General features: G+C 34.3%; 2 protein-coding genes across 5 annotated transcripts; both read right to left on the bottom strand.

Annotated features, from left to right (window-relative positions):
* Positions 1-2,158: 2,158 nt before the first annotated feature.
* LOC127880588 (uncharacterized) lies at positions 2,159-51,239 on the bottom strand. Of its 3 annotated transcripts, XM_052427902.1 has the most exons (4): positions 51,059-51,239; positions 7,177-7,603; positions 4,772-5,790; positions 2,159-4,057 (listed from the first exon to the last, which is right to left on the bottom strand). In XM_052427902.1, the coding sequence occupies exons 2-4, from the start codon at positions 7,554-7,556 to the stop codon at positions 3,699-3,701; spliced, it is 1,758 nt and encodes a 585-aa protein (XP_052283862.1). In that variant the 5' UTR covers positions 7,557-7,603; positions 51,059-51,239; the 3' UTR covers positions 2,159-3,698. The 3 variants fall into 3 exon arrangements, with proteins under 3 accessions (XP_052283862.1, XP_052283861.1, XP_052283863.1); XM_052427901.1 differs by lacking the exon at positions 51,059-51,239 and having other exon boundaries at positions 7,177-7,808; XM_052427903.1 differs by lacking the exons at positions 2,159-4,057; positions 51,059-51,239 and adding an exon at positions 4,086-4,298 and having other exon boundaries at positions 7,177-7,810.
* LOC127880594 (uncharacterized) lies at positions 24,846-51,050 on the bottom strand. 2 transcript variants are annotated; one of them, XM_052427915.1, is made up of 4 exons: positions 50,633-51,050; positions 48,190-49,208; positions 47,147-47,478; positions 24,846-25,362 (listed from the first exon to the last, which is right to left on the bottom strand). In XM_052427915.1, the coding sequence occupies exons 1-4, from the start codon at positions 50,872-50,874 to the stop codon at positions 25,345-25,347; spliced, it is 1,611 nt and encodes a 536-aa protein (XP_052283875.1). In that variant the 5' UTR covers positions 50,875-51,050; the 3' UTR covers positions 24,846-25,344. The 2 variants fall into 2 exon arrangements, with proteins under 2 accessions (XP_052283875.1, XP_052283874.1); XM_052427914.1 differs by lacking the exon at positions 24,846-25,362 and having other exon boundaries at positions 43,968-47,478.
* Positions 51,240-72,089: the final 20,850 nt, after the last annotated feature.

The following is a 72,089-nucleotide window of genomic DNA, read 5'->3' on the forward strand; positions in this document are numbered from 1 at the left end:
AAATTCGCAATTTAAACATTCATGTATTTTACGTAATTTAAAATAAATGTTAAAAAACATTGAAGAAGAAAAATGAAATGAAAATATGTATGCTGAAACAGTGTTAACATACGCTTAAGAAAAAACACAAACGATATTCAGGTTTTTGTGGAGATTGCTTCTGGACACAGTCTTACTGTAGACAAAAATATTGTGAAATTATAGCTTCAATTGAAAAACAAATACATCAGATTAACAGTCCGATTTGGTTAATATGGACAAACATTTTAGAATGCAAAACAAGAAGACTATAATGACCTTTAGGTTGGTAAATAAATACAGATTATGATACAATTTGTTGATAAGAAATATCCTCATTTTATAAATGGAAACCAGCCAAAAATATGTTCAGGCTTAGAAATTAAACTAACCTTACCATATACTTATACATGTTTTGTTCTTAACCAAATTTCATGTTACAAGCAATTCGACTGTTAACATCAAATAAAAAGTAAACAGTGCTTCGATCCCGCATCTGCAAAGGGTGTATGATAACAAAAATGTATTTCTAACAATCATTTGGATTACTTATTTTGCATTATATATACTAGTACACAATCGTCTTTTGGAGTGGAATCTTGAAAGACTTAGTATAAAATACCACATTAGTCTTACAAGTAAATATATAAAGAGTGTAGTTAACAAATCTGAAACATATCTGTCTAAACAAATAAGTTTTTATCAATGTTTTAAAGCAAGGGTAATTCTTAATCACACTTACTTTGTAAACGCCCCATTCATAATCACAATTACTTTGTATAAGACCCGACAATTAAAAACACTTACCTTGTATAAGCCCCGCACTTATTCATACTCACTTTGTTAAAGACCAATCTTAATCACACTTACTTCGTATAAGGCCCCACACTAAATCCCACTTACTTTGTATAATTCCCCACACTTCATCACACTTAATTTGTATAAGGTCCCACACTTTATCACACTCACATTGTATAAAGCCTCACACTAAATCATGCTTACTTTGAATAAGGCCACACATTTAATCATGCTCACATTGTATACGGGCCCACACTCGATGACACTTAATTTGTGTAAGGCCTCCCGCTTGATCACATTTACTTTGTATAAGGCACCACACTTGATCACACTTACTTTGTATAAGGCCCCCACTTGATCACATTTACTTTGTATACGGCCCCACACTTGATCACACATACGGTGATTAAGGCCCCACACTTGATCACATCCACTTTGTATAGTGCTCGGTATACAATTATATAATGCATATTCATTTGTGATATGAATGAAGAGTCAAATAACACAGCAAAATTCAACAAGAAACATGTGAACAGAAAATATATGAACAATGTATGTACATATTTGTATAATTGACTATTTCTGCCATTGCAATGGCTATATATATGTGTCAATATTATATATTTACATAAACACCTGAGCATCGTTTTGAAAAAACTGGCAATCCACACAGGCGATAATCCAGTTAAGGTAGAAAATGTTGCCCTGATTGACCCGTGTTGACTCGACAGGTTAATCTGGAAAGACACTTTACACACATGCATTAAGCCCCGTTTTCCCAGAGCAAGGCTCATATACAAATGCAGCAACACCATTGTACAGGTGTGTTATGACAATATTTTCAGGTAGCATCATGAATGAGTAAAAATTGTGGCCTCTAAAGAGGTATCAAGGCTATTTTATGACTTAACTTAGTGATCAAGTTTTTTGTACATGTGACCCAGATTTAAACTCGGCCTAGATAATGACTTCATGATTACGATTTGTCACCATCAGCACTTCATGTTCAGGTTTAAAGAGACATTTTCATGTTGTGGTAAATTGACAAAGTTAAAAAAGTTAATTCGGATTCACACATTTTCGTTTTAGTTATGTTATTTGTGAGGAAACAGTAATACTGAACGCTTACCATGGTCTATAATAGCTATTCTATGCATCTTTTGACGATTTAAAAACCTGAACATTATAAAGCGTTGCAGCCCAAAACGATTCAATAAATTAGAGAGTTCTGTTGTTGTCGTTATATTTTGTGAAACTACGATGGTTGCTTAAATAAAAACATCAGTCATTGTAGGAGCACGGATGGCCGAGTGGTCTTAGTGGAAGACTTTTAGTCCAGGACTAAGTTTATTCTTGATGTTTACTGGAACATTGTTTTAGACTTGTTAGGGAGCCAATCTTTAATTTACCTGTTCATGCATGTAATTGTTATCTTGGAATATATCCAACTTAATTAAAATTGATTGCATTGTATTTCATTACTATTTAAAACCGGAGAATTCATGCCAAAAGACTAATGGTAATCAATTTATGTTTATTGCATATTATTTTTAATAAGATCAATTAAACTGGTTCTTACTATTGGTATTTCTTAAATGTCTTGCAGCTACTTAATTCTACATGAATGCACTGTTGTAATTTTGGCTTATGTGAAACTCATTACTTTAAAATCTTTGAATATCAATTATAAAAAAACAATTATATGAATTTTTATAATGTAAGTGCATATATATCAGGGTAGGGAAGAGTGAGGAAGAACTATATGTTATAACATATACTATTTCACAGAATGCAATATATATATATATATATATATATGTGATCAGGCACAAGTTGTCATATTATACCATATTTTATTAAACGAGTTTAGGAATTTTGTTAGTAAGCGAGCCTTTGACAAATTTCCTGGACGCGTTAAATAAAATATGGTTTAATATGACAACGAGTGTCGGATCTTTTTTATCACATGCTTTTAAATGATCGAATTAAATAAATATTTACGCAAACATAATGATAAATCCCGAATTTTGATTACATTTCGTGACGTCATTTGACGTTGCAACGTCATTTCAGCAAAATAACAAAATGCGATTGGTCAATAAACAAAAACTAAGCCAGTGAAAACATTTAAAATGTTGTCTTACACATGTGTAATTTAAAATAATATTTTATGGTTGTATTAAATAGGAAACAGGGTATATGATAAAATTCTAATTGTTTTATATAAGAACACCAAAATAAACACTCTGGAAAATATAAAGGGGCACACACAAAATGTCTTGATAGTGTAAATTCTTGTTCGAACAGCTTCGCACTATAAACTCGGGTTAAAAAATTGCAAAATGCTGCATCGCTATAATTTTCATATTAACCGATGCTGAATTAACATTTATTCATTTAATTGAACTGGAAGAGAATATTTGAACATTTCATTTGGTATTAATTTTGATCCAAACCTGAGAAAAGGTCTTTCCAATTTTTAAAGAAAGGTGTTTTCAAAGCAGGAAACAACAATTTTCATCATATTTCAAAACCAAGGATTAAACAAATTTCAAGTAATCTTCTATACGTTTGTAATGTATGTTAAAAACATGAAAGCCAATATACATAAATCGAGTGCGATTTTGATGTCAGGTAAATGACATAAATTATTCTCTAAACTAAAATCATTTTCACGTGTTAAGTGAAATAGAAATACACAAAGAATTTTCATAGATTTAACAACTTAATACATGCATAGCACTTATAATGTTCACATATACTCTTTATTAATACTATCATTGTTATGGTATCATATCACAATGCTCTAATTGTAGAACAGCATATTCTCATGGCCAATTTGAATAATCTGAATAATAAAACAAGATGCTTGTTAAATAACACTATTGTGCTTTGAACACCTGGATACTATTGTTTCTAAAAAGTCCGACAATTATGCAGGCGGTGTGTCTGTTGTAGCAGACTGACCATGGGTTACATATTCCATCCTTCTCCGTAGCAAGAGTGGCCAGCTTCCTTTTTCCCTCACTGTCCAACTGTATGATATAGTAGTTGGGGTATAGGCCTCCACATACCAGCACTTGCCCGGAAGGTGTCACATTTACACCAGTTGGGCAGGCCATTGCTGGGTCAGTAAAGGTGACCAGGACTGACCCATCCCTGGCCAGGATAAGAAGCTTGTGTTTGTTGTAGTTATTGATGTACAACTTGTCCCCTGTGGGACTCACAGCACACCTGTCTACTGCAATACAGAGTAGCATCAAGCAATTAAATAATATGTATAGCAATTGATAACAAATCTCGTTAAAACTGTATTAATTGTATATTGTTAAATACAATAAATTATGCAACAAATGATTAAGGTCTGTATTAAAACCCTTAATAATCATTAACTAGGTTTGGCAGGAAGTTTTGTTCCAGTGCTTTGTTTTCGCTCAATGTTTGGGATGTTTGCATGTGACTGGTGCTTCAAGAATTGATGTCTACAACAACAACACAGAAGGAAATACTTACACTGAAAAATGTGTCAGGTGATATAACTACATGCAGTAATTATAGATTATCCATACATATACACAGGATTACAATGTTATTGAAACATATATTGAGATATTTTACATGACAATCATACATATAAGTAACTTTAAAGTATCTTTGTTTCTGAAATTGAAATATTATATATATATATATAGTTTCATGATCAATTATAAAAGACAGTTGTTTTCTTTACAAGTCCATACTCAATTGTTGAACATTTTAAATAAACCAAAATATATTGACTAAAGGTAACAGTAATTTAAAAACACATTTATGTTCATTTATAGACATGTCATACACTGAATGGACTAAACGTGACATTTCATTCTTAACTGTGGCTGGAATAATACAATGATGCTACATTCTATATATATGTATTCAACCTAAAATATAAATGTTATAATTTTGCTATTCTTACCTGTCAGATCACCTGATGTATCCTCATACATCTTGCTGACAAATATCCCACTGAGTGTGTACATGTACAGGGCAGTTCTAGAAGTAATATACAGGTCTCCTTGGTGGAAGGCAATACCACTACATGTATGTTGAAACTGAAGCTTTTTCCCCTTGACCAGCTGCCTGTTGTTTACTGTGATGAACTGGACCTTATGTGTGTTTGTATCTCGACAATCAAGAGTCACAGCCACCTCACTGGGTGTGATCTCACACATACCCACTGGCCAGCCAGTAGCACTCCAGTGACTCACCACCTGGTACTGCTGGTCAAGAAGCTTGACATTCGCATTATCGTTGTCTACAACCAGGACCTTTCTGTCTGGTAGAACACAGATGGCTGTGATACTGCATTTTTGTGAATCACTTGATATGTTCACATTGTGTTCAGACTTCCCCTGCACAGTGATTACCTTGTTTGGATTCCCTTGTCCCATCAATGTCTGAGTACTGTGTTCAATCTGTCCAAGACCAGACAGTTTAGACAAGTACTGTATAATTTCATGGTTAGGCTGGAATGTTATTGAAACTTTAGCCTGAAGAGAATTTTCCTTCAGATAGGTTTCAGACTGCTGTATTTTATCCATGCATTTCCTGGTGGCTATAAAGGATAGTTCCAGTTTGCTTTTATCACTTATATCCTGTATTGCGTCTCGAAGTTGTTGCAATTCATCCCGAAGCCTGATACATTTGTCAACAGCAATTTTGGAAGAGGTCTGTAGTTTGGTCAGAATATCTTTCATTTCCGTCAGTGTCTTCTGTTCAATTGTGTCTAAGGCTGAATTTATTTTTTGGCGAGTTTCCTGTATCGTGTATAACTGCTCATCATATGAACTTTGAACATATTGAATGCTAGCCTTTTGGTTGTCTTCAAGTTTGTTTATTTCTTCCAGTATAGTTTTGATAGAAACTGACAGTTTTTGAAAGTCTGTGGACTGAACTTTTACTTTGTCTGATATAAAAGTTACCTGTGGGCAGAGTCTGAAAGAAAAGAGAAATAAAAACATTGTACTATATACAATACTAAAATATTTTCTTTAAAGCTTTGGCATACGAATCTTTAAGTACTTTGGCAACATCAGAATGAGATTGATTTTAAAGTCCAGCATTAAGAGTCCAGAAATATATTCACACATATGGCCAGTTACAGGGTCTCTGATTTAGAAATGGGTCATGGGGTTGTATCTCCATACCCTTTTTTTATCCGATATTAACACAAATTAAGATATATAAGGGTACCTAATATATTATTATATATAAATACGTCATTTATTTAACGTCTTATACAAGAAAATATATAAGCGACATTAGTTGCGAGGTATATAAAATTTCAATTTCAGACGTGATTGTGGTTTTCGATTTAAGACCTTAATGTGGCATTTGATTGAATTACCTCTCCTACATCCCCTCATAGTAATTAAAGGTGCCTAGAACGCGGGTTTGTAAACTGACCCAGTTTTTAATACTGACCTCGTAAGTATAGTCTGAAAACTACCGAGACCGCGTAACTGGCACTATGTAATAGTATATATATATATATATATATATATATATATATATATATATATATATATATATATATATATATATATTCAAACATTTATATATTGAAATATAAAACCTAAGTATTTATTTCATCAGTTATATTACTGGAGGTATTCAAAGCCCCATTTAGTGATTTACTAAGATGGCTTTAAACTGCAGTCTTCTATTTATAATTACTGTACATGCAAAAATTAATAGTTTCTTGAAATAAATAAAAACAATTTCATTAATATTATAAACAAGAGCTGTCACCATAGGATGACATATGACCCCTATGAACGCTTTGATAGAAGTTATGCTTATTTTTCGATTTCGAAACCTAAACGCGGACCCTAAGCTCAAGGTCAAGGTCACAGGGGTAAAACTGTATATGCGTTTGGAAAGGCCTTGTCCATATACACTTGCACTCAACGCAGATTTCGCAACCTAAACGCGGACACAAAGTTCAAGATCAAGGTCACAGATGTACATTTTTTACGCAGATTTCGAAACTTAAACCCGGACCCTAAGTTCAAGATCAAGGTCATAGGGATAAATTTTTTGTGCCTATGGAATGGCCTTGTCCAAATACACATGCACACCAAATATGAAGGTTATATCTCAAGTGACATAGAAGTTATGAGCATTTGTCGAAACCTAAACGCAAAGTGTGGCGGAAAGACGGACAGACGGACAGTCCGATCACTATATGCCCTCCTTCGCGGGCATAAAATGATTTTGCTAATAATGTTACATTCTTGCAACAAAGATTAAAAACCCTGCATTTTTGTAATGGTAGTGTTTTTCCTATAATTAAAATGAAGTAACAATATATTAATATACCTGTGTTTAAGGAATGCACAATTTGTGCAGCACAGCTCACTGTGATCATCACAATACATTTTCAGGCTTTCTTCTTTATGAATATCACATTTCAGAAGAAAATCTTCAATCTTCTTGGCCACTGGCCATTTCTTCATAGCTCCTCTTCCACAGGGGGTATGTTTTGTAAACAACTTGTTGTGCATGTTAACACACTCTCCACAGTAAAACTTCACACAAGATTCACAGTAGAAATCAGCCATTTTATCCAGTTTTTTGTCTTCGCAGGTCGAGCACAAGAAGTCTTGGATCATGTCAGATCCCTTGTCAATGGTGGATTGTGAAAAGCTTTTTGTAATGTCAGATCCCTTGTCTAAGGAGGATTGTGAAAAGGTTGCCATTTTACTAAATTAATTTTCACAAACACGGCAGCTAAGGATCCCTTTACCTTTGATTCAACTTAAATATGTTAGTGCCTCTAAATGATTGTCAGCTAAATTAAACAGCTCAACAAATCTCGCCCATCCAATTGCCCAAAGCCCGTAAACAAGTTATGCATAACATTACCAGTATGAAACAAATATAAAACTCCTGTTTGTTTGAAGGTTTAAACTTAAGTAAACAAAGTAACTATGTAATCTGTGAATCGTATGGTAAGATAAAACCACATGGTTAAACCTGAGTTTGCCATTGGTTTACTTGAGTATACAAAAGAAAATACATGTATTTAAACTCGAGGCTGCGTTAAATCAATAAAGCAAGAAGAAAAATTGCTTTAAGTAGCTTTACATGGGTAAAATATGAAGCATGTTAAACAGTATACCACTTGAAAGCCTATATAGGACTTCAATCTCGCTGTAATGAATGTAATTTTCACAAATAAGCATTTCATTTAGAGACAATTTTATTAAGTAAATGATAAATTGAAAATCAATAAAACTGTCTTTGTCACGCCTGAACTATTCCACCTCATACCTATTTGTCTGAAAACATCGGTAGTTAGGTTTAATAGGACAAACTATATAGAAAACCATAATTCCGCTCACCTGAGACACGCAGGTAAAAACTGTTATGTGCTGACTTTGTGATGTTTGTTGTGTAAGAACTATGTTGTTTTTACCAAGATGTTTACTCTGTGTGACACAGATTTCGTATGGTTTAAAACAATGTTTGAATAAATTAAAATATTTAGTACATTATTAAGTGGTTTACTCTATAAGTCCATATAACATGTGTCCCCTCATGCCTGGTTAGTTTTGATCCCAGGGCCTGAATTGAACATTCCAGTAAAGGAAACCCACATACACCATGTCTTGCAGTGTCAGAGATTTTTTTAAAAGTTATTTATTATATACGTCTATATACATTTTTTCTGGAATACAGAAACTTTAGTGATTACAGCATTTTAAAAGATACTGCAGTGGTTTGCGTTTTCAGGCAGCCATGGGAATATAACCCAACATGAGGTTTAAGACTATCTGAGGTAAACAGATTTCTCAAAACTTGCCTGAAAATTCAATCAGAACACAGATTTGTGTTTTGGATTGGACAAAGGACCTGGGCAACTATCATGACCCCTATAGTGTCATTGTAGGGGCTGACATTGTTTACATTCAAGAAGTTTCTGAATATTTACTGAGAACTTTGTTTAAACTCAGTCACAAAGACAAGCTATTTCGTCTGTCCTGTAACATTTAAATGAACGAGATAATAATTTCTTAGACAGACTGCGTGAACATTATTCTTTGAATAAAATTTTGTATGATAAATTATGGATGTGATTTTATGTCTGGCTACAGTGTTACAGTGACATGCAGGTGAAAAGATGCTTATTTAAAAAATAATACTATTAAACAAATTATATGCAATATTAAAGCCCGAATTTTATAAACACTGTATACATATTCGATCTTTACTAAATATTATAGACAATAATAAAGAAGGCTCAAATTTATTAAAGATCGTTTATGTTTATCAATCTGCGGACAAAATAACATGAACATATAAAACTATGAAAACAAAGACAAACACGCTTATACAATACATCCATACACATAAAACAATTATTTACAGTTTAAATTGAGGCAAGATAAAAAGTGTAGACAATAAACTTGTGTACCCATTTTTGGAAACACAATTCTTAATGCATGTTTGTGAAGTGTCCCGGATTAGCATGTGGAGTCTGCACAGCCTTATCAGAGTCAACACTTTCGGTGTAAAGTGGATTAACCACTAGGAAGAGACTTCTGTTAAACACAAACTACCATAAAAGCGGAAAGTATTATCCCTGATTAGCCTGTGCGAACTGCAAAATTAATCTGTGACAACACTTTAAGCATCAACCTTAACGCACCAATAATAAGTAGAGCTTTTGTCGGTTTGCAACAATGGCCGCCATTCCTCCAAAATGTTAATATAAATAAAATCAAAGAAGTACACACTTTTATACATGTATTTCACAGCTGATATGTGATTAGTTTCGCGTTTGAACATGGTTTTTAAAATCGTCACAATCAAGAACTGTATAAAATACAGTGTTTAATCAAAATGCTTCATGGTCTTAAAAAAATATGTTAAAGTGATAAACCCAGCTAACACTTTGGTTCGCGCAACCGCTTAATTGGTTAATAAAAAGACGAGATTGATTTAGTGCTCTAACTACCATTTTTATTCAGAAAAACACGCATTTAAATGTATTACCTTTATTTTCTCACTTATTAAAATGTGGGAGATAGAGCAAAGTGGAATCGAAAAATTTGTTCTGTGACGACTGAATATTGAATCCGATTACGTCATATTAAAGATCTCGTTCTCACGAACACGTAGCAATAAAGCGACGATGTGTCTCTCTCAATTTCCTGGACAAGCTCACTGCCGTCCTGCAATAAGAAACCAACTGTGCTCTTGGAAAATGGTGTTAAATGCATTTGCGTAAAGTGGTGCTGGGTGGGGGTGAATATTTGTATTATGCAGGGAAGACATTGAACTGATTCATTTCTATTATGCAGCAAACACATTGACCTCATGTAGTTGTATTATGCAGCAAACACATTGACCTCATGTAGTTGTACTATGCAGCAAACACATTGACCCCATGTAGTTGTATTATACAGCAAACACATTGACTGAATTGTTGTATTATACATGAAAATGTAAAAGTACTGATGACAAACTTACCACCCTTAAAACAGAGTAAAATTAACAGTACAAAGACTGTTTTATATTTTGTTTGTTACTTAGCTGATTCAATCTTATATTTTAGTTATCTTAGTTTAAACGGACCTTTTCACGATTTGGTTAATTGACCAAATTTAACAAAATTTTATGAGATTCGCAAATTTTTAATGTAGTTATGATATTTGTGAGGAAATTGTAATACTAAACATTTACCAGGCTCTACAATATCTATTATATGCATCTTTTGACGATTTAAAAACCTGAAAATAATATAGTGTGGCAACGCGATACGATTGAAATACTCAAGGGGTCAGTTTTAGAGCCCAGTTAAGGGTTACTTTTTTTCTTTCTTTAATGTATTCTTGCTTTTTATTGGAGCTTTTTGGATCCAATGTTTACATTTATCAATATAAAGCATTAAATGACAAACTTCAATATATGCCGAAATCTGAGAAAAGGTCCCTTTAAGACAAATATTTAAAGTAAACAATCTGACCAAAGATAATTCGATAAAAAAATGTGGATGATAACCCATAATGCACTATGGATGTTCTAGCATTTTACCTGTCTAAGTTGTATTCGTGTCAGATGATTTTACAACATGAGATAATGCATATCATAAGTTGAAGTGAACGCAAGATAATTGAAATAGTATCTGACTTTATCTATTTGTTTTCCCATTTATAGAACATGGTATGATTAAACCATGTGTACTTTGCCCTTACAGTTGATATACACATACAGGTTCCAAATATGTGTAGAGGAAGCATTTAATATTAATGTGCTTGTCTATTTAATCTTTGGGTTGATTGCATTTCACACTCAACACACTGACACCAGGAATATTCTGGGACATAAATACATAAAGCGATATATATAGACATATATGCATTTTTGGTACGCATTTTTTTCACATCGTAAATTGCTAAGTTCGAAAGCCTATCCGAAATACACTAGATCTAGTATCGTCAATTAAACATTACTTCTTTCGTTACTAGATACAAGCCACGTGTTTTTCGTGTTAGAAAAGAGCACCAAATTGTGTTTGTGTACATGTCACATCATCTGCAGGAATAGCATGGGCGTATCTCAGGCCGCATAAAAATTTCTCTGCGCTACGAAGTGTTTATGCAGGATGACGATTGTATATGCTTATTTTTTTACTCAAATTCTTTGTCGGTTAAACATGCGAACATAACCTGCATTGATTTTTTTACTCAACGATGCTGGACTTCAGATGTGTGAACAACTCCTTTTCCCTTACGCAGCGGGAAATTATAACGTAGTTTATTAAAGCCAATGAACAACCACATTAAACAATGCCGCCTTTTCGGTTTGTCTGCAAACGTGGGACAATCGATATGATAACTGGACCCCTGTTAATTGATCGATTTTGACACGAAGCGTAGTCATCTATTCGGATAGGCATTGTCATGGAGACGCTGCGGATTAGTGGGAACACAGATTCGAGGTGCAGTTAAGCCTAAGATATGGTACTTGTTTATGCGGATTGTTTAAAATTAGGGACATTTGACACATTTCCGGGACTGCTGGTAACGTTTCTCATTTCCTGGACAATTCCGAACAATCCAGGACGTATGGCGTGTATTTCTCAAACACACTGCATTAACCATTTGACGAGACTTGGGCTTAATATATTAATGCACTCTCATTGACTGCATTTTTTTTATGAATTACCGTATATTGTATTGAATAACACTACTTATATGTATATAATTTCCAATAAACAAAATGTTTAAACTAGAAATGGCGCGGCAGAGGCCTACGCGTATCCCCACGCCGCAAGCTACCATGTGTTTAAGTTTCAATGTTCTAGTGCTAATAGCGAATAGAGGAGATAGTGGCAGGAACGGACGAATGAAAATGCAATTTTGGGTGGGTGTGGCCTATGTGGGCGGGGCCCAGGGGTGGGTAATGTGGCTTGGATTTTAAATATGCTGAAATAGCTCTGGATCTTGACCACCAAACTGGCTTAGATTTTAATACGGCTGAATCGCTTGGGGTGTTGACTACAAAACTGGCTTAGATTTTAATTATGCTGCAAAAGCTCGGTATCTTGACCACCATACTGGCTTGAATTTTAATGATGATGAAATAGCTTGGGATCTTGATCACCAAACTGGCATGTATTTTGAAAATGCTGAACACCAGGGGTCTTGACCGCCAAAATGGCTTGGGTTTTAATAATACTTAAATAGCTTGGGATCTTGACCACAAAACTGACTTGGATTTAAATTATGCTTTATAGTCTGGGTCAAGGCCACCAATCTGACTTGGATTTTAATTACGATGAAATAGCTCGGGGTATTGACCACCAAACTGACTTTGATTTAAATTATGCTGAAATAGCTTGGGGTCATCTGGCTTAGATTTTAATTATGCTTAAGTAGCTCGGGGTCTTTACCGCAAATCTGGCTTGGATGTTTTTTATGCCGGAATAGCTCGGGATTTTGACATCCAAAATGGTTTAGATTTTAATAATGCGAAAAAAGCTTGGGATTTTGACCACCAAACTGGCTTAGTTTTTAATTATGCTGAAAAAGCTTGGGGTTTTGACCGCCAATTTGGCTTGGATTTTTATATGTGCCGAAATAGCTCGGGATCCTAACCACCAAACTTGCTTTGATTTTACTTATGCTAAAATAACAAGGCTTTTGACCGCCAATCTGGTTTGGATTTGCTGAATAGCTCTGGATCTTGACCACTGAACTGGCTTGGATTTTATTTTTACTGAAATAGCTTGGGGTCTTGACCGCCTAAAATGGCTTGGGTTTTAATAATACTGAAATAGCTTGGGATCTTGACCACCAAACTGGCTTGGATTTAAATTATGTTAAAATAGCTTGGGGTCTTGGCCGTCAATCTGGCTTGGATTTTAATCATGCCGAAATAGCTCGGGGTCTTGACATCCAAAATGGCTTGGGTTTCAATCATGCTGAAATAGATTGGGATCTTGACCACCAAACTGGCTGGGGTTTTAATTATGCTGAAATAGCTTTGGGGTATTGACTGCCAATCTGGCTTGGAATTTAATTATAAATTAGCTCGGGGTGTTGACCGCCAATATGGCTTTGATTGTTATTATGCTGAAATAGCTCGGGATCTTGGCCATGATATATTCAGTATTAATTTGAAGTCAATTGGTGAATAAGTGAAGAAGTTATGTTAAAACAAAATTGTGGGTGGGCGTGGTCTATGTGGGCGGGGCGCCCCAGGGTTGGTAATGGGGCCATGCATAGTTGAGATTGACCGTATTGTCATAAGAGATGTTCAGTATCAATTTGAAGTAACTAGGTGTAGAAATGAAGAAGTTAATGTAAAATAAGAAAAAAAATGAGTGAAAATCTATGACCAGGCCCCACACCAAACCCCATAACTTTTGAGTCAGATCAAAATTCCAAATAGTGCAGGGTCGCACATATGCTAATAGCTACCATGTGTGTAAGTTGCAAGGTTCTAGTGCTTATAGTGGAGGAGGAGATAGTGGCCAGTACGGACGGACGGACGGACCGACGGACGGACAGACAGCGGAGATAACCACAATATCCCCACTCTTTTCATAAAGCATGGAGATAATAAAAGGGCATGGTAAATTAGAAAATAAAATTGAATGTTAAATGTATATTAGTATTTGCATAAACATTCAAACTTAATCAGACGCTTATAAACCCTGGCATTTTATGTTTAAGGTGCATTGCCAAGATTTGTAGTTTGTAATATGTGATGCTACTTTCTCAAATCACATGAGGGTATTTACTAGATGTTTTTCTGTGTATCAATTAGAAATTCTTCCGTTTAAATTGTTACTGTATATTTCTGAAAAGAAGTCCATGAAACACAAGCATATAGTTAGATTAAAAAGTAAATCAGTCAAAGTAATTAAAATCAACACTGAAAACTAAATAAGTGTTAAGTACCACCAATCGTGATACATCGACTATCTTCGGAACCTCCGTAAGATTGATTTATGGAATACATCGTCTGCTTATCTAGATTAAAGTACCGCGTTAGCATAAAGATAAGAGTAAAGTTAATGGTTACATACTACATAAGCAGGTATTTTGAAACGCCGTGTAAAACAAAAAGGAAAAATCTCACCCCTTATAGTTTAACAGTTAATTGTTCAAGTATTCAGTTTTGCCATAATACTTGGGGCAAATATGTAAAAAAACATGCAAAACTTCACAGTGGCTTCATAAATTATTGGGAAAATAATGTTTTCTAATTTATATGAATAACTATATAACAACATACAACTGAAGTGTCTCAAAAACGTTTTACAAGTTATCCTATGATTATTTGTTCATTTCAACACATTTATGACCATATCTAAAAATACAATGCAAAATTTGTTACACTGAATGAGATTTTATGAACAGTACAACGAATTTTAGATATAATGGCTTTTCGTTAGACTATTGAAGCTTTTTTTTGTCTACGCTATTTTTATACAATGATCTAAAAAATGACTTGTTAAATCACAGAAAACTGACAGAGTATCCAAAAGTTGTCTCAACGTTACAAAGCTCATCAAAAAATATGCAGAAATACACCAACCAATAAAAACTAAACTGAGAGAAAAGTTCTCATCACAAAGTAAATATGTGCAGCGTGACAGTCCAATCAACTGACCGACCACCTGGACCCCCAGTCGACCCAAGAGGTGACTCCAGCCACACACTTTGTTTCCACGGATATAGAAATGACAAAGTGCCATATTTCTTCCAAAATAGATAACAGCAAAGATTCCTTTCTTTTCTATCACCTGCACATGAAGTTGTTTCACTTGTGATCGTTCAAGCAAATTCCACAAAGCCAAGTAGAATTGAGCTAAACTTGGGGCTTTAGTTGCAAAAAAGTGCAATTGACCCTAAGGTGCTCACCTGAGACCCAAAGGATCAAAACAATTAAAAATTGTTTTTAGACTATTAACAAGGTTTCACTTTAGCCATTTAATGACAACTACCCGAACCTCAATCGACAACAACCATTTTCGAACTATGCCAAGTTATTAGAAGAAAATGTATGTTCTGACAATGTGTCATGCAGAATTAACTGAAAGTGACTTATTGAGTGTAAACAAGCCTTTTTTAAATTTGACCTGGTGGTCTAGATTATTTTTCAACCCAGTTGCAAACTCGGCCCATTTATCATAAGAACAGATGTTATGACCAAGTTTCATGAATATTGGACTAAAAATGTGACTACTTGAGAGTTTGCAAATGTTTCACTATATATATGTCGATCGTACACAGATGCACCGCTAAATGCCACAAGATACATACAAGAGTGTTGGTGGACAGTCATTATCGTTATGTGATTTAAAAAATGTTTCGGAAAAACATCCTTTAAAGGGTTATGTCAGAAAAAAATATAAATTCAAAGGCCCATTTCTTTGTTAAAGCTCAATGGACTCGAACAAAACTTGAAATCAAAGATTTAGATAACAATGTGTCCTCAAGAATGCTAACGAGCTTAAAGGTGGCACCAAACACCACAAAACCCACAACGCCGGACATGGGTGATCAGAAAGCTCACCATTTGTCCTTCATGATCAAGTAAGTACTAATGTAGTAAGGTCTAAATGAGAATAAAATCATATGTTAACATATGTTTGCTTTTCGAATTGAATCATAGAATGTTTCCCCTCTGACTGTACACCAGGGTGTATTACCTGTGAGCTTGTCACTTAAAAGGATATCTAAGAAGCATCTTATAAAAGTAGCACACATGTCAAGTCAATTTCTTTTTGAAAATTAATTCATTCACCGTGAAGGTAACATAATAGAAAGAGTTTTTATGGTAAGCTAAAAGCGACCTCCTTCATTGGGTTCATATGCAAACATTGATGCCTTTGAAGTCCTATAAGTCGTTAAGTAAACGCTCTTTTTAAATAAGGTTTAGACTGTCGATAGTTTGTCCACTTCAGATCAACCAATTGCTGTATCAGGTTTTGATAAGATAAATCAGACCTGCTATCTTGTGGGATGCAATTTAAAATATTAATTTGACATTACCTGTCTGATATACAGCCGCATACAGGTTACCGGTTAAGTACAGGGCAAATGTAGAGTAATTGAGACAATTGTTCTCAAAACTGCTACTTCTCAGATTTTAGAAGTTCCTTTCCAAGGACACTATGTCCTGTAAACAATTAATCATGTAAGTCAAAACTTTTCCTAAGAATAATTTGTCACACTTTTCACAGTAAAAGTCGGAATGAGAAATGTACATATTGCAGGTACCTCATACAACGTCATGAACAAAACCCCAACCTTTCTCATTATCTGACTGAGAAAAGGAAGCCCCCTTTTCTATTTTATGTAGTCTTGCAGTTAAAAACAAACTGCACTTTCTATTAGCAAGTAAAAATATTTAGTTTATCACTGCTAATATAGAAACCTATTCTGCAAACACAAATGCTGGTTAAAAGTTCAAACCCTTCATTTTTTTAAGACTTTAAACTTAAGAGGAGCAAAAAAGATGTACAACTAAGAGTGCGGTCATCTCTCTACTAATATGCGGCCCATCTGTGTTTTACCAAGGACCAGTTAACAATGTAACTATATAATATAACTATCATGTTGTTACGAAACCAAACTTTAGCTAGTATTATTGTCGCGTGAGTCGTGGGGAGGTAGTAGGTGGCTTCAAACTGTACTGTCACACTGACCGTTTTACAGTGGTTAACAGTTAAATGGATATTATACGATTTTTATATGTGTTTAATTATAATATATTATAAAAATATGTAACAATAACACAAAATAGGCAAGAACAGTTATATATTGACGACGAATTTTATAAAATGCATCAAAGACAAATAAGTGCCCCGAGCCGATTGTGACGAAGATATTTCGTTCATATTTTCCTACAATAACCGAATCATTCGGCTTTTTATTAGGATCGAAGTAAGTAAACGTGTGTCATATGAATAAATTTCGTTGCAGGTAATTGAAATGATCCGTAAAACTAAATTTAGATTCACATCCTACATGCATGATATACATGCTGGCGAGTTCGACGGTGCAGACATTTTCGATTTCAGAATTAAATATCTGGATTATTCCGCATTTTTCGACACTTGTTCTTCTAAACTTTTGTTTTAATTTTTATTGAAATATACGTAGAGTAAGTTTTTGATACATTTTATATTAGTTAAAAGGAGATTATACGATTTTTATATGTGTTAAATTATAATATATTTATAAAAATATGTTACAATAACACAAAATAGGCAAGAACAATTATATATTGACGACGAATTTTATAAAATGCAGCAAAGACAAATAAGTGCCCCGAGCCGATTGTGACGAAGATATTTCGTACATATTTTCCTACAATAATCGAATCATTCGTCTTTTTATTAGGATCGAAGTTAGTATTTGTGTGTCATATGAACAGATATCGTTGCAGGAAATTAAAATGATCCGTAAAACTAAATTTAGATTCACATCCTACATGCATGATATACATGATGGCGAATTCGACTGTACAGACATATTCGATTTCAGAATTAAATATCTGGATTATTTCGCATTTTTCGACACTTGGTCTTCTTAACTTTTATTTTAATTTTTATTGAAATATATTTCGAATAAGTTTTTGACACATTTTATATAAAAAAAATCATAAATATTTGACAAAATCGTATAATCTCACTTTATAACATTTAAAGCGTTTAATTGGTTAAATAGTTTATGCTAACGTTTTATTTTAATTCCATATTTTGATCAAATGATTAAAAGGGGCATATTGACGCTGTATATAGTACATTCATATAGAAAATAAGTTTATCTTTGATAAAGTATTCATTGCATTGTTGATTGACAAATATGTATTGCTTGTGTAATTGCTCATACAAATGTGTTTTAACGAGTTCATCAATATAACATTTTACTAGATACACATCTGCTTCAAAAGAATGAACAATTTTGAATAGTTAAAATAAATGTTGGTATTTAGAGGGAATATCGCTCTTTTATCAAACTCACGCTTACGGTCTCGGACCAACAGGGCAGATACATAGATAGCACATGAAAAGCACGGACCAACACGTTATCTATACGTTATCTACACGAACCCTACCGTATCTACACAACAATTGCAATCACGGTTGCGATACATGATTTGACCGTGACTGACAATAACTTGTTGATTTTAGGTGACCGGTTAGTGTTGGAGATTTGTAAACATTCTTCACACCTGGCAGTGATTAAGTCTGGTTGTGGGGTTTTCTTTGGGTTCTTGGGCTTTCCCCACAACACAATACTACACCAGAATTGTATTATTTCAAGAAAACACAAATATATGGAAATAACAGTTATGATCTCAAAGTTTACCAAAGTGCCATCCAACAGTATGTCTACTCTTATAGTGGACCTTACAGTTTCCAAAAGATCGTTAAAGGCTCCAACAGATAATTTCGTAACTAATTGAAATGGCAAAAGATTTTCAAATGAAATTCAAAGAAATTAAGAACACATTTCAGGCATTTGATAATATTGGAAACATTTCTCTCAAACAATTTGAACAAAAGCACAGAAAGTAGATTATTTTAACATTTTTTTCTGTATGCATACACACTATAAAACTCGATTGTTCATCTGGCAAAATATTGTTTTCCTTTTCCTCTAGATATCTTCCATGCTTAAGATAAAATTAAATTGGAATGATATATAAAAGTTAAAACATTACTAAAATTTAAATTTTAAAAAACGATATCATATCACGCTTAAATAGGAGAACACTTGGTTGCACTTCTTTTGAAATTTCAGTGGGAGATAATTATCTTTAGATTGTGTTAATTGTTAATATAGATTGTATGGGACTTTTTTGTCGACTTATTAAAAAGTAATTACTTATTAACTTTCATAATACTATACAGATATTATATTGATACACCTATTGTCAGACTGTGCATCTTAGTATAATATATTTAAACATAAAGGCCTCATTTTCATGAATTTTATTTTTAAATTGAAGTATGATAAAGTCATCTATTACAAACTATCACACACATCTTTTGAATGCCTATGTATACAGCGCAGGCATAATACTCCTGGTCCTGCTACTAAATACATAAGAAAGAGCAAGCAAGTTAAACCACTAAAAACATGTCCTGTATTATCATGTAGGCGTACGTGATCAATCACAGCTTTACCGAGATGGCACAGCATTGAAATAAAGTCCGTGTCTGATTAATTGCAAGCTTTTATCTATAAAGTAGCATCGTGTGCGGTGGGTTTTCTTGATAAGACGCTAACCAAAATTGTATATTGAGTGTTCTTCACCCGATTTTGGTATTAAGTTGTAATAACGTTGTACTCTTAAGCTCAGAGAATTTATCTTGTTGAAAACTTTCCTGATAAAACATTCCCACTGGGTCAACATATACGTAATCGACATTTGAAAAAGATACGAATTTTGTTAAATTGTTTGGTCGCCAGCTTAAGTAAAATGTTCTGCTATTGACATTCATGTACATTGTCAGATTGTAAAAAAAACATGTACTTAATTCAGTTAAAAAAAATCTAACTATTGCTTGAATGGATTTACGATGTTTTTCATGCACATTTTATCAAATTTACTAATGTTATGCATGTGTGTGCCCCGACTACGAACAGTTACATAGTGCAGCACATTAGGTGTCTTTAAGGCAACACTACTTCAAAGGGCTTTACGAGTCTGGCATTTGTTATTAGTTATACTACGCTTTTCCTACGTGCATCTAGTGTGTTTTTTTTCTCTAAAATGCTTCTAGTATCCATTTGTGTACAGCATTATATTTAAAAAAACGCACATTACCTTTTTAGAAATGAAGTGTGGAGTCCCTGACAAATAGTTTGCTATCCAACTATGATTATATTAGATATGCCTTTGACAGAACCAGTATACTATAGAGGATTAATTATGTATTTATCAAATATTAGAAACATACAGAAACAGAGCAAATAGTTCTGACTATTATATATACGTCATTCTGTCTTTATCTGCTTTTTCAAACATGTATATTTTACAATCCTCAGATAATTGAAATCGTGTAAACTGTATATTGATTTTGAGCCATACCGTCATTGTTCTATGTAAAGCACTTATTAAAAGTTGCATATTTACTGTTTCATTATTTTCAAATAGCAGAGCTTTTCCACAAACGCCTGCAACACATTGGGGGACCGCGACACAGGACGCTGTTGGTGCACAGATGAAAGTATCAGGGTAGTGGAGAAAGCCATTTGAAAGATGGATTTGCTATAAACCTGTCGCACGGTATTATAGTGGTGTTTTTTTTTTTACTACTTGTTCGCTATCAAAAACAAGCAAGTCCTTTACTCCTGATTTATATCTTTATATCTTGCGCTAGCTACAAATAGTATTGCAAAAACTGTTTGATAGAATTAAGAACATGATATTGAAGCGATATATGCGGAATGTTATGTCCGTAACATTTGAACCATAACCTTGTTTGAAAGTAAAAAAAAAATAATATTACTTTAAAACTAAACAAACAGATGTTTAAATCTATTTGCCTATGACCACGCTGATGACGAATTCGTTGGAATTTTTAAGATATCTAAAGCCGTTCAAACGTTATCCATTTTGAAAAAAAAAATAAAAAAAATACATATATATCATATAATACCAAAAAAAATATTTTTTTGTTTTTTAATAAAACATAAACAGTTTATAGTGTTGTTTAAACGTTTGGAAAAAAAATGAAAAAAAAAGAAAAAAGAAAAAAGTTATAATCAAAACATATTTTGCATTAAGCACCCTTTTCATAGACCGTCCCATTTACGTGCACAATTGAAATACGCTCGCTCGCTCTCTCGTTCGCTCCATCGAAATCAAACAATAAGATAGTGAAATCTATATGAATTTGACTCGCTGAATCCGAATCCGTTGTTAATTTTCCGATATCTTGATCCGAAAAAGAATTATTGAGTTTAAGTGGTAAACTTCGATAAGAATGCAGCACACTTTTATCAGAAGCTCAAAATTCAGTGTACCTTAAAATCCAGTGAAATAAAACAATCAGATAGTCCAATCGATGTGATTTTGTCTACCTGAACCCGATTCCGGTGCTACTTTCCCGATATATTGAACCGTTAAAGAATTATTGATGTTAAATTGTGCCGTTCGTTCGATAAGAATGCAGCAACCTTTTAAAGTTACATTACTATTCAAAATCAACAAAAATTTCGTACATTATTTCGTAAAATAAACTAAATCAGTTAAAAATCAGTGTTCCTTGTGGCAATTGCCGAAATTTCAGCGCCAGGTTTGGTAAAATAGATGTCTGTATATACCAAAATGCTCGTTTTTTATTATTGTTTTGCATATTTAATTCCATTTTAATTTCCCGCAACGATATCTATTCATACGACACATGAACACTATCATGGTGTTCGTGTGTCGTATGAATAGATATATTCGCGGGAATAATGCCTTAATAGAAAAGAATACATTTGAAATAGATGCATACTAATCACTCATTTAGTCACTCAGTCAGTCACTCACTCAATCACTCACTCCCTCACTTACAGTCAGTCACTCACTCAGTCAGTCACTCAATCACACAGTCACTCACTCAGTCCATCAGTCATTTAGTTTCTCGGATCAAGATTTTGGTATTAATTATCGGATACAGTTAGCCCTTAAATAATAGTGTAAGTTCGTTCGCACTTTTGTGTTTGAAAAGTCTTTATGACCACCATCAGAAAACGGCGCTTAGCGTGTATCGTCCGTCTCCAAACCTCAACTGTAAGGGTCACACTTTAAGTTTAAAAAAAAGTCAGGTCAAAAGAGTTAGTTAAACTGTGGTTACTGAGCAATTATCTGCAACCCATCTTGCTACCAGTTGTTTATGCAAAATATTTATTATACTCGATATCTTACATAACTCACCCAGTCCTCTAAGCCGAAATAATCCGGAAAACAAAATAGTGTCTTTGTGTCGTATGAACGAATCTGCATAATATCACTTTAATAGTAAAAAATACATTTTAACGCATAACTTTTTTATTTGTGCTTGAAAAACTACAATTTTAATAAAACATTAACAGTTTACAGTGTTGTTTAAAAGTTTGAAAACAAATTTGAAAACAACTCAAACATACAAAAGTTATTAATAAGAATATTAATTAAAAAAAACATATGTATCATATAACGAAAAAATTCAAAGTTTGTGTTTATATTAAAACATAAACAGTTTATAGTGCTGTTTAAAAGTTTGATTTTTTTTTTTGAAAAATGATAAAAATAAAAAAGTTATAAGCAAAATAAGTTTTGCATTAAGCACCCTTTTCATACAAACGTCCTATTTACGTGCACACACGAAATACGCTCGCTCGCTCGCTCGTTCGCTCGCTCCATCGAAATCAAACAATAAGATAGTGAAATCCATATGAATTTGGCTCGCTGAATCCGAATCCGGTGTTAATTTTCCGATATATTGATCCGTTAAAGAATTATTGATTTTAAATGGTAAAATTCGATAAGAATGCAGCACAGTTTTAACAGAAGCTCAAAATCCAGTATACCTTAAATTCCAGTGAAATAAAGTATAGTGCTCGGTATACATTTATAAAATGCATATGAATTGTGATATGAATGAAGAGTCAAATAACACAGCCAAATTCAACAAGAAACATGTGAACAGAAAATATATGAACAATGTATGTACATATTTGTATAATTGACTATTTCTGCCATTGCAATGGCTATGTATATGTGTCAATATTATATATTAACATAAACACATGAGCATCGTTCTGGAAAAACTGGCAATCCACACAGGCGAAAAGCCAGTGAAGCCAGAAAGTGTTGCCCTGATTGACCTGTGTTGACTCGACTGGCTAGTCATGAAAGACACTTTACACACATGCATTAAGCCCCGTTTTCCCAGAGCAAGGCTCAATACAAATGCAGCAACACCATTGTACAGGTGTGTTATGGCAATATTTTCAGGTAGCATCATGAATTAGTAAAAAATGTGGCGTCTAAAGTAGTATCAATGCTATTTTATGAATAAACTTAGTGATCGAGTTTTTTGTACATGAGACCCAGATTTAAACTCGGCCTAGATAATGACTACATGATTACGATTTGTCACCATCAGCACTCCATGTTCAGGTTTAAAGAGACCTTTTCACGTTCTGGTAAATTGACAAAGATAAAAAAGTTGATTCGGATTTGCAAATTTTCGTTTTGTTATGATGTATGTGAGGAAACAGTAATACTGAACGTTTACCATGCTCTAAAATAGCCATTATATGCATCTTTTGACGATTTAAAAACATGAACATTATAAAGCGTTGCAGCGCGAAACGATTACATAATTTTGAGAGTTCTGTTGTTGTCGTTATATGTTGTGAAACTACGATGACTGCTTATATAAAATACATCAGTCATTGTATGAGCACAGATGACCGATTGGTCTCAGCGGTAGACTTTTTCTCCACGACTCCAGGCGTCAGTGGTTCGAGTCCTGTTGAAACTTATTTTTTTTCTATTTTTTAATTTTATTCTTGATGTTTACTGGAACAGTGTTTTAGACTTGTTAGGGAGCCAATATTTAATTTACCTGTTCATGCATGTAATTGTTATCTTTGAATATATCCAACTTAATTAAAATTGATAACATTGCATTTCATTACTATTTAAAACCGGAGAATTCATGCCAAAAGACTAATGGTAATCAATTTATGTTTATTGCATATTATTTTTAATAAAATCAATTAAACTGGTTCTTACTATTGGTATTTCTTAAATATCTTGCAGCTACTTAATTTTACATGAATGCACTTTTGTAATTTTGGCTTGTGTGAAACTCATTACTTTAAAATGTTTGAATATCAATTATAAAAAAAAATTATATGAATTTTTATAATGTAAGTGCATGTATATCAGGGTAGGGAAGAGTGAGGAAAAACTATATGCTATAATATATACTATTTCACAGAATGCAATATATATATGATCTTGCACGAGTTGTCATATTATACCATATTTTATTAAACGAGTTCAGGAATTTTGTTAGTAAGCGAGCCTTTGGCAAATTTTCTGGACGAGTTTAATAAAAAATGGTAAAATATGACTACGAGTGTCGGATCTTTTGAATCACATGCTTTTAAATGATCAAATTAAATAAATATTTACGCAAACATAATGATAATCCCGAATGTTGATTACATTTCGTTACGTCATTTGACGTTGCAACGTCATTTCAGCAAAATAACAAAATGCGATTGGTCAATAAACGAAAGAAAATAAACAGGAAACAGGGTATAGCATATGATAAAATTCTAATTGTTTTATATAAGAAAACCATTTGCAAAAATAAACACTCTGGAAAATATAAAGGGGCAAACACAAAATGTCTTGATTTTGATTGTAAAAAATCTTGTTCGAACAGCTTCGCATTGTAAACTCGGGTTAACAAAATAGCAAAATGCTGCATCGCTATAATTTTCATATGAACCGATGCTGAATTAACATTTATTCGTTTAATGGAACTGGAAGAGAATATTTGAACATTTCATCGGGTATTAATTTTGATCCAAACCTGAGTTAAGGACATTACAATTTATAAAGAAAGGTGTTTTCAAAGCAGGAAACAACAATGTTCATCATATTTAAAAACCAAGGATTAAATAAATTTCAAGTAATCTTCTCTACGTTTGTAATGTATGTTAAAAACATGAAAGTCAATATACATAAATCACGTGCGATTTTGATGTAAGGTAAATAAAATAAATTATTCTCTGAACTAAAATCATTTTAACGTGATAAGTGAAATAGAAATACACAAATAATTTTCATAGATTTAACAACTTAATACATTCATAGCTCTTATAATGTTCACATGTACTCTTTATTAATACTATCATTGTTATGGTATCATATCACAATGCTCTAATTGTAGAACAGCATATTCTCATGGCCAATTTAAATAATCTGAATAATAAAACAAGATGCTTGTTAAAAACACTATTGTGCTTTGAACACCTGGATACTATTGTTGTTCATAAGTCCGACAATTATGCAGACGGTGTGTCTGTTGTAGCAGACTGACCATGGGTCACCCATTCCATCCTTCTCCGTAGCAAGAGTGGCCAGCTTCCTTTTTCCCTCACTGTCCAACTGTATGATATAGCTGTTGGGGTATACGCCTGCACATACCAGCACTTGCCCGGAAGGTGTCACATTAACACCAGTTGGCCTGGCCAGTGCTGGATCAGTAAAGGTGACCAGGACTGACCCATTCCTGGCCAGGGTAAGAATCTTGTGCTGGAAGTAGTTAGTGATGTACAACTTGTCCCCTGTGGGACTCACAGCACAACTGTCTACTGCAATACAGAGTAGCATCAAGCATTTAAATAATATGTATAGCAATTGATAACAAATCTCGTTAAAACTGTATTAGTTGTATATTGTTAAATACAATAAATTATGCAACAAATGATAAAGGTCTGCATTAAAATCCAATAATAATCATTAACTAGGTTTGGCAGGAAGTTTTGTTCCAGTGCTTTTTTTCGCTCAATGATTGTGATGTTTGCATGTGACTGGTGCTTCAAGAATTGATGTCTACAACAACAACACAGAAGGAAAAGGAGTGTGTACATGTACAGGGCAGTATTAGAAGTAATATACAGGTCTCCTTGGTGGAAGGCAATACTCCTACATACATGTTGTAAATGAAGCTTTTTTCCCATGACCAGCTGCCTGTTGTTTACTGTGATGAACTGGACCTCATGTGTGTATGTATCTGGACCATTAAGAGTCACAGCCACCTCACTGGGTGTGATCGCACACATACCCGCTGGCCAGCCAGTAGCACTCCAGTGACTCACCACCTGGTACTGCTGGTCGAGAAGCTTGACATTCGCATTATCTTTGTCTACAACCAGGACCTTTCTGTCTGGTAGAACACAGATGGCTGTGATACTGCATTTTTGTGAATCACTTGATATGTTCACATTGTGTTCAGACTTCCCCTGCAAAGTGATAACCTTGTTTGGATTCCCTTGTCCCATCAATGTCTGAGTACTGTATTCAATCTGTCCAAGACCAGACAGTTTAGACATGTACTGTATAATTTCATGGTTAGGCTGGAATGTTATTGAAACTTTAGCCTGAAGAGAATTCTCCTTCAGAAAATTTTCAGACTGCTGTATTTTATCCTTGCATTTCCTGATGGCTATAAAGGATAGTTCCAGTTTGCTTTTATCACTGATATCCTGTATGGCGTCACGAAGTTGTTTAATTCATCCCTAAGCCTGATGCATTTGTCAACATCACTTTTGCAAGAGGCTTGAAGTTTGGTGAGAGTATCTTTCATTTCCTTCAGTGTCTTCTGTTCGATTGTGTCTAAGGCTGAATTTATAATTTGGCGAGTTTCCTGTATCGTGTATAACTGCTTGTCAAATGAACTTTGAACATATTGAATGCAAGCCTCTTGGTTGTCTTGAAGTTTTTTTATTTCTCTCAGAATAGCTTTGATAGAAACTGACAGTTTTTGAAGGTCTGTGGACTGACCTTTCACTTTGTCGGATATAAGAGTAACCTTTTGGCAGAGTCTGAAAAAAAGAATTAAAAACACTGTAAACTATATTAAATACTTAAATACTTTCTTTTAAGCTTTTGGCATGGGAATCTTTAAGTACTTTGGTAACATCAGAATGAGATAGATTATAAATTAGAGTCCAGCAATATTTGGTATACTAGTATATAAATATATATATATATATATATATATATATACAATCATTCATTTATTGAAATATAAAACCTAAGTATTCATTTCAGCAGTTATTTACTAGATTTAAAATTTAAGCCCCATTTAGTGATTTACTAAGGAAGCTTAAAACTGCAGTCTTATATTCATAATTACTGTACATGCAAAAAATTGTGATTTCTCAAAAATAAACAAAAATCATTTCATTGATATCATACACATTTATTTCGCTAATAATGTGACCTTCTTGAAAAGAAGTTTGAAAACCCTATATTTTTTTATTTATGTTATTGTATTTTTATAATAAAAATAAAGAAACAATATACTTGTGATTAAGGAATGCACACTTTGTACAGCATAGCTCACTGTGTTCCTCACAATACATTTTCAGTCTTTCTTCTTTATGGACATCGCATTTCAGAAGAAAATCTTCCACTTTCTGAGCGACTGGCCAGTTCTTCATATCCCCCCTTTCAAAGGGGGCATGTTTTGTAAACAACTTGCGGTGCATGTTTATACATTTTCCGCAGTAAAACTGCCAACAAGATTCACAGTAGAAATCAGCCATGATTTCCAGTTTCTTATCTTCACAGGTCGAGCACAAGAAGTCTAGGACCATGTCTGATCCTTTGTCAAAAGTGGATTGTGAAAAAATTGCCATTTTACTGAGATATATTTACAAACACTGTAGCTTTAGATCTCTTTAGCTCTAATTTAACTTGAATATTTTGGTATCATTAAATGATGATAGATTAAACAGCTGAACATATCACAACAATTAATCTATTATCCATAGTCAATTAACAAGTAACGCCTAACAATATATTGTTTGAATTTTAAAACTTCAGTAAACACAGTAACTATGTAATCCGTCACGTGATCTGGGTAAGATAAAATGTAAAGATATGAATACACCTGAGTTATTGGTTTGTTAATTTGGCTGTATTGAATCAATAAAGCTACGAGAGTTATTGCTTTAAGTGAATCTGATAACATGGTTATACACTGGAAGTATTTTTAACTCAAGACCACTTAAATGACAAGTTAGGACTACATTCTAGTTTTTATCTTTGTAAGAGCCTAAAGATGGAAGTGAACATTTGGTTTTATACCACAGTTTTCAAGATTGTCCCAGGATAACATTAAAATCTATCATGAGTATTTTGGCAAAATATTACCGATTTTAATGCAGTTTTTATTGTTATGTCCAAAAAGACACATTAAACTATAGATTTACATATTTAAAATGTACGTTTTTCGACTTAAAATATTTAGATGTTATCATTAAGAGGGCTGATACTACGGATACACATGCGACAGCATGTAAATAGAACAAGAGTGCCGCTCACCTGGAACATGCAGATGAACAACTGTAGTATGAAGACTTTGTGATGTCTGTGTAATACCTAGGTATTTTATCTAAGTATACATATAAAAAACAAGTAAACCCTAGGGTGGATCAATTTATTCCCAGGGACATACTTTGAACAAACTTAGTAGAGAAACACAGTATGATGTCACACACCAAATAGTAAACGCCTTTCCCTTGGGGTTTCAAAGCATAAGATTGTTAAGTTGTTTCTTATATAAGTTTATATACATCATGTGACCCTGGAGTGTAGTTAGTTTTGTGCCGGGGAACATGATTTTAACAACTTAGTTGTGGAAAACCATACACGCCATATATTACAACTCTGACCCTTGAAGTGAAAGAGATTAACATTATTGACAATATAAGTCGATATAAATAATTTATGTAATACAGTAACTTAAGTGATAACAGTATTTTCAAAATACTGTTTAGCATGCTTTGCGTTTTCAGTCAGCCACGTGACGATAACAGGCCGTGAAGAAGTTTTAGACTATATGAAAGGAACAGTTTCCCAAAACAAGAAGAATAAAGGTTCGTGCCTTGCATTGTACGAAGGACCTCGACAACTTTCCCGACCCCTTTGATGTCCTTATATTGGCGGCTGCTAGCATTAATATCAAAGAAGTTTTCGAAGATTTGCTAAGAACTTCGTTGAACAGATATATGAAATTACTCACGTTTCTAAATTGATTCTTTTTATGATTTATTCATTATTGGTCGTATTTCTTCGTTTTACAATTTGATAAAGCGGAAAATTAGCTCGTGAATTGCAAGGTTTCGTGGCGTTATAAAGGTGTATAGAGGTTGTCTTTGTCGCTTGAGGTTTTATTGGCAGCAAACAAAGGTCGTTTACCCGCCCCCCTTACTTGGTTAAAATTGCTTAATGATATGTATGATATATGTGCATATTTTGTTTTGGTTTCAGTATTTTTTTGTATTTTCAGAATTTACGTCTGTGAAAGTTTTAAGAGAAGAATGTATACACTGTTGTTCTTAATATAGTAAATTGAGTTTGTTTCAGATTTTCATATTACGTGCAGTCAAAGGTATCATTTTTAATCATACTCACTTTGTACAAGTCCACTCTTAATCACACTTACTTCGTATAATGATCCTCACTTAGTTCTTATAAGACCCCACTTTTAATCACACTTACTTTGTATAAGGCCCCACACTTAATCCCACTTACTTTGTTTAATGCCCCACTCTTTGCATTTTTTATTAGGCCACACATTTAATCATGCTCACTTTGTATACGGCCCTACACTTGATGGCACTTTGTATAAGGCCTCCCACTTGATTACACTTACTTTTTATAAGGCCCTACACTTTATCACACTTAATTTGTATAAGGTTCCCACTTGATCACGTTTTCTTTATATCAGGCCCCGCACTTGATCACACCTACTGTGTATAAAGTTTTTACACTCGATCACACTTACTGTGTATGAGGCCCAACACTTGATCACATCCACTGTGTATAAAGGCCAACACCTGATCACACTTACTTGGTATAAATTTGTATAATGCATACTATTTGTGATATGAATAATGAGTAGTCACATAACAAAGCCAAATTCAACAATAAACATGTGAAAAGAAAATATATGAAAAATGTATGTACATATTTGTCTAATGGACTATTTTCTGCCATTTGCAATTACTATGGATATATGAATTATATGTCATAAACACCTGAGCACTGTTCTGGAAAAACAGGCAATCTACACAGGCAAAAATCTAATTAAGGCCGAAAGTGTCGTCCATAATTGACCAGTGTGGACCGGACAGGCTAATCTGGAAAGACACTGTGCACACATCCATTTAGCCCCGAAAATACGCACATGCATTAAGACCCATTTTCCCAGAGCAAGGCTCATATACAAATGCAACAACACCATTGTACACGTGTGTTATTGCAATATTTTCAGGTAGACACTTTTTACACCTGCATTAAGCCCCATTTTCCCAGAGAAAGGCTCATATACAAATGCAACAACACCATTGTACACGTGTGCTATTGCAATATTTAAAGCGAAGGTAGCTTCAATTCTATTTTATGAATAAACCTAGTGATCGAGTATTTTGAGGCATGTGACCCAGATTCAAACTAGGCCTAGATATTGACTAGATGATTAAGATTTATCACCTTCAGCACTTCATGTTCAGGTTTAAAGAAATGACAGCCAATATTCATAAATTGAGTGTGATTTTGATGTCAGGTAAATAACATGTTTAGGTTTAAAAGGGCCTTTTCACGTTTTGGTAAATTGACAAAATTAAAAGACGTTGTTTCAGATTCGCAAATTTTCGTTTTAGTTATGATATTTGTGAGGAAACAGTAATATTGAATGTTTACCATGCTCTGAAATAGTCGTTATATACATCTTTTGACGAATTAAAAACCTGAAGATTATAAAGCGTTGCAACGCGAAACGATTAAATAATTTTGAGAGTTTTGTTGCTGTCGTTATATTTTGTGAAACAACGATGATTGCTTAAATAAAGTATAAAACACATCCTTCATTGTATGAGCACGGATGACCGAGTGGTCTCAGTGGTAGACTTTTACTCCAGGACTCCAGGGGTCAGTGGTTCGAGTCCTGTTGAAACTTCCTTTATTTATTTTTGAATTTTATTTTTGATTTTTTACTACATCTTTTTGGATCCAATGTTTAAATTTATCAATGTAAAGCATTTAATGACAAACATCAATACATGCAAACATCTGTGAAAAGGGCCCTTTAAAACCTGAACATGTTTATGTTTTAAACACTAGCCTGAAGTAGAATCTTCAAAATCCACTTTTTTAAAGCCACAAAGGCTAGATATAAGGTGGTATTAAACAAGATAGTCATGACTCTGTGATTATACTGTTACAAATCATATTTAAACAACGGCCAATATCTCATGCAACTGATTGAATTCAAAGGGATCTTTTCACGTTTTGGTAAATTGACAAAATAAAATTGTTTCAGATTTGCTTAGTTTGTAACATGTTCTAAAATATCAATCATATGCGTGATGATTAAAAAACCTAATCAAAGCGCTGAACGCACTGGAGTTGTTCGCTATTGAATAATTTAAGACGCAACTCATTTTTATAAATTAGTCGCAAGTTTTGAATTAAAACACAAGCCATTCAAATATATACAGAGTGTGTCTTAACGCACGGGTCGAAAACTCGAGTTGTGTGTGCACTTTTCATCACCCTATTTTTTTATAGAGATAACTTAGACAAAATAACAACATGGCCCTTTTTTGACGTTCAGAAGGCATAGACAGTATGATGTAAATGGTAATGAGAACTGAATATAAAGACAATTTGCAATCACCATTATAGTAAATGAATATTGTTGGAATATCGAATACCTATCTTATTAAGAATATAATTGCATTATGGAAATTCCCTGTACATAGCTTTTGATTTTTGACACCATATGCAAATCTAAATATACAAAAAAATTATTGATGAAAATAAATAAAAAATAAATATGCGAGCCACACATTTATTCTCGAATTAGGTAGTCGTAAAGACAGCCCTGTTAACCCGTACTTTGTTGTTTATGCATTATGTGTTACCCTATCAGTTCACACGGTATCAACAAGTCTGACCTAAACATGGGTAAAGAGCACTAATGCGCTTTTTCGTCATAGCTGTTTTGCCCAGCTTTTCAACTTAAATGACTTTTACATAACGCCGGAAAACATGCATGAATATATCCGAATATTTCATAGGCTGATTCGAGATAAATCTCTGAACTTTGGCCACAGCACTGTGTCTGTGCTGAGCGCAAAGGATAATCACTAGTCAGTGTAAGGAATTCCGGACTACTCTCTGTATGTTCAAACGACACAAATTGTGGCCCAGTTACAATTACGCGTTAAAATCCATCTCGCAGAACTTCAGGGTCAGTACTCGCTCACTAAATCGTCCGGGGAATATATAATTAACTATCGATAAACACAGTTTTGCTTTCAAGAAGAAAACAACAAACAAATTGTATAGTGTCAAAAAAAGGGAAAATCGTTTTATTATCCAACCACAAATGTTTGCCGCACTCGGTCAGCACATCTGGATATCGTTCCTTAACACCAAATGCACTGGTTGGGTTTAAGATACGCTGGTCAAAAGGCTTAATACCCATTTTCGCATGACGCGGTTGTGAAAGTGTGCTTTAAATGTGTTGAAAGAAAACTGCGCGTGAATCAAATATTAAAGCGCGATATATTTCGATGGTAAAAAAATACACTCATCATAAGGCATGTGAGGGCACATAATGACGTGAACTGCCGTAGTAATTTTTTTCTTCTTACACTAATGTGTGGTACTGCCGTAGTATAATTTTTATCTACTTACACTTATGTGTGGTTTGACAATGATAACACACATTTCATCCGGTAAATATGCGACTAACAAGTCAATAAACACAAAAGTTTAACTTTTGCTTTCAATTTAATTATTTAAAAACGTAAATTGCAAACCTTATTTTAAAGTTCAGCGATTAAATAGCATTTTTGTTGTTGTCTATAGTATACCTGTAGTAATTGGTGAACTCATGTTCAACGTTTTATTAATTGAGAACTGTGAATGAACACAAACTTAACATTCTACTATTGCATTGTTAGCACCCATGAATATGAAAGATCGCCGCTATCTGTTAAAAACGTACGAATGTTTCCCAGGCATATCAAATTTAATCTCGCTGTAGCAGCATGCACTTTGAACGAGGTTACACAACATCCCACTATATTTGTTTATCACCATCTGTTTATAGCCTCAGATTATGAATGAACATGAGCAAAGCGGCGGTTATCGTTCCTAGCGTTCTCAAGAGCAGACCGACTTTCAACGCGTGGTACTAACATTAGTTGTCCGCAGGCAAACAACTAAACACGACAACAAGGAAACAATATCATTAAAAACAGTAGCAGTGTCAGGACCACTGCTATTATCAGCAGCAACAGAAGAAGCAACAGTGAAAAGTGATTGTATAAATGAAGCCATCATTATTGACAGCAGCATTTATAATCATCAGCAACAGCAGTTAGCAGCAACAAAGTTATGGCTTTGCCATAGGATCAGCACTAACAGTAGCAAAATCAGTAGTTAAATGACACCCCCTTAATTATAAAGTAACAACGAGACCCAGAAAAATGATATGAAAAGTGTCCATGCCAAAAAACTGGATTTTTAACTGTTTAACAATTAATTAAGTTAATAAAGTTTGAAGCATGTCTTCCATCATAACTCAGGCTATTGAGCTGAAACCATTACCTTTTCCGTAATGGTCCATAATGCAATCCCACCTTAGGTCTTCATGTAAGCTACTTTAAAACAGAATTAGGGCACAATAATTCCATCCAAACTAAAGTTGTCCAGTGCAAAGCCTTTTTCATTTTTAGTATTGGTGAACTTCACCCCTATGTCCCCGAACGCAATCCTTCACTATACCAGTATGTGACTTACCTTAACACAAAAATTAAGCACACTATTTTATTCCTATCTAAAGTAACTGAGTGCAACACTGACCTTGACCAAAGGGGCCCAAAAGAAAACCTTATAAAAAGAGTTGTTGCGCGCAAACATATGTATGGACCTTGTTTGGTGACCTCAAATGAATTTCAACTTGCGTCTTACTTTACTGACTTTTCTCTAAATAACACACGGGCATAATCAATAAAGGCTCGTCAAAGTTATGGGTCTAAGTAAGTGATTGCTTACAAAACAACTGAACCAATGTGTAGTTTTATTTTAATATATGTAGTACACATACAGAAATGATGTTGCACGCACATTCCGGACTTGTGTAAGAAGGAAGGGGAATAAATCTGCTAAATTACGGGCCAGAGTTATTAGCCTTTGTCAGAGACCACAAATGATAACACAAAAGACATGCGTGAAGTTTCAAATTGTGATCAGAGTTATAGAACTAGTAATTGATATGATTAATAGTGACCCCAAACACATGTTTAGTAATTACAAAATAATTAAAACCTAAATCTAAAAACTATATTTCATACAATAATTGTTTGACATTTATCAAAGCGGAAATTTTAAAATGCATGACTTGGGACCTGAAAACTTAACACTTTGTTTAGCCTAATAGCTGGGTTTTTTTACCGATTAACTCACAGCAGTTTATCAGATAATGTTGAAACAATTTGAGCATTGGTAAACAAAATATTTATGACAAGAATATACTATTAGAAAAAATTACACTCAATATGAAAGCAATGTAAACTGCTTGTCATAAAAACAACCACACACACTGTTTGATCGATAAAAATTGGAAAATTAATCCGATAGATACTTCATGTCAATGCTGTGTAATCATTGGGAACGCTGCGATTCGGCACGTCCACCTTTTTATATATATAGGTATTGGTTCATCAATCTTGGGTGGTTTTTACTTGTTTAATCTATTTTCATTTTGAAAACAGGAACATGTTCTCGCCTATGTTTGCTTTTACATCATTATAAATTACGATGACTTTGAATTTGTATTTCTTCATTAAATATTCTTCAGTTAGTTCAAGCTATATTGTTAAAACGTGTGTTTGCCTTGGATTAATTCCCTTGTGATATTTGCATTCAAACATTTACCATTTCGTGTAGAGTGTAATAAGAAAAGGTCACTCAACATTTCATCTTGTTGAAATAAATGCTTATATCTCTTGTGTACCCTTTGAATTGATTTCATGCAAAATAATTTAATGACGGAATATACAAAACTCAATCCTCAAATATTTTCTTTTTTCTAATTATAAATCCCGATATGGAAGAACAGACAGATGGAAGAACAGACAAGTTGACGGATAGTATGACTGATTAAAAAATCATTTTCTTTTATAGTAATAAAAAAAACATGAAAATTTTTAACATTTAGTTTATCAAATGCTGGCCCCATTCCTGAACTACTGAAAAAACAACAACTGATATTACAATATGAATACAGCTGCATTGCGTATCAGGCATTCAGCGTACACAATGATTGTAGAGCAGTGTGCATTTAAAGAGCATGGTACACTTGAGAATATTTGAACAACTTCTTCTTGCTTTATCTCAACCATTATGTGTTTCATGGGAAAAAAAAAAACACTTCCGTATTGCATTAAAGACCTTATTTTAGTAATGTCTATTAGTTTTCTTTTTTAATTTCTCAAATAATTGCCCATGCATTCAAAATATCAACAGTGATTATTCATTCGTGAACCTTTTCACAAAGTTCCACAGTCTTGTTTACCACTTAGTAGAGTCTTTGGCAAGGGAAACAACTGTCACAAGAAGTACGACTCACTTCAGGCCCTTGGAAAAAACCGTACTTGGCAATGTTTTGCTTGTATCAAATGTATATCTTTTATAACCTGTATATTTCTCTTAAATATTCTTAAATTATTTCATTGACATCATTGTTTCACTCATGCCAACGGCTTGTTTTACAATCTATACACTGTTTTAAAATCAGCTTTATATGGATGGTAATGTTTGTATTTAAGGCAGCGTATTTTCCACTTTGTGGGGAGGTGGCAAGTCCCTTTCGATGGGAAATTTTATGAAGAATGAAGGGGAATAATATTTTGTTAGGTTTAAAACGATAACATGTTTCCATTCTACTTTGCAATAAAATGTACATTCACCATACAGGGGCATATGACAATAAAAATGTGATCACCTGTTTTTGATTCCATTGTGTTTCCTTTTTATGGGAAGGTAGCGGAGCCCTTCAGATGTGGAATGTTAGGAAGAAAGGATAATGCTTTTTTAAGAATGACTATATTCTACTTTTTCAATAAAACATTAATGCAATTATTTGTAACTAATGCTAACATATATTGAGCAAAAATACATAGTTTATAACAAGAGCTGCGTTTGTGAAACACAATGCCACCTACGCCATTTTAAAGCAACACAGCAGCGATATCTTAATTGAAAACATCATGATAAAGTTACGTTTCATTGATATTTGACAAAGTTATGGGCCTTAGACAGAATCTAAAAGTTTTGGAAAAAACGGAAGTGTTATTGTTATGAAAATGTATTAGACTAAAGCTCGTAAATTCATCCAAAATCAATGGACTAGAATAAAAGTCACACTTGATCTTTAAGTCATGTAGGTAGACTCACACTCCAAAATCAGGTAAATTTCTTAAAGCGTTTAGGAAAACGTCTGGACAATTGTTATTCAAGAGAAAAGTAGATGGCCTGTAATAGTGCCAAATATCAATGGACCTGAAGGAAACTCTCACTTGATATGAAAGTCATTTGGGTTAACGCACACGCTTGAAAGTCATGTAAAGATCTGAAAAAAAACAAGTATTATGGTTAACAATTATAAGTCCAAGGCCCATAACTTTATCACAACTCAATGGGACAGAAAGCAACTCACACTTCATCTGTAAGTCATGTAGGTAGACTCATATATCAAAATCAGCTTAATATCTGAAAGCGTTTTGCCAAAAATCAATTAACTGGAATTAAAGTCACCCTTCATCTTTAAGTCATGTACAGTAAAGAAAAATGCCCAGCCCCATGGAAGCCATGTTTTTCAAGCAAGCATAATTATTTTCGAAATCATCCAAGATATCATTGAGACCAACCTTCTGAACAAATTAAATGAAGATTGGACAATAAATGTGGTCTCTAATGTGTTAAAGAGGTTTTACTATAGTCATATATAGCCATATAAGGCAAAATGGCGCGCCTCTGGTGGCCATGTTTTTAAAGCAACCAAAACCATTTTCGAACTCATCCGTGATATAATGGGACAAATCTTCTGACCAGGTTTCATGACGATCCGACTATAAATGTGGCCTCAAGAGTGTTAACAAGATTTTACTATAGCCATATAAGGAAAAATGCCCCGCCCCTTGGCAGCCATGTTTTTCAAGCAAAGGTTACCATTTTCGAACTTTTCCAAGATATTATTCGGACAAATCTTCTGATCAAGTTTCATGAAGATCGGAAAATAAATGTGGCCTCTAGAGTGTTAACACGGTTTTACTATAGCCATATTTGGAAAAATGGCCCGGCCCCTGGCGGCCATGTTTTTCAACCAACCGGCATCATTTTCAAACTCGTCCAAGATATTATTAGGATAAATCTTCTGAGCAAGTTTCATGAATATCAGACAATAAATGTGTTAACAATATTTTACTATAACCATATATAGCCATATAAGGAAAAATGCCCCGCCCCTTGGCAGCCATGTTTTTCAAGCAAACATAACCATTTTCGAACTCATCCTAGATATCATTGAGACCAATCGTTTGACCAAATTGTATGAAGATTGGACACTAGATATGGCCTCTAGAGAGTTAACAAAGCAAATGGTGACTCCGCACAAGGGACGACGCACGAAGGACAAAAGGCGATCACAGATCATACGATTTTTAAGTCGTTTACTATATAAGTCTATATAAATCATGTGACCCCTAGAGCCTGATTAGTTTTGACCCCTGGAACATAATTTGAAAAACTTAGCAGTGAAAACCATACAGACCATATCTTGAAACCATGAACCTTTCAGTGTCAGAGATTATTTAAGTTATTGACAATATTAAGTCCATACAAAGAATTTGTATAATACAGTAACTAAAGTTATAACAATATTTTCAAAATTCAAAATACAGTTGAGCATGCTTTGCGTTTTCATGCAGCTATGTGGCGATAACAGACAGGGAAGAAGTTTTAGTCTTTCTGAAAGAAACAGTCTCTCTAAACTTGCTTGAAGACTCAAAAGGCATAACAAAGATTCGTGTCTTGCATTGGACGGGGAACCTCAACACTTTTCCCGAACCCTATGTCATTATATGGGCTGATATCATTTACATCAAATATGTTTTCGAAGATTTGCTAAGAACTTTGTTGAAGAGATGTACTATTTCTTCTGGCCTGTAGAATACGTTATGAGCAAGATGTTTAAAGAGACTGTGTAAACCTTCGCTGTGAATTAAATCTTGTATGATTTTTACGGATCTGATTCTACTACAGGCTAGGAAGTAATTGTGACATGAAGGTGATTTAATTGTATTGCAAAAGAAAAAGACATTTAAAAGAATTCTATATACTGATATTTCCTAGATTGTATTAACATTTTTACATATTTTATATTTACTTAATATTTTGGACATTAATAAAGAATGCTCAAAATTTATTTACAATATATTTATTTCCATCAATCTATAAAAAAATAAAACACCATTATGCAAATATTAAATGAAATATATTTTAATAGATATTTTTTTTTAAGTATAAACAGTTAAATGTATTTACACTTTAAACCCTTTTCCACTCAGGAGCAAAGTGAAAAATGCTATATGCAAACAGCATAACACCAGAACAGCCTGCGAGTTACTCAGTCTGTTAAGGTCCTATGCTGTTTGCTGCTCATCAGTATAGAAGGATTTGAAAAACTTGAATTTAGTAAGAAAGTTCTTCAATTAAATATAACTGTCTAATGGACTACAAATGCGTGAAAATACGTGTCTAAGTGGTAAAGGGTTAAATTGAGGTAAAAATATCAACAAGATAAGCAATATTGTACATTAAACGAATAAAATGAAACAAATAAGAGTGGACAGTAATCTAATGAATTAAACTAAAGATGTCACAGGGATGCCCCTTTATGAGCTCCTGGAAAAACTGGGCTTAATGTGCAGGGCGTACTGGCTAATTATGAACAACACTTTTTTTTCGCTAAGAAGAGAATTCATTCCAAACAAAAAATACTTTAAGTGGAAAGTGTCTTCCCTGATAAGCCTGTGCAGACTGCACATGCTTATATGGAGTGACACATTACGTACATATATTAAACACTGATTTCCCAAAGTCAAGCTCGTATGTTTGCAACAAGGGCCATCCTTCAAAAATGTCATTTTAAATAAAATCAACAATATATACAATGTTATATTTTCCAGCTGATATGTGAATAGAAATAAGTTATGAACATGATTTTTAAATAGTCATCATCATGAAATGTATACATAATCCTTTAATTAACATGCTTCATGATTTTGTGTTGGTCTTAACAAAATCTGTTACAGTGATTTCCCGATCTCACAGTTTGGTTCATACATCTGCTAGATTGCAAATTACAAACACGAAGTTTCTAATAGTCCGTGTATGCGCGTTGCTAATGAGTCTTTTGTGTTCATGGAACGTCTCCCTCTTGATGGCCTGGGCAAGCTCACTGCCGTCTTGTAATAACACACACATGAGCTGTGATCTAGAAAAACATGGCTTAATACATGTGCGTAAAGTGGCATCCCAGATTAGCCTGAGCAGTCTGCAAAGGCTTATATGGGCAGCACTTTAAACTTAAATGGCTATGGCTAATATGGGCAGCACTTACCACTTAAATGGCTAAGGCTAATATGGGCAGCACTTTCCACTTAAATGGCTAAGGCTTATATGGGCAGCACTTTCCACTTAAATGGCTAAGGCTAATATGGGCAGCACTTTCCACTTAAATGGCTAAGGCTTATATGGGCAGCACTTTCCACTTAAATGGCTAAGGCTAATATGGGCAGCACTTTCCACTTAAATGGCTAAGGCTTATATGGGCAGCACTTTCCACTTAAATGGCTAAGGCTTATATGGGCAGCACTTTCCACTCAAATGGCTAAGGCTAATATGGGCAGCACTTTCCACTTAAATGGCTAAGGCTAATATGGGCAGCACTTTCCACTTAAATGGCTAAGGCTTATATGGGCAGCACTTTCCACTTTAATGGCTAAGGCTTATATGGGCAGCACTTTCCACTGCAAACAGCATAACACCAGAACAGCCTGCAAGTAACTCTGTTAAGGTCCTATGCTGTTTGCTGCTCATCAGTATAGAAGGGTTTGAAATGAAGCAATTAAAACTTGAATTTAGTAAGAAAGTTCTTCAATTAAATATAACTTTCTAAGGGACTACAAATGCGTGAAAATACGTGTCTAAGTGGTAAAGGGTTACATTGAGGTAAAAATATCAACAAGATAAGCAATGTTGGACATTACACGAATAAAATGAAACAAATAAGATTGGACATTAATCTACTGAATTAAACTAAAGATGTCACTTACAGGGATGCCCCTATATGAGCTTCTGGAAAAACTGGGCTTAATGTGCAGGGCGTACTGGCTAATTATGAACAACACTTTTTTTTTCGCTAAGAAGAGAATTCTTTCCAAACAAAAAATACTTAAAGTGGAAAGTGTCTTCCCTGATAAGCCTGTGCAGACTGCACATGCTTATCTGGGGTGACACATTACGCACATATATTAAACACTGATTTCCCAGAGCCAAGCTCATATGTTTGCAACAAGGGCAATCGTTCTTCCAAATGTCATTTTAAATAAAATCAACAATATATACAATGTTATATTTTCCAGCTGATATGTGAATAGAAATAAGTTATGAACATGATTTTTTTAAAAGTCATCATCATGAAATGTATACATACATTCTTTAAATAACATGCTTCAGGATTTTGTGTTGGCCTTAATAAAATCAGTGATTTTCCGAGCTCACAGTTTGGTCCCTACATCTGCTAGACTGCTAATTACAAACACGATATTTTTTATAGTCCGTTTATGCGCGTTAATAATGATTCTTTTGTGTTTAAGGAACGTCTCCCTTTTGATGGCCTGTGCAAGCTCACTACCGTCTTGTAATAACACACACAAAAGCTGTGATCTAGAAAAACATGGCTTAATACATGTGCGTAAAGTGGCATCCCAGATTAGCCTGAGCAGTCTGCAACGGATTATATGGGTAGCACTTTCCACCATGATTAGCATGTGTGGACTTAAAAGGCTAATCTGGGACGACACTTTACGCACATGCATTTAGCCCCGTGAGGTTGGACTTAATCAGAGAGCAGACACACAAGTGGTCTTCTAACAGACCAACGTTATATAAAGAACACTAGGTCGGTGCCCAATAAAGCAAAGTTTATTTTGCGATGCTTAGAAAATCTGAACCACGAGCATTAGCCATGCAAGATAAACTTTGCTTTATTCTGCCCCGACCTAGTATTCGATTTATCCCATCAATTCTCTTAGTCGTTAATTATTTCTTTAAAAATATAAGAGGAAAATCGAACTAGACGGAAAATCCCAAAGTTATTTTAAGCAAACATTGTTTCATTATATTAGTCGTGTCGAATCTAATACATTACAAAAAGATCTGCAACTAACCTGTTTTTCTGTTGTATCTACGTCACCAATTTTTAAGAAATAAAAAAACACACTAAACAACTGCATCTTTAGCGTGAAACAACATGCATTGTGTCGTATGACGTGTTAATAATGATGTCACGAGTACGCGCACTTAATATTTGTAAATAATGTTTATTTGCTTTTTGAGTTGCATTATGTGATAAAAATATATTAGATTTTGGTATCAAAGTGTTTGTTTTGTTAAATCTGATTCGATTTTACTCAAAATGATTACTTTATAGTTGATTCCGAGTAATATGACCATTCTTTGTCGCGCGTGACAGCTATATTACAGCACTGCTGAAATAGAGGAAAATTTATTCCACAGTGGTTTATTTCGACAATGCACGTCTTATGATGGGTTAAAAACCAGTATACCATGCAATCTTTCATGGGAAATTTAATCGCCAAACAATGAATAAGTTGTAGATAAATTGAACCTCTGTGAAAACTGGACTTACTGCATTTGCGTAAAATGTAGTCCCTGATAAGCCTGTGCGGTCTGCAAAATCAAGCTGAACAGGGGGACACTTTACGCTTTTATGGTGTTCTTTGTTTAAAGGAAGAACCTCCTAAGCGAAAACCTAGTTTAGTCGGAAAGGGTCGTCCCTGATTAGCCTATGCACATGCTAATCTGGAATGACAATTTACACACATGGAATAACCCCCATTTTCCTAGAGCAAAGTTCCTATAAACAAAATAAGTTCTCGCCAATTTTTGACATTACGATGAACCGTTAATTTCCTTTGTCATGATTATTATATTTGTTTTATGGAATATATTTAAATATTTTGTTCACGAAACATATCAATAAAGCTAATTATTAATGAAGCTTAATAAATATAAATTTACGATTTCAGATCTTGTTTATAACACAGAAAGGGTGTTAATTTTATTACGAGACAGCGGATATAGCGGACCCTATTGATGTTTTTCGGCCGGCATTTTGAAGAATCTTTAAATAATTTTAATTAATTGATAATTTAAGGTAAATAACCTTTCATATAATATTACATAATAATCTATTTGAAAATAAACAACAAGCGATGAATTTTTGACACTCATTTGGTTTTAAGTATGCAAAGCCGAAAAATAGTAAGAGGGTCCGCTATATACGCTGTCTCGTCATAAAATTAACAAGAGCTGTAATCCTTAATTTTTAAGCTTCAATAATAATTTGCTTAATTGATATTTTTCTAGAACAAAATATTTCAATTTATTCCATAAAAAATATAATAATTATATCAAAGGAAATTAAATGACCGGTATCTAAACAAAAACATAAGCTTCAATACAGTAGCATCAGTTTGGTGCGTTAAGACCGCGCACTACTTTCTTCCGTCTTCATTCCTTACTTACTTTCATTTTTAAACATTTTCTATCGTATAAAGAATTATATTTTCCTAAGCAAGATGTAATTTTTCAAACTGAACTCCACATATAAACGCTACTAATCGGTACAAAGTACGAACATGTCAACCTAGATTCTAAAACTCCAAACGTTCGTACGCTTTTTTCCTTATTTACTTGCATATTTAAATCTCTTTTTTATCGAAGTCTATTCTCCTAAGCAAGATGAAGTTTTAAAAACTGAACTCCACATATAAACGCTACAATTCGGTATAAAGTACGAACATGTTAAACGTAAATCTAGATTATAAAACGGTATCATATTTGCAAAAGTTAAAGTTATAACTCGCAGCGCTGCCCAAATCAGTAGAAAAACTTCATTTATATTTATATATCTGAAAACTTCGAAACGTAGGCTTTCTAATGATATAAAATTTGTCAAAATCTACCGAGAAATGAAAGTATAATTTAAAAATATGACGTAAGTGGTAACATCAAAATGTATTACCTCGGCGCTTCGATATACGCTAATCGATAGCTACAGGTCACGTGACTAAGTAACGAAAGGGCTAAACGCGCGGGGGTAAAACATAAAATGTTTATTTTGTGAGTTGAACGCGCAATAAATCCATTAATAACAACGGAAATATACTAAAGATTATATTGTTTTTGAAAGAGGAATTAATAAGCAACACGATAACGGATAAACCAATACAATCGGATGATTAGTTTTTGCATAAAATTGAATTTACTACAGTAGGTGTCACATACTCGATTCAACTCCTGTCAATATACGCTCATTGATGTATAGTGCGGGACTTTTTATCTACTTATTAAAAAGTAATTACTTATTCATTAATTTCCATAATACTATACAGATATAATATTGATATACCTATTGTAAGCCTGTGTATCCTAGTATAATATATTTAAACATGAAGGCATTATTTTCATGAATTTTATTTTAAAATTGAAGTATGCAAAAAGTAAACTAATACAAACTATCACACAAATCTTTCAAATGCTTAGGTATACTGTGCAGGCATAATACTATGAATGGTCCTGGTCCTGTTACTAAATAAATGAGACAGGGGAAACAAGTTTAACCACTAAGAACCATGTCCTGTAGTATCATGTAGGCGTACGTGCCCAATCACAGCTTAACACAGATCTCACAGCATTAAAATGACGTCCATGTCCGATTAATTGCCAGCTTTTATCTATAAAATAGCATCGTGTGCGGGGGGGGGGGGGGTCATTGAGAAGAGGATTACCGAAATTTTATATTGAGTGTCATTTAACCGATATTGGTATTAAATTGATATACACGTTGTACTCATAAGCTCAAAGAATGTGTCTTGTTGAAAACTTTCCTGATAAAACATTCCCACTAGGTCAACATATACGTAATCGACATTTGTAAAAAGATATGAATTTAGTTACATTGTTTGGTCGCCAACTTAAATAAAAACTTTCTGCTCTTGACATTCATGTACACTGTCAGATTATAAAAACAACTACTTAATTCAGCTTTAAAAAATCTAACAATTGCTTGAATGGATTAACGATGTGTTTCATGAAGATTTTTTCAAGTGTACCAATGATATACATTTGTGCGCCCGGACTACGAACACTTACATAGTGCAACACATTAGTGGTCGTTAATGAAACACTACTATATCAACGGGCTTTTAGAGTGCAACAATAGTTTTTATCTGTAACTGAACTTTATATTTGCACCTATCGTAGTGCTATAGTCAATATAACCCTTCAATTAAAGTAAATGGGATGATCATACCAGTACTGCAAGCTTTCGGGCGTTGGCATTTCTTATTAGTTATACTACGTTTTTCCTACGTGCTTCTAGTGTGTTATATCTCAAATATAAGACACATAAAGATACAGAGCAAATCGAACCATTATACTGAAGAGTATTTATTATTTATATATCAAATATAAGACACATACAGACACAGAGCAAATTGTTGTGACTATTATTATATATACATCATTATGTCTTTATCTGCTTTTTCAATCATGTATATTTTACAATCCTCAGATAATTGAAATCATGTAAAATGTATATTGATGTTGAGCCACACGGTCATTGGTCTATGTAAAAATTGTATATTCACTGTTTCATTATTTGCACATAGCAGGACGTTTCCACAAATGCCTGCAAAACATTGGGGGACCGCGGCACAAGACGCTGTTGGTGCACAGATGTAAGTACCAGGGTAGTGGCTAAAGCCATTGAAATATTGATTTTCTGTCCCAGATTAGCCTGTGCACACTGATTAGCCTGTGCAATGTGCACAAGTTAATCAAGGGCGATACTTTCAGATTTTATGGCGTTTTTCGTTTAAAGAGAGTTTCTGGTACAGGGATGACAATTAATGAATATGCATTAAGCCCTGTTTTCCCAAAATGAAGTTTAAATAAATACGGAATATTACGCTAGTCAATTGTTCCAAGAGTTTGTATCACTCGAGTTGCTTGTGTGATGACGTATCACACGAGAGGCGGAGCCTCCAGGGGTCAGTGGTTCGAGTCCTGTTGAAACCTAATTGTTTTCTATTTTTTAATTTTATTCTTGATGTTTACTGGAACAGTGTTTTAGACTTGTTAGGGAGCCAATCTTTAATTTACCTATACATGCATGTAATTGTTATCTTGGAATATATCCAACTTAATAAAATTGATTGCATTGTATTTCATTACTATTTAAAACCGGAGAATTCATTCCAAAAGACTAATAGTAATCAATTTATGTGTATTGCATATTATTTTTAATAAGATCAATTAAACTGGTTCTTACTATTGGTTTTTCTTAAATGTCTTGCAGATAATTAATTTTACATGAATGCACTGTTGTAATTTTGGCTTATGTGAAACTCATTACTTTAAAATGTTTGAATATCAATTATGAAAAACAATTATATGAATTTGTATAATGTATGTGCATGTATATCAGGGTAGGGAAGAGTGAGGAAGAACTATATGCTATAATATATACTATTTCACAGAATGCAATATATATATGATCTTGCACGAGTTGTCATGTTATACCATATTTTATTAAACGAGTTCATGAATTTTGTTAGTTAGCGAGCCTTTGGCAAATTTCCTGGACGAGTTTAATAAAATATGGTATAATATGACAATGAGTGTCGGATCTTTTTTATCACATGCTTTTAAATGATCAAATTAAATACATATTTACGCAAACATAATGATAAATCCCGAATGTTGATTACATTTCGTGACGTCATTTGACGTTGCAACGTCATTTCAGCAAAATAAAAAAATGCGATTGGTCAATAAACGAAAACTAAGCCAATGAAAACGTTTAAAAGTGTTGTCTTACACATGTGTAATTTAAATTATAGTTTATGGTTGTATTAAATAGGAAACAGGGTATAGTATATGCTAAAATTCTAATTGTTTTATATAAGAAGACCATTTGCAAAAATAAACGCTCTGGAAAATATACAGGGGCACACACAAAATGTCTTGATTTTGATAGTGTAAAATTTTGTTCGAACAGCTTCGCACTGTAAACTCGGGTTAACAAAATGGCAAAATGCTGTTTCGCTATAATTTTCATATTAACCGATGCTGAATTAACATTTATTCATTTAATTGAACTGGAAGAGAATATTTGAACATTTCATTGGGTATTAATTTTGATTCAAACCTGAGTTAAGGTCATTACAATTAATAAAGAAAGGTGTTTTCAAAGCAGGAAACAACAATTTTCATCATTTTTCAAAACCAAGGATTAAACAAATTTCAAGTTATCTTCTATACGGTTGTAATGTATGTTAAAAACATAAATCGAGTGCGATTTTGATGTCAGGTAAATAACACATTATTTTCTGAACTAAAATCATTTTAACGTGTTAAGTGAAATAGAAATACACAAAGAATTTTCATAGATTTAACAACTTAATATATGCATAGCACTTATAATGTTCACATATACTCTTTATTAATACTATCATTGTTATGGTATCATATCACAATGCTCTAACTGTAGAACAGCATATTCTCATGGCCAATTTGAATAATCTGAATAATTAAACAAGATGCTTGTTAAAAAACACTATTGTACTTTGAACACCAGGATACTGTTGTTTTCAAAAAGTCCGACAATTATGCAGGCGGTGTGTCTGTTGTAGCAGATTGACCATGGGTAACCCATTCCATCCTTCTCCGTAGCAAGAGTGGCCAGCTTCCTTTTTCCCTCACTGTCCAACTGTATGATATAGACGTTGGGGTATTGGCCTCCACATACCAGCACCTGGCCTGCAGGTGTCACGTGTACACCACGTAGTGCAGGGTCAGTGAAGTTGGCCAGGACTGAACCATCCCTGGCAAGGGTAAGAATCTTGTGCTTAGAGCAGTTATTGATGTACAACTTGTCCCCTGTGGGACTCACAGCACAACTGCCTACTGCAATACAGAGTAGCATCAAGCAATTAAATAATATGTATAGCAATTGATAACAAATCTCGTTAAAACTGTATTAATTGTATATTGATAAATACAATAAATTATGCAACAAATCATTAAGGTCTGCATTAAAACCCTTAATAATCATTAGCTAGGTTTGGCAGGAAGTTTTGTTCCAGTGTTTTGTTTTCGCTCAATGTTTGGGATGTTTGCATGTGACTTGTGCTTCAAGAATTGATGTCTACAACAACAACACAGAAGGAAATACTTACACTGAAAAATGTTTCAGGTGATTTAACTACATGCAGTAATTATAGATTATCCATACATATACACAGGATTACAATGTTATTGAAACATATATTGAGATATTTTACATGACAATCATACATATAAGTAACTTTAAAGTATTTTTGTTTCTGAAATTGAAATATTATATATAGATTCTTGATTAATTATAAAAGACAGTTGTTTTCTTTACAAGTCCATACTCCATTGTTTAATATTTCAAATACACCAAAAACTATTGACTCAAGGTAACAGTAATTTAAAAACACATTAAAGTTCATTAATTTTATAGACATGTCATACACTGAATGAACTAAACGTGACATTGCATTCTTAACTGTGGCTGGAATAACGCAATGATGCTACAATCTATATCTATGTATTCAACCTAAAATATAAATTTCATAATTTTGCTATTCTTACCTGTCATATCACCTGATGTATCCTCATACATCTTGCTGACAAATTTCCCACTGAGTGTGTACATGTACAGGGCAGTTCTAGAAGTAATATACAGGTCTCCTTGTTGGAAGGCAATACTTCCACATATGTGTTGTAACTGAAGCTTTTTTCCCATCACCAGCTTCCTGTTGTTTACTGTGATGAACTGGACCTCATGTGTGTTTGTATCTGGACCATTAAGAGTCACAGCCACCTCACTGGGTGTGATCTCACACATACCCACTGGCCTGCCAGTAGCACTCCAGTGACTCACCACCTGGTACTGCTGGTCAAGAAGCTTGACATTCGCATTATCGTTGTCTACAACCAGGACCTTTCTGTCTGGTAGTATACAGATGGCTGTGATAATGCATTCCGTTGAATCACTTGATATTCTTACATTATGTTCAGACTTCCCCTGCACAGTGATTACCTTATTTGGATTATCTTGCCCCATCAATGTCTGGGTACTGTGTTCAATCTGTCCAAGACCAGACAGTTTAGACAAGTACTGTATAATTTCACGGTTAGGCAGAAATGTTATTGAAACTTTAGCCAGAAGAGAATTTTCCTTCAGATAGGTTTCAGACTGCTGTATTTTATCCTTGCATTTCCTGGTGGCTATAAAGGATAGTTCCAGTTTGCTTTTATCACTGATATCCTGTATGGCGTCACGAAGTTGTTTCAATTCATCCCTAAGCCTGATGCATTTGTCAACATCACTTTTGGAAGAGGCATGAAGTTTGGTGAGAGTATCTTTCATTTCCTTCAGTGTCTTCTGTTCGATTGTGTCTAAGGCTGTATTTATATTTTGGCGAGTTTTCTGTATTGTGTATAACTGCTCATCATATGAACTTTGAACATATTGAATGCTAGCTTCTTGGTTTTCTTGAAGTTTTTTTATTTCTTCCAGAATAGTTTTGATAGAAACTGACAGTTTTTGAAGGTCTGTGGACTGACCTTTCACTTTGTCGGATATAAGACTTACCTTTTGGCAGAGTCTGAAAGAAAAGAGAATTAAAAACACTGTAAACTATATTAAATACTAAAATATTTTCTTTAAAGCTTTGGCATGGGAATCTTTAAGTACTTTGGCAACATCAGAATGAGATTGATTATAAAGTCCAGCATTAAGGGTCCAGCAATATATTCACACATATGGCCAGTTACAGGGTCTTTGATTTAGAAATAGGTCATGGGGTTGTATCTCCATACCCCTTTTTTATCCGATATATTAACACAAATTAAGATATATATGGGTACCTAATATATTATTATATATAAATACATCATTTATTTAACGTCTTATACAAGAAAATATATAGTGACATTAATTGCGAGGCATATAAAATTTCAATTTCAGACGTGATTGTGGTTTTTGATTTAAGACCTTAATGTGACATTTGATTGAATTACCTCCCCTACACCCCCTCATAATAATTAAAGGTGCCTAGAACGCGGGGTTGTATACTGAACCCATTTGTAATACTGACCTCGTAAGTATAGTCTAAAAACTACCGAGACCACGTAACTGGCACTATATAATAGTATATATATATATACTATAATTATATATATATATACAAACATTTATATATTGAAATCTAAAACCTAAGTATTTATTTCATCAGTTATATTACTGGAGGTATTCAAAGCCCCATTTAGCGATTTACTAAGATGGCTTTAAACTGCAGTCTTCTATTTATAATTACTGTACATGCCAAAATTAATAGTTTCTTGAAATAAATAAAAAAATATTTCATTGATATTATAAACAAGAGCTGTCACCATAGGATGACATATGCCCCCTATAAACGCTTTGATAGAAGTAATGCTTATTTTTCGAAACCTAAACGCAGATTTCGAAACCTAAACGCGGATCCTAAGCTCAAGGTCACAGGGGTAAAAATGTGTATGCGTTTAGAAAGGCCTTGTCCATATACACATGCATACAAAATATGAAGGTTACATCTCAAGGTACATAGAAGTTATGAGCAATTTTCAAAAACTTAACGAATATTTTGAAACCTAAATGCGGACACAAAGTTCAAGATCAAGGTCACAGATGTAAATTTTTTACGCAGATTTCGAAACTTAAACCCGGACCCTAAGTTCAAGATCAAGGTCACAGGGGTAATTTTTTTTGTGCCTATGGAAAGGCCTTGTCCATAAACACATGCACACCAAATATGAAGGTTATATCTCAAGTGACATAGAAGTTATGAGCATTTGTCGAAACCTAAACGCAAAGTGTGACGGAAAGACGGACAGACGGACAGTCCGATCACTATATGCCCTCCTTCGGGGGCATAAATTGATTTTGCTTATAATGTTACCTTCTTGCAACAAAGATTAAAAACCCTGCATTTGTGTAATGGTAGTGTTTTTTCTAAAATTAAAATTAAGAAACAATATATTAATATACCTGTGATTAAGGAATGCACAATTTGTGCAGCACAGCTCACTGTGATCATCACAATACATTTTCAGGCTTTCTTCTTTATGAATATCACATTTAAGAAGAAAATCTTCAACCTTCTTGGCCACTGGCCATTTCTTCATAGCTCCTCTTCCATAAGGGGTATGTTTTGTAAACAACTTGTTGTGCATGTTAACACATTCTCCACAGTAAAACTTCACACAAGATTCACAGTAGAAATCAGCCATTTTATCCTGTTTTTTTCTTCGCAGGTCGAGCACAAGAAGTCTTGGATCATGTCAGATCCCTTATCAATGGTGGATTGTGAAAAGCTTTTTGTAATGTCAGATCCCTTGTCTATGGAGGATTGTGAAAAGGTTGCCATTTTACTGAATTAATTTTCACAAACACGGCAGCTAAGGATCACTTTACCTTTGATTCAACTTAAATATGTTAGTGCCTCTTAATGATTGTCAGCTAAATTAAACAGCTCAACAAATCTCGCCCATCCAATTGTCCAAAGCCTGTAAAAAAGTTATGCATAACATTACCAGTATGAAACAAATATAAATCTCCTGTTTGCTTGAAGGTTTAAACTTAAGTAAACAAAGTAACTATGCAATCTGAATCGTATGGTGAGATAAAACCACATGGTTAAACCTGAGTTTGCCATTGGTTTACTTGGGTATTCAAAAGGAAATATTTCAATTCGAGGCTGCGTTAAATCAATACAGCAAGAAAAAAAATTGCTTTAAGTAGTATCGATTACATGGGTAAAATATGAAGCATGTTAAACAGTATACCACTTGAAAGCCTATATAGGCCTTCAATCTAGCTGTAATGAATGTAATTTTCACAAATAAGCATTTCATTTAGAGACAATTTTATTAAGTAAATGATAAATTGAAAATCAATAAAACTGTCTTTGTCACGCCTGAATTATTCCACGTCATACCTATTTGTCTGAAAACATCGTTAGTTAGGTTTAATATGACGAACTATATAGAAAACAATAATTCAGCTCACCTGAGACACGCAGGTAAAAACTGTTATGGGCTGACTATGTTGTTTTTTTACCAAGATTTTTACTCTGTGTGACACAGATTTCGTATGGTTTAAAAAAATGTTTGAATAAATTAGAATATTTAGTACATTATAAGTTGTTTACTATATAAGCCCATATAACACGTGTCCCCTCATGCCTAGTTAGTTTTGATCCCAGGGGCCTTATTTGAACATTCCAGTAAAGGAAACCCACACACACCATGTCTTGCAGTGTCAGAGATTTTTTTAACTTATTTATTGTATACGTCTATATACATTTTTTTTGGAATACAGTAACTTTAGTGATTTCAGCATTTTAAAAGATACTGCAGTGTTTTGCGTTTTCAGGCAGCCATGTGAAGATAACCCACCGTTAGGTTTTAGACAATCTGAAATAAACAGATTTCTCAAAACTTGCCTGAACATTCAATCAGAACAAAGATTCGTGTTTTGGATTGGACAAAGAACCTGGGCAACTATCCTGACCCCTATGGTGTCATTGTAGGGGCTGACATTGTTTACATTCAAGAAGTTTCTGAATATTTACTGAGAACTTTGTTTAAACTCAGTCACAAAGACAAGCTATTTCTTCTGTCCTGTAACATTCTAATGAATGAGATAATAATTTCTTAGACAGACTGCGTGAACATTATTCTTTTAATAGAATTTTGTATGATAAATTAAAGGATGTGATTTTATGTCTGGCTACAGTGTTACAGTGACATGCAGGTGAAAAGATGCTTATTTAAAAAAGAATACTATTAAAAAATATATGCAATATTAAAGCCCCGATTTTATTAACACTGTATACATATTCGATCTAAATATTATAGACAATAATAAAGAAGGCTCAATTTTATTAAAGATCGTTTATGTTTATCAATCTGGGGACAAAATAACATGAAAATATAAAACTATTAAAAGAAAGACAAACACACTTATACAATACATCCATACACATGAAACAATTATTTACAGTTTAAATTGAGGCAAGATAAAAAGTGTAGACAATAAACATTTGGACCCATTTTTGGAAACACAATTTACTTAATGCATGTTTGTGAAGTGTCCCGGATTAGCATGTGGAGTCTGCACAGGCTTATCAGAGTCAACACTTTTGGTGTAAAGTGGATTAACCAATAAGAAGAGACTTCTTTTAAACACAAACTACCATAAAAGCGGAAAGTATTATCCCTGATTAGCCTGTGCGAACTGCTCAGGTTAATCTGTGACAACACTTTAAGCATCAACTTTAACGCACCAATAATAAGCAGAGTTTTCGTCGGTTTGCAACAATGGCCGCCATTTCTCCAAAATGTTAGTATAAATAAAATCAAAGAAGTACACACTTTTATACATGTATTTCCCAGCTGATATGTGATTAGTTTCGCGTTTGAACATGTTTTTTAAAATCGTCACAATCAAGAACTGTATAAAATACAGTGTTGAATCAAAATGCTTCATAGTCTAAAAAAATATGTTAAAGTGATAAACCCAGCTTACACTTTGGTTCGCGCAACCGCTTAATTGGTTAATAAAAAAGACGAGATTGATTTAGTGCTCTAACTACCATTTTCATTCAGAAAAAAAACGCATTTAAAGGTTTAACCTTTATTTCTCACTTATTAAAATGTGGGAGATAGAGCAAAATGGAATCGAAAAATTTGTTCTGTGACGACTGAATATCGAATCCGATTACGTCATATTTAAGATCTCGTTCTCACGAACACATTGATATAAAAAAACTCATTTTTGAAAAAATTGAGATAGAGCACTACGGTAGCAATAAAGCGACGATGTGTCTCTCTCAATTTCCTGGACAAGCTCACTGCCGTCCTGCAATAAGAAACGTATATCAACTTTGCTCTTGGAAAATAGTGTTAAATGCATTTGCGTAAAGTTTCATACAATTGTCTTCCCAGATTATCTTGTGAAGTCCGCACAGGCTTATCAGGAAGTTTCTGAATATTTGCTGAGAACTTTGTTTAAACTTAGTCACAAACACAAGTTTTTATGGTATTTTTTATTAGGAAGTCCCTCCTTACAAAAAACATCCGATTCATGAAGAAAGTGTCTTCCCTGAATAGCTTATGCGGGCTGCACAGGCTAATCTGTGACAACAATTTACGCTCAAACATTAAGCCCCGTTTTCCCGGAACGAGGCTAAATGACGTTTGGTAAAGACTAGATGTTGGAAGTTATCAGAGAATGGATACAAAAGTGGTCATTTAAGAGACCAACATTACAAACCAATAAAAAATTCCATTATTGATTGGAAATTTAATAAACATTTAGTGAATAAGTTGTATATATATTAAACATTGTATTTAGAAAACTTGGTTTGATGAATGGGTGTAAAGTTTTGTCCCAGATTAGCCTGTGCATTCCACACAAACTAATAATGGAGGACAATTTCGACTTTAATGGAACTTTTCGTTTGAAGGAAGTCTCTTCTAAACAAAAATCCAGTGCAGGTGGAATGTGTCGTTACTAATTAGCCAGTGCGGACTGCGGACGACACTTCACGAACATGCATTAAGACCCATTTTCCCAAAGCAAGGATCATATGTTAAGTCTCCCGCATCGAAACGGTCTGTGATATCTGAAAGTCATCACTTGAAGTGAAATTTTCAAAGTCATCACTTGAAGTGAAATTTTCAAAGTAATAACTTGAAGTGAATTTTTTTAAAGTCATCACTTTAAGTGAAATTTAAAGTCATCACTTACCGGTGTATGGAGCATTTTGTTCAATGTTCACATGATACTATAAAATCATTGTTATTCATTGGACGTAATTTTTTGTTGATCGCGTTGGTTGACTTATCCAAGAACTTTATACAAAGACATCGGAAAATGACCGAGGCAAATCCTCACTTTTCTTAAAATCAGTAATCATCGAATGTTCGTGTCCACTGAAAAGTCATTTAAACGATAACACAAAATTTCACACCGGCGACTATAAATGATGTTACAGTATTCTTTGTGCCCACTGAAAATTACTTAGACTGTTTATTTTGGCTCAATGAGTCATTGTCGACTTGAAATGGCCCACAAGTCATCCGGGGATGACTAGAAGCCGATTCATGTCACCCTGGAGTGACTTCGAGCCGATTATTTTCATCTGCGGGTGACTAGAAGCCGATTCATGTCACCATAGAAGCCGATTTTTGTCACCCAGGGGTAATTACCCGGTAGAAGCCAATTCTTGTCAACCGGGGGTGACTAGAAGCAAATTCATGTCACCCTAGGGTGACACGAAGCCGATTCTAGTCACCCGGGGGTGACTAGCGTGGCTTGAAGTCACCCCAGGATGAAATGAATCAGCTTCTAGGGTGACTTCAAGCCGATTCAGATCGACAATGACCCAATGAGCTTTATTTTGCAGTTTATATATGTACTGGGTTATAAGGTTTGAAGAAACGGAAATATTTGAACAGGTTTATTAGGTCTCTCTCAGTCTAACATTAACTTGGAAAGCGTTGTACCTGATTCGCCTGTGCGACCGCAGAGGCTAACCTTGGATGACACTTTGCACATGCATTAAGCCCAGTTTTCCCAGAATTAGGCTAAAAAATTTTAAGAAACAGTCTATAATATCTACTAATTGATGAGAATAAGAGCATAATTTTACTGCAAATAAAAACATTCATGCAATTTAAGAAAAAATTCCGTAGAGTAAAAATGGAAGGTTTCAAAAAAAAAAATTTTATTAGATCTCAATGTTGTGTTAATCTCCAATAATTTACTGGACACACTTGTATCCTCAATTTTGAAGAATTTAATAGCAAAAAAACAACAACACTAATTTTTCCAAATTTACTCAAAACGTAGCGAAATGTTCCAATCCACAGGGACCCGGCCCTATTCCCAAAACGTTGGAAAAAAAAACACTGCCTATGGTGTTCATTGTTAAGCATTTGTAAATATGACGACTTGAGATTCAATAGCCGCAGATTATAGCATTTCGACGCAATTAAATTAAATTTTCTTTGTTTTTGACAGAAGGGATTTTTTCTTGAACAAACCCATCAAAATTGTGACTAGTGATCATTCAACATCAATAATACACATTATACGTGCCAGTGTAATGACCCAGCTATGTAACTAATTGACACCATCCCTGTGTATTGAAAACACCCGCTATGAATAAAAGTGACCCCATGGGACGTCACTTATCTCAATTCCATTCATGTCACTTAAATAAATGTTTATGTGGGAACAGAACAACATGAGCTGTATTTATATATTTCTCTTTAGTATGTGATTTGCAAAGCATTCGATCCTTTGATTTGAATAAATTATTTAACAAGGTTGAGTGCAAATAAAACATTTCAAATTATTCTATGGTCCAATTATATTTGAAATCTGTGACAAAACTTTTAATAGCTCAAAACTGAATTCACCCTTCCAGGTGAATATATTTATGTTAAATGATGGTCTCATCAAATAGCCACATGCTTGGTTATAATCACACAATATTGATTATTTACACTGAAGTTGTCAAAACTATCAATAGGATATTTCATTATGGTTGAATACGGTTATATTGGTGCAAACTTAATGATATGCGTTAGATATTTTCTAAATAACATCCTTGTATAACTCTTTGCGAAATTGTCATGTCAGGCAATTTCATTTGAAACCCGTTGAATACTTTCATTACAAGTTTTACACTCATAACATCCATGAAAAATAGCCCCATATTTTGAATGGAATCAAATTACAAGTACAGAAATCCTATTCAGTGAACAATTTAGAAATGTCTTGTACATCTAATTAAATAATCTTCAAGTTCAAGTTATCCATAATACTTATTTTTTAAATTTATTTCTGTACTACTAAATTTTGACGATAACTGTTTCGGCCCTTGAGAAATATTCAATGACTGGTCATGAACTATTCATTATCATCATAGTCTGTCCATAAACAAGTCATGAGCTTAACCTTCATATGACATGATCAAGATTCAACAAAATCATAAACATTACGTTAATGACCTGTAAATAACTTAAACAATGAAAATTCACATCCATAAGAGTTATATAAATATGTTGACTTAAGCCATTAAACTGAGAGGATAATGCATTCAATTTGACTCTAAATTATAAGATGTTATTTATCATCATACTTAAGTTGTTTTGTTATTTAATAACAATTCAAAATAATGCGAAAAGAGATAAGTTATTGTTTATTATGAGACAATCTTTTCTTTGGTCACATTGTTTAAAAAGGCAACACAAAATTGGACCCTACATGGTAAACTGGAAGAAGTTTGTTGTATTGAAATTATTTAATGCCAAATATTAGGCAAGATTCACAGACAATTTCTAAAAATACCATGAACTGTACCTAATTAACTACAAAGTTCATTTACTGTGTATTTTATGACCAGTATCATTCATGAAAATAACCAAATGTTAATGAACATTTGGTTAATGAACTTTAAGTTTATAAGAATGTTTTCACTTTGTGAAAAGCCATTTGTCATTTATATTCGTTTTATATTCGCAAAGCTCACAAATAATGCAGACGCAATTTTGCAAATCAGTATGGCTTAGCTACGGTAGGGCCCGTAACCCATGACTGCCTGTGTGGATAACTGCAGTTAAATTTAGCAGACGACAAAATTAATGTTTAAAGCGTTTGCTCTAGCCACCTCATCTGCATGTTTTCCAACTCTGAAGGTGGTCCAAGTCTGAAGGTCGTCTAACTGTGAAGGTCGTCCAACTCTGAAGGTCGTCCAACTCTGAAGGTCGTCCAACTCTGAAGGTGGTCCAACTTTGAAAGTGGTCCAACTCTGAAAGTCTTCCAACTCTAAAGGTCGTCCAGCTCTGAAGGTGGTCCAACTCTGAAGGTCATCCGACTCTGTAGGTCGTCCAACTCTGAAGGTCGTCCAACTCTGAAGGTGGTCTAACTCAGAAGGTGGTTCTAACTCTAAAGGTCGTCCAAGTCTGAAGGTGGTCCAACTCTGAAGGTCGTCATTCAGGGATTTCATTAAACTTAAACAACCAGGAGTCAAATGACCATTGGTAAGGACTTTTGACGCGTCAACCTTTATAGTAAAGTTGATATAAGTAGCACAGCTAAAATTAGATTTAAGTTTATAGTAATTGCAACACGCCATATAAAATCAAAGCTCTGTAGGCGCTGAAGGCCTGGAGCTATATTTAGTGTGACGTTAAATGCATTTAGAATGTTTTGTCCGAGTTTCTCCCTTTGTCAGATTGACCCTAGCTGTTGAGTACAGAAGCTCAGAGACTGTAAGAAAAGACAATATTTGTGTACTACAGTGTACATAGACAGTGGAGGACAACACGATACTGGTTGTGGAAACGATCAGGAAAACACTCATACTTCTTTTGAAATGTGAAAACAAAGAAAAGCCACTTAAGCCCAAGTCTCACTTTTGCCGGTAGAGCCCTGGTCCATCCCGGTTTGCTAACGCCGGTCGACCGGCGAAGACCGGGATGATTCATTGATCCCGGTGAAGTCCCGGTTGAGCCCCGGTGAAAGCCGGCAGCGTCCTGACATAGCCCCGGTTGTCGCCGGTAGTGCGAGGGTTGAGCCCCGGTGAAAGCCGGCAGCGTCCTGGCAGAGCCCCGGTATACCGAAACACCGCCGGCACTCACCGGGGCTATGCCGGCATCAGACCCCGGCAGAGGTACCGCAACGCCCCGGTTTCAACCCGGTCGTCGCCGGTAATGCCCCGGTGGACCGCGGGTGAATGCCGATGGCGTCCCGACAAAGCGCCGGTTTATTTGAAGGTTAAAGCTTCAGTAAACAATGGGGGATGGTTTGGGTGGAGTCTATTGTGGTATGTCAGGTAAGAGTTGTTTTGTTATAGTATCAATCAAATCTAATCATAAATAAAGAAGTTATGGCAATTTTAGCAAAATTTAATAATTTGACCTTGAGAGTCAAGGTCATTCAAAGGTCAAGGTAAAATTTAACTTGCCAGGTACAGTAACCTCATGATTGCATGAAAGTATTTGAAGTTTGAAAGCAATAGCCTTGATACTTTAGAGGAAGTGGATCGAAACACAAAATTTAACCATATATTCAAAGTTACTAAGTCAAAAAAGGGCCATAATTCAGTAAAAATGACAACCAGAGTTATGCAACTTGTCCTTTTACTGTCCCCTTATGATAATTTGCGAGTGTTCCAAGTATGAAAGCAATATCTATGATACTTTAGGGGTAAAGTTGACCAAAACACAAAACTTAACCAAATTTTCAAATTTCTAAGTATAAAGGGCCCATAATTCCGCTCAAATGCCAGTCAGAGTTACATAACTTTGCCTGCACAGTCCCCTTATGATAATTAATAAGTGTTGCAAGTATGAAAGCAACAGCTTTGATACTGTAGGAATAAAGTTGACCTAAACACAAAACTTAACCAAATTTTCAATTTTCTAAGTATAAAAAGGGCACATAATTCTGTCAAAATGCCAGTCAGAGTTACATAACTTTGCCTTCACCGTCCCATTATGATAGTTAGTAAGTGTTGCATGTATAAAAGCAATAACTTTGATACTTAAGGAATAAAATGGACCTAAACACAAAACTTAACCAAAATTTTCAATTTTCTAAGTATAAAAAGGGCACATAATTCTGTCAAAATGCAAGCCAGAATTATTTAACTTTGCCTGCCCAGTCCCCTTATGATAGTAAGTAAGTGTACCAAGTTTGAATGCAATAGCATTGATACTTTCTGAGAAAAGTGGACCTACACGCAAAACTTAACCGGACGCTGACGCAGACGCCGACGCCAAGGTGATGACAATAGCTCATATTTTTTTTTCAAAAAATAGATGAGCTATAAAAGTAGCTACCTGTACTAATCGGTCACGTGAACTGGGTAAGATAAACTCATCTGAATACACCTTCAGAATACACCTGAGTTTATAGTTGGTTTATTTGGCTGTGTTGAATCAATAAAGCAACGAGAATTATTGCTTTAACTGAACTTGATAACATGGTTATAAACAGGAAGCATTAACTCTAGACTACTTTAATGACAAATGAGGACTCCATTCTAGCTTTAATCTTTGTCAGAGGGAATTGATAGTTTGGTGTTATACCACAGTTTTCGAGATTGGCACAGGATAACATTTAAATAGAACAAGAGGGCCATGATGGCTCTGTATCGCTCCACTGCTGAAAAAAGGCTGAAAGAAATATTCTCTGCATGTGCAAATACTTAAATATAGGCCCTATTTAAGCACATGTACACTTGTGTGACCCCCTGGGCTTGGTCAAATTTAACCCCAGGTGCAAAATTTGAGCAAACTTTGTAGAGGACTACTATATCTCACTCCATGTACATACAAAATATGGTAGCCCTAGGTCCTAGAGCTAAGGACAAGAATATTTTTAAAGTTTTCACAAAATAAGCAAGATATAAGCGTATATAATGTTTAATTTTGTGACCCGCGGGTCAGGGTCAACTTTGATACAAAGGGCATAACTTGAACAAACTTGGTAGAGGACTATAAGATGTTACTGCATACCAAATTTGGTAGCCATAGTCTGAATTGTTTTCGACAAGAAGATTTTTAAAGATTTCACAAAATAGGCGCTTTATAAGCGTTTATTCAATTTTGTGACCCCCCAGGGCAGGGTCAAAGTTGACCCCAGAGGCATTTTTTGAACAAATTTGGTAGAGGTTTATTACATGTCACTACATACCAAATTTGGTAGCCCTAGGCCCAACGGTTATGGACAGAAAGATTGTTAAAGTCTTCACAAAATAGGCCACATATAAGCGTATGTTCAGTTTTGTGACCCCCGGGCAGAGTCAAATTTGACCAAGGGGCATTATTTGAACAATCTTGGTAGAGAACTATTAGATGTCACTACATACCAAATTTGGTAGCCCTAGACACAATGGTTATGGACAAGACCATTTAAAGTTTTCACAAAATAAGCCCTTTATAAGCATATATTCAATTTTGTGACCCCCGGGACAGTTTCAAATTTGACCCCTGGGGCATAATTTGAACAGACTAAAAAGAGAACTATTACATGTCACTACATACCAAAAGGTAGCCCTATGCCATATGGTTATGGACAATAGATTTTTAAGTTTTCACAAAATAGGCCTTATATAAGCATAATTATGTTCAATTTTGTGACCCTCTGGGAAGGTCAAACTTGACCCCTGGGGCATAATTAAAAAAAAACTTGGTAGGGGACTATAAGATGTCACTACTTACCAAATTTGGTAGCCCTAGACCCAATGTTTATGGACAAGACGATTTTAACGGTTTTCAAAAAATAAGACTTTTATAAGCATATATTCAATTTTGTGACCCTCGGGGCAGTTTTAAAATTAGACCCCAGGGGCATAATTTGAACAAACTAATAAGAGAACTATTACATGAAAATTTTGAAAGTTTTCAAAAAATAGGCCGTATATAAGCATAATTATGTTCAATTTTGTGACCATCGGGGCAGGGTCAAACTTGACCCCAAGGGGCATAATTTGAAAAAAACTTGGTAGAGGACTATAAGATGTCACTACATACCAAATTTGGTAGCCCTTGGCCAAGAAAATTTTGAAAGTTTTCACAAAATAGACCCTATATAAGCAAATGTTCAATTTTGTGACCCCCGGGGCAGAGTCAAGTTTGACCCCAGGGGCATAATTGGAAGATATTTCGTAGAGGACTATTAGATGTCTCTACATACCAAATTTATAAGCCCTATGCCCAATGGTTATGGACGAGAAAATTTTGAAAGTTTTCACAAAATAGGCCTTATATAAGCAAATGTTCAATTTTGTGACCCCCGGAGCATGGTCAAATTTGACCCCAGGGGCATAATTTGAAGAAATTTTGTAGAGGACTATAAGATATCTCTACATACGAACTTTGATAGCCCTATGCCCAATGGTAATGGACGCTTAGATTTTTAAAGTTTTCACAAAAAGGTCTTATATAAGCATATGTTTAATTTTGTGACCCCCGGGGCAGGGTCAAATTTGACCCCAGGGCATAATTTGATGAAATTTGGTAGAGGATTTTTAGATGTCTTTACATACCAAATTTGATAGACCTAGGCCCAATGGTTATGGACAGGAATATTTTGAAAGTTTTCACAAAATAGGCCTTATATAAGCATATGTTAAATTTTGTTACCCCCGGGGCAGGGTCAAAGTTGACCCCAGGGGCATACTTTGAAGAAATTTGGTAGAGGACTATTAGATGTCTATTCATACCAAATTTGATAGCCCTAGGCCCAATGGTGATGGATAAGAAAATATTGAAAGTTTCACAAAATAGGCCTTAAATTTTGTGACCCCAGGGCATGGTCAAATTTAACCCTAGGGGCATAATATAAAGAAATTTGGTAGAGGATTATAAGATATCTCTACATACCAAATTTGATAGCCCTATGCCCAATGGTTATGGATGAGATTTTTTTTAAGTTTTCACAAAATAGGCCTTATATAAGCATATGTTCAATTTTGTGACCCCCGGGGCAGAGTCAAATTTGACCCCAGGGGCTTAATTTGAAGAAATTTGGTAGAAGACTATTTGATGTCTCTACATATCAAATTTGATAGCCCTAGGCCCAATGGTTATGGATGAGAAGATTTTGAAAGTTTTAACAAAATAGGCCTTATATTTGACCCAAGGGGCATAATTTGAACAAATTTGAAAGAGGTTCACTCCAGGAACATTCCTGGGAAATTTCATCAGAATTGGACCAGTAGTTTAGGAGATGTTTTAAGGAAAAGTTAAAGCACGCACGCATGCACGCACGGACGCACGCACGACGGACACAGGACCATGACATAAGCCCCGCTGGCTTTTGGCCAGTGGAGCTAAAAATAGTATTTTGGCAAACATTACCGATGTTAATGCAGTTTGTGTTATTATGGCAAAGAATACACAATAAACTATACATTGACCTATATTTTTTATGTTGTTCAATCTTTTAAATTAAAATACATTTAGATAGTTTGATTAAGAAGGCCGATACTACGTATGCACATGCGACAACTTTTTAATAGAACAAGAATGCCGCTCACCTGAGACATGCAGGTGAAAACTGTAATAAGACTTTGTGATGTTTGTGTATTAGCTGTGATTTTATCTAGGTATATAAAAACAAGTTTACCTTGGGGCTGGGTAAATTTCAATCCCAGGTACATATATAATTTGAACAAACATATTTTTTAGTTGTTTACTATATAAGTCTATATAAATCATGTGACCTCGAGGGCCTGGTTAGTTTTGACTCCAGGAACATGATTTGAACAACTTATTTGTGTATAACCCTACACACCATATCTTGAAACCATGACCCTTGAAGTGAAAGAGATTGTTAAAGTAATGGACAATATAAGTCCATATAAATAATTTGTATAAAACAGTACTTAAGTTGTACCAGTATTTTCAAAATACTGTTGAGCATGCTTGGTGTTTTCAGGCAGCCATGTGACGATAACTGAATGTGAAGAAGTTTTAGACTTTCTGAAAGAAACAGTCTCTCAAAACGTGCCTGAAGACTCACAAGGCAGAACAAACATTCGTGTTTTGCATTGGACGATGAACTTCAACAACTTTTGCCACCCCTGTGATGTCAGTCAATGAACTAATATCATTTACTTAAAAGCAGTTTTCGAAGATTTGCTAAGAACTTTGTTGAAGAGATATGTTTAATGATTTTATGTAATAACATACTTTTTTAAGTGTTAATATAGTCAATGACATATTAATGTAGTAAGGTTCCTTTAAATGATTGTTCTTATTAATAAGGTTGGAATAACCAACAGTTTTCACGCCGCGAAAAAGTGGCACAGTTTTAGCCCACTGGGTAATTCCCTTTTTTATTTACACTTTCTAAATGTTTGATGTATACTTTATATTTTGGACATAAGGACAGAATGTTCCAAATTTATCTAAAAAATATATTTATTTCCATCAATCTAATGACAAAATAAAACACCAGTATGCAAATATTAAAAGAAAGACAAAATGTATAATACAATAATTTTATAAGAGTATAAACAGTTATTTACAGTTTAACCCTTTGACACTCAGAGAGAACGTGAAAATTGCTATGTGCAAACAGCATTAAACCGAACAGACTGCGAGTAAAACATCATAAAACCAGAACAGCCTGTGAGTAACTTAGTCTGTTCAGGTTTTACGCTGTTTGCTGCTCATCAGTATAGAAGGGTTTGTAATGAAGCCTGGGAAAGCTCTCTGCCGTCCTGCAATAACACACACATATGAGCTGTGATCTAAGTAAACAGGGCTTGATACATGTGCGTAAACTGTATCCCAGATTGCATGTGCAGAACGCTTTTATGTTTTTTTGCGTTTAATGGAAGTCTATTCGTTGCAAAATTCCACTTAAGGCGGAAAGTGTCGTCCCGCATAAGCCTGTGCAGACTGCACAAGCGAATCTGGGGCAACACTTTACGCACATGCTTGTAGCCCAGTTTTCACAGAGCGAGGCTCCAAAAGCGACTTTGATTATTAATTGCAAAAGTTTGTTTTGTGTCTTTTCAGATAAAATAATATTTTTTTTCAATTATCAGTTATTGATCAGCAAATCAAATAACCTAAAAAGTTCTTATAACCGTTTTATCATTATTAATAAGTTTACAGTACTTTGCCATTAATTTCATGTAGTTTTAATCCCCGAAATTTCAAATTTAACAAGTTGATGTCCAATTATATACAATATATATCAATATACATTGATACCCTGCTATTCTGAGTGTTAATTGGCGAAAAATTAAGTGTGCTATCCTAAATATCCATACCAGACGCATTGACAATTTTGACATGAACAAGCTGGGTGCTAGTAGTACATGGTGGCGCTCAATACATGTTTAGGCAATGCAAATATAAGATGACATAATAAAATGGTATTTCTTTTACCTCCACTTTTAACGCGTTGCACAAAATGTTCCTCGCTTTGGTTCTTGTAGTTTCAGTGTTCAAGTCACATTTCACCTCAATCATAGGTCTCTCAATATGTTTAACAAAGTGTGTCTTCCATTTCACGTTCACTTTCTTAGCAGCCCGTCGTATATCTGCATCTTCACACTTACGAAGTTTATTTAAAACTTTGCCTGTATAAAGGGGATGTCATGCATATATTTTATTGATTAAGTTATTGCTTAATGCACAATTTTCATGATTTAGTGAATACATATTAATGTTAATAATATATGTTTTGAATGTTAATGCTTTTGTGGAACGACATTCTACTACTACGTATGTGTTACATTTTCTTTACATTTAACTTACAATGGAAACCATTGGGTGATTTTCTCTAATAAAGCTACTTGCATGGACAGTTTTTTGTTGGGGGATTTTTTTCCCACACAAGCTTACAGTTTTGAGGTAAAGCATAATAATAGTGAATGATGGACATTCGTTCCTACGCTAATTTTTATCCAGGTGGACGTTCGAACAACGTTATTTTGACAATTCGGATAATGGTGCCTAAATTATTTGAACAGCCCGGACATTGGTTCTTGCATGATTTCTAACCTGGTCATTATAATCACTTTTTATCCACATGAATATTACACTCTGGACATTTTTAAACGGCATTTTTAATATGTCATTATTAAATTGTGTGCTAATTTAATATTTGTATCATAATTTGTATTCAGGTTTTATAATTTTTCGTGAGCATGTGAATGGTAACGTTAAAAGTTATTCAAATATATCGACTAACACGAAGATCGGTAATTATTGAAACTTTGCGGAAATCGGAGCGACTTTAACTGCCACCGTATCGCAGACTTAGACGTGTTTTTCTTAGCCTATAAGTAACCCTCGAAGCATAGCACAGGTAACCGCGTTCGTTTGTTGGAAGTTCTAAGTTTGGAGTGAATTTGAGGGAGTACTATATATACATGTACATATTGTTTTCACAGTCTAGTTTATGCCTATAATTTTAAGAAACAATGTCATGGTGTAAACATTATGTAGGAGCGAGTGTCCGGACTGTCGAAATATTGTAGGAACGATTGACCGAGTTGTCAAAATAACGTTTGAACGAATGTCAAGGTAATCCAAACAACGTAGGAACGAATGTCAGTATTGTCAAAATTAGCGTAGGAACGATTATCAGTGGGAATGAACGTCCAGATCCTATTAAAGCGCTTAATACATATGACCTTTAACGTATATAGCGTGTACCGGAGAAAAGAAAACACCGTCATTGAGTAGGGCCTTGACATGTTGAGATTGTACGATATGGAACTGAACAACATAATCAAAACAAACATTTTAGTTGACCAAAACGTTGCTAAATAAGGTTTTCATAAAATACAAACATTATAAACATAACATTTAAATAGTGTCATGTACTTCGATAAGTTTAGTGCTTTGTCTTATTCGTTATTCAACAATCCTCTTGAACGTTCGATCGTTCATGAAAAATATCACACACCAACACACCCATACCTTAAGAGATTTCATATTTATAAATTGCTTATTTATTAAATTATAAGGCATGGTATATCTTTGTTATGTTTAATCATCGATATTTAATCTTCAGGCAAACTTTACTCTGATGGAAATTGGTAAATCGTATGTTTGTAAAGATGAAATAAAATATACACTAATCGTACTAAATATTATGTCGTTGAAATATTATTCAGGTGTAAGAATGTTTGATGTTTATGTTTTAATTATATTTACGTTTAATGACTTAACACATGCCTGAATGCATATGTTTAAAGTTATTGTAACCATTGTAAGTGCTCATGCAAATCCCAAATGTAAAAAACAAAATATCCACTGTTATAAAATCATCGATATTCTCCGCCTAAGAAAGTTACACGCACAGCCTCGTTCTGAAATTCGACGCGTCACGTGCTATATAAAAATAGCAAACAGATTTGTTTTAAGTCTTCTTTTTTGCAAAAAGCATTGATTCACTGGAATGTTGCTTAAGCTTTGGAACCTGAAATAAAATTGCATCCTTTAATTCATCATACAAGATTGTATTCACAGCAAAATGTTCACGCAGTCTGTCTAAGAATTAATTGTCATGCTCATAACGAATTCTACAGGACAGAAGAAATGGTATATCTCTTCAACAAAGTTCTTAGCAAATCTTTGAAAACTTATTTGATGTAAATGAAATCAGCCACTAGAATAACGTCATAGGGTTTGGGAAATTTGTTCAGGTCCATCGTCCAATGCAAAGCACAAATCTTTGTTCTGCCTTGTGAGTCTTCAGACAAGTTTTAAGAGACTGTTTCTTTCAGAAAGTCTAAAACTTCTTCACGGTCTGTTATGGTCACATAGCTGCATGAAAACGCAAAGCATGCTCAACTGTATTTTGAAAAAAACTGTTTTAACTTAAGTTACTGTATTATACAAATTATTTATATGGACTTATATAGTCAATAACTTTAACAATCTCTTTCACGTCAAGGTCATGGTTTCAAGATATGGTGTGTATGGTTTTCCACAAATAAGTTTTTCAAATAATTTTCCTGCACCCGATTGTATAAACGCTGGTTAAAGTTACCACTCGGTAACATTAAAACCTTGGTAAGTTTGCGGTTAATCAGATATAAATACCTTCTAGGTATATAAACACGATATACCGCAAAGTAACCTTACCGCGCATAGTGGAATTTAACCACCGGTAACTTTAACCAAAACATTCCCACAATGCATTTTCTAATGACGTATTTTTCGCAAGAAGTGTCACGCTTATAAACAGCGACATGTATTTTTTTTATCAAATTCATTTACAAATGAATTCAAAATAAAATAAAGTGTACATTTTAACTATGAGTTCATCAAAATGACCAGGGACAAATTGATAACGATGTCGGGATTTGCATCATTAAGCGGAATCCCTGGTGCTTCCAAACTGCAAGAGAGTGCTTACAAAGACGTCTTTTCTTCTAGTTGTTCTAGATGTAACATAAAAATTATACATGCTCGTCGAAACATGCTAGACTATTCTTCTAATTTGGCTTATGTTTACAACAAACTTACTTTCTTTCTTGTACACTAAGGGAATTAACCATAGACAAATAAAACATTGTTTAAGTTTAAATATATCTTTGTACGCAGAAATCTGCAAATGCAACCGAGTTCACCAACGGCTATTATTTGTGTCGTGTTCTGAGAAAATTGGGCATAATGCATGTGCGTAAAGTGTCGTCCCAGATTAGCTTGTTAAGTTCGCACATGCTAATCAGGGACGACACTTTCCGCCCAAAATTGATTTTTGCTAAGAATGGACTTCATTTTAACAAAAAATGTCAAAAAAGCGGAAAGTGTCGTCCCTGATTAGCCTGTGCGAACTGCACAGGCTTATATGGGACGACACTTTAAGCACATGCATTATGCTCATTTTTCTCACAACACGACACATTTGATTAACTGCTCCGGTTCATTTTTACAGCAGTAATGTACATACAATACATGACGTAGCGTGTGACGAAGAAGAAAGTTTATTGAGTTCTCATTTGAATATAATGATATGATGGCATAAGGGTCTTTATTTAACTATGCTAACAAAATTATAAAAGACCCTAGATGCAAACTCGTCAATTATTGAATTAAATGGATTATTTATAAATTTTAAATGATTATTAAAGGTAAGATACTAGTTCGAACGTGTTTTGTTTTTTGTTTGTACTTTTGTTGTTCCCTGTTCTCGGAAATGATTTTAACATGGGCGCCATTGATGCATCGGATCACACACGGCATACCCATGACAGAATATAAGAAACACGTTCTGTGCGTCCTTAAATTCGTCGTCCGTAGTCGGAAATCGTATTGCCCTGTAAATTAAGTCAAATAAAGTGTCAGTCGCTGCAATATGTTGTTTACTCGTCGAAATTGTGAAGGTCGTCGATGGTTAGCTTTTATAATGTCGCGCGCCGTGGCCATTTTGTGTAAGTTACCTTTAGGTTACTTGTACTTACCCACCTAGTGAAGCAGGGTATGTTTTAACTGGGTTTTAACCCATCGGTATAACTAACCAAATTTTATACAAACGCTTGACGACCAGTAACCAACATGTTACCGACTTTTAACCGCCGGTATGTGGTTAACCGCCGGTTTAACTGTTTATACAATCGGGTGCTGAGGTAAAAACTATCCAGGCCCTTAGGTCACATGATTTTTATAGACTTGTGTAGTAAATAACTTTAAAATCTTATGCTCTGAAACCCCAAGGTTAAGGGTGATATTTGGTATGTGACATCATAAGGTGTTTCTCTACTAAGTTTGTTCAAATTGTGTCCCTGCGAATGAAATTGACCCAACCCTATGGTTGACTTGTTTTTAATATGTATGCCTTGATAATATCACAGGTGTTACACAAACATCACAAAGTCTGCACATAACAGTTTTCACCTGCATTTCCCAGATGAGTGGCACTCTTGTTTTATTATGCCCCCTTCAAAGAAGAGGGGATACATTGTTTTGCACATGTCGGTCGGTCCGTCGGTCGATCCGTCGGTCGGTCCGTCCACCAGATGGTTTCCGGATGATAACTCTAGAACGCTTAGGCCTTGGATCAGGAAAGCTCATAGGTTCATTGATCATAACTGGCAGATGACCCCTTTTGATTTTCAGGTCACTAGGTCAAAGGTCCAGGTCACAGTAACTCGAAACAGTAAAATGGTTTCCGGATGATAACTCAAGAACGTTTAAGCCTGGGATCAGGAAAGTTCATAGGGACATTCGTCATGACTGGCAGATGACCCCTATTGATTTTCCGGTCACTAGTTCAAAAGTCAAGGTCACAGTGACTCGAAGCAGTTAAATGGTTTCCAGATAATAACTATAGAACGCTTAAGCCTGTGATCAGGAAAACTCATAAGGACATTGGTCATGACTGACAGATAACCCCTTTTCACTTTCAGGTAACTTTATCAAAGTTCAAGGTCACAGTGACTCGAAGCAGTAAAATGGTTTCCGGATGATAACTCAAGAACACTTAAGCCTGGGATCATGAGCTGCCACTACAACTGACAGCCCATTTGGGGGGCATGCGTGTTTTACAAACAGCCCTTGTTTTATATAAGAAATATTTCATGTTAAAATACGTTGTTAATTATTGTACTACACAAACAAAATATTATTATGATTCAACTTGCTTATATAAAGTTGGTGTCTGAACTAAGTCTTTTTTTCCAAATAAAGTCAACATGGTCAAAATAAAGATTACATTCAGAGGGGAATTTTAAGGTTATTAGAGGAGAAATATACATGAATGAGGTCCAATTGTGGGCCCAAAATAAGTCCTTAAGACTCACTGATACTCAACATCAACTTAAAATATTGAGACTGGATATTGGAAAATGATACTTTTGGCAATAACTTTATTTAAAAGGACCCCATATAAAGTAAAGAAGCGCAATTGTTCTTCTGTCATTGTCAACACGTTTAAATAAGTAGACATATTAAAGAACTTGTTCACAGATTTGGGCATTTTGTAAATTTGTCAGTAATTCCTTTAATTGCTGGATTTTAACAAAGGAACTGTAGAGCTTGATTATAATTTCAAAAACAGAATTTAAGAAGGAAAAAAAAAATATTGTCTCTAGCTTGGTTTGAACAAGTGTTCTTTGAATGAAAAGGATATCCTCTAACACGGTTTTCCTCATCACTTTGGGAATGGTACCGGTACTGGTAAAAATTTGGAAAATCAGTGGCGTTTTCATCCAAATTAGGTTTATTTATTAACTATGCTGAAATTTTATAAAACATGTACAAATAATAGGTCACATATTAACATCAAAGTTTTGAGTGATTTCCAGCAAAATCCTGTTTCTATTAACACTAAACAATGAGTTAATTAAACTAAGCACTATGACCTGAAAGCATGCTTTCAGTGTATCAACTGTCTATATCGTGACGCTGCATGCGCCCCGTGTCCCGCAGGATAACCTGCCACTGACTGAACAAGGTTTAAGATCAACATTATACACAATTTTTAAAGGCAGAATTTTATAAATGCGCGAGTGATAATCAGTCCTGGCGATTTGTTTATCCAGTGATTTTTTTCCTACTTGATAAAGTACCGGAAAACAGCACTTTCCCAATAAGAAACAAACTACATATTTCCCAATTGAAGGTTTCAAAAAAAAACAAAAAAACATTTACTTTGTAGTTTCCCTATGCAGTTTTATGGCTTGAACCTGAGTAAATATAATTTTGACAACTTGACAACATTTAGTTATGAATTTTAAAGTATTTTGGAGCAAAAAATCAAATACACAATTTTCTCAATATGAGGACTTCACGACGCGAAATTTCCAATTGTCAGAGTGTTTCGCGCACAATTTCCCCAAATGGACCGGTTATTTTCCCAATTGGGCCAACACACTCGCTGTTATCTGATATCATAATACAACCAAATGGGCAACATACTACCTAATGAGTATAAGAGAATGGCTCCAAGGCACTGAATATGCAAATGATTTTACATATATATCAATTACGCATGAATAAGCCAGTGCCACTATAAATTGATAATGTTGTGGCGGTGTGTATGCGTCGCTATTCCTACCACACTAATCAGTCCTTACGGTCTACTCCTCTACGACAAAATCGTGGCCAGTTACTTAAGAGACTGATGATGGCAACCGGATGTAATCTTCGTGGTAATTGTTCGTTTCATGCCTAATATTGTCAAAACATTTATTTTGACAAATAAAGTTGTTAAAAAAATTATAACAAAAGATTGTCAATGTTTTGTGTCATTCTCAAATGACCATTATTAGATTTGAAATCCCAAATAAACTTTTGAATATTTATATGTTAACGTGACGTTATCAAATTATTGCTTCAAATAAACAGTGTACATGCATTTCGTCTTCATCATTTGTCTTCAGACAAAAAGCGCCTGAAAATTATGCCGCTTATGTAAAATGTCATTTTACCGCATGAAAAGCCTAGGTATATTGATTTTTGTTTTAAAACTATATACCATAGACACAATTGAAATCTTTTAATTTCTGCAAAAAAATGATTGTTCATTTTAATTAAATTAGACCCCGAATGAGTTTGAATAGATGTTTCCGCAAAATTAATTTCAAATCAGCTATATCTTTGTAGTTGCGGTCTATGATTCATAATTGAAGCAGTGATTTTATTGTTTACAGAACTGAGTAAACAGAACATTCGTACAAAACTGGATTATGTGTTGGGTGTTGTGAAAACACGCTTCGCAGGTATACTGACCTATTGTGTAGACTGTGATGTTTTGACAAAAGGGATAGCATGTGTGTATACAGTTTGCTGAGGTGATCTACATGTTTGATTTATCATTTTTGATTTTAATAACTTATTTAAACATTTAAGTTTAATAAGTTTAATGTGTACACATAAACCAATAATTCTTTAGTGCCGTGCCAGACTCAAAGAAATAAACTTCTGAAATCAAGAGGCAGAAACAAACA

Source organism: Dreissena polymorpha, chromosome 5 (genome assembly GCF_020536995.1).
Source record: "Dreissena polymorpha isolate Duluth1 chromosome 5, UMN_Dpol_1.0, whole genome shotgun sequence".
Classification (NCBI taxonomy): domain Eukaryota; kingdom Metazoa; phylum Mollusca; class Bivalvia; order Myida; family Dreissenidae; genus Dreissena; species Dreissena polymorpha.

What these genes read in the sequence shown, in the direction of transcription:
- LOC127880588 (XM_052427902.1), bottom strand. Translation starts at nt 7,556, where the DNA reads ATGGCAACCTTTTCACAATCCTCCTTAGACAAGGGATCTGACATTACA. An exon ending in TGTGCATTCCTTAAACACAG is followed by an intron (nt 5,791 to 7,176) that starts GTATATTAATAT and finishes CTTTTCTTTCAG; the next exon opens with ACTCTGCCCACAGGTAACTT. An exon ending in TACATCAGGTGATCTGACAG is followed by an intron (nt 4,058 to 4,771) that starts GTAAGAATAGCA and finishes TCTGTATTGCAG; the next exon opens with TAGACAGGTGTGCTGTGAGT.
- LOC127880594 (XM_052427915.1), bottom strand. Translation starts at nt 50,874, where the DNA reads ATGGCTGATTTCTACTGTGAATCTTGTGTGAAGTTTTACTGTGGAGAA. An exon ending in TGTGCATTCCTTAATCACAG is followed by an intron (nt 49,209 to 50,632) that starts GTATATTAATAT and finishes CTTTTCTTTCAG; the next exon opens with ACTCTGCCAAAAGGTAAGTC. An exon ending in TACATCAGGTGATATGACAG is followed by an intron (nt 47,479 to 48,189) that starts GTAAGAATAGCA and finishes TCTGTATTGCAG; the next exon opens with TAGGCAGTTGTGCTGTGAGT.